Raw genomic sequence first — 72089 nt, forward strand, 5'->3', positions numbered from 1 at the left:
ATTTGTGACCTGTGAAGACATTTAAGTTTTTTTGATGAAATCCAATATGGCGGAAAATCCTTCATAGCGGAAATTGACGTCATAGGGTGCGTTGAACTCGGCTTCGTCCAAGGATTCCAACGATACATCATTTTTGACAATCGGCCATACGGGTCAAAAGTTACGTGCGTGAACGCACATCCAACTTTGGCCTGTTGGTGGCGCTAGAGCGCTTGAGGTGCCGGCATGAAACTTGGTGAAATGAATTATTGGACTGTCCCCAATTAGTGTGCAAAATTGTATAACTTTTTACCAGACGGTTCTATGGGCTGCCATTGACTTCCATTGCAAAATAATGCGCATCATCAACTACTGGCCAAAATGCATTTTTGTCAATTATGGTGCCCCCTAGAGGTCAAATGTCACCAAATTTCTTGAGCGTCCTCCCGATGGGGTCTGAGGTACATGTACTAAATTTGGTTTTGATACATGAAAGCGTTGCTGAGATATAAAATCACTTCCTGTTTGGCGGCTTCGCCGCAAATTTCGATTGGCTGGTACAGGTCAATGCTTCTGTCAATTGTTCCAGAAAGCATTGCACTCATCAGGCATGGTCTGAAGATGGTCTCTGCCAATTTTGGTGAAGAACAGATTAAATTTGTGACCTGCGAAAATTTGTACGTGTTTTTGATTAAATCCAATATGGCGGCAGAATCAATTATGATGACATCACAAGTTGGCTTCGGTCGGCCTAAGGACCTCCAACAGTATTACCAGACACCACTAGTGCGTTTTAATTCTAAGCACAACTGCAGCTACAGGCCAAAAAGCATGTTTCTTAATTACAGCGCCCCCTAGAGGTCAAAGGTCACCAAATTTCTTGAGCGTCCCTCTGATTGAGTTCCGAGTCCATGTACTTAGTTTGGTTATGATAGATGAATGGGTTGCTGAGATATGAGCTCACTTCCTGTTTGGCGGCTTCGCCGCAAACTTCGATTGGCTGTTACGCGCGAACGGTTTTAGTTCCGAAGACGAAAAGGAATAACTTTTGTGAGGCATACTCTGAAGATCATGTGTGTCAAGTTTGGTGATGATCGGACAAAATTTGTGACCTGTGAAGTTTTAGTTTCACTTTCACTAAAATCCAATATGGCGGAAAATCCATCATGGCGGAAAATGACGTCATAGGGTGCGTTGAACTCGGCCTGGTCCAAGGATTCCAATGGTACCTCATTTTACAAAATCAGGCCAACGGGTCAGAAGTTACATGCGTGAACGCATGCCCAACTTTGGCCTGTTGGTGGCGCTAGAGCGCTCGGGGTGCGGAATTGAAACTTGGTGAAATTAATCATGAGATTCAGCCTAATTAGTGTGCCAAATTTCACAACTTTTCACCAGACGGTTCTATGGGCTGCCATAGACTCCAATGGCGGAGGAAAGATGTTAAATAATAATAAGAAATCATAGAAACACAATGGGTGCCTTCGCAGCTTCGCTGCTTGGCCCCCAAATATAGCTGCAAGCAGCAATGTGGGGGCCAAGCAGTTGAGCAGGAGTTGCACTGGCAACCCAATGTTGCTACATTATACACACACCCAATTAACCCCCCATCCCACACACAGAAATATACACAGATAAACCTCCTCTCGCACACACTCCAATAGTCCCACACACATACGCATGCCTCAAACATCACAAAATGTATTATGCTTCCTCAGGTTGTAGTCACAAGTCCACATACCAAGTTTGGTGTCAATACGAGAAAGTGTTGAGAATTATAGTGACTAGTGGTCAAATGTCACTAAATATATTGAGCGTCTTCAGGATGTGTTCCCGAGTCCATGTACCAAGTTTGGTGTTGATACGAGAAAGTTTTGCTAATTATAGCGCCCCTAGTGGTCAAAGGTCATTAAATGTATTGTCCTTTTTCAGGATGTGGTCCCGATTCCAGGTACCAAGTTTGGTGTCGAAACGAGAAAGTGTTGCAAATTATAGCACCCCTAGTGGTCAAAGGTCGCTAAAATTATTGTATGTCCTCAGGATGTGGTCCCGAGTCAATGAGCCAAGTTTGGTTTCGATACGTGAAAGCATTGCAGAAATATGAGCCCACTTCCTGTGATTATAGCGCCACATAGTGGTCAAAATTTACCACATTTCTTGAGTGTCCTCCTGATTGAGTCCTGAACCTATATACCTAGTTTGGTTTTGATATGTGAAAGCATTGCTGAGATATCACTTCACTTCCTGTTTGGCGGCTTTGCCGCCAAACTTGATTGGTTGTCACGGGCAACCGGTTTTGAATATGTCTCCAAAAAGCAATGCGTTTATGAGTCATGGTCTGACGATCATCTGCGTCAAGTTTCGTGAAAATCGGAGAAACTTTGTGACCTTTGATGCCTTTTAAGTGTTTTTGATGACATCCAATATGGCAGTTGGATCATTTATGTTGACGTCACATGTTGGCATGTGGCGGCCTAAGGACCTCTCAAAGTATTAACAGATATCACTAATATGCTTTAATTCCAAACACATGACCCGTTACAGGCTAAAACGTAATTTTGGTAATTATAGCGCCACCTATAGGTCAAAAGTCACCAAATTTATTGAGCCTCCTCCTAATTGGGTCCTGAGACCCTATACTGAGTTTGGTGTTGATACGCGAAAGCCTTGCTGAGATCACTTCACTTCCTGTTTGGCGGCTTCGCCGCCAAACTTGATTGGTTGTGACGGGCGACGGGTTTTGAATATGGCTCCTAAAAGCAATGCATTTATGAGTCATGGTCTGAAGATCATCTGCGTCAAGTTTCGTGAAAATCGGACAAACTTTGCGAACTTTGATGCCTTTTAGGTGTTTTTGATTAAATCCAATATGGCAGCCTGATCAATTACGTTTACCCCATAAATTGACATCTGCGTTGAGTTCGGTCTCATCCAAGGATTCCAAATATACCTTAATGTTCAAAATGTGGTGTACCATTCAAACGTTATGTGCATAGATGTAATAAAAAATTTGAAATGTTGGTGGCGCTAGAGCACTCAAAGTGCAGACTTGAAACTTTGATAAATTAAAGATATGACTGAACCGAATCAATGTGCCGAATATCCCAACTTTTTACTGTATGGTTTAATGGCAAATTAGCGTTTCGTTATAATAATAATAATAATAAGAATACGTAGAATCACTATGGGTTGCCTCGCAGCTTCGCTGCTTGGCCCCCAATAATAAGAACAAATAGAAACACAATGGGTGCCTTCGCAGCTTCGCTGCTTGGCCCCCAATAAATATAGCTGCAAGCAGCAATGAGGGGGCCAAGCAGTATAGGCCGGAGTAGCCACGGTGACAAAATAGAACTCAGCAGACACCCGGGATCAACAGGGCTGAAACAGGGCTGAGAATTGCCACCGCCCCAGCCAGCCCCCCCCACCTAATCACCCCAGCCCGTCCCACCCGATCCTGCCCTGACCTGCCCTTGCACGCACACATTAGAATTAACTGGATGGAACATGTTGTCATCAGTTTCACATCAAAAAATAAAACATTGCTAAAACATCAGCAACTACAGATCAAAATGCTATATTGCTAATTGCAGCACCCCCTACAGGTCAAAGGTCACCGAATTTTTTGAGCGTCCTCCTAATGGGGTCACAAATATATGTAGTAAGTTTGGTTATGATACATGGCAGGGTTGCTGAGATATGAGCTCACTTCCTGTTTGGCGGCTTCGCCACCAATTTCGATTGGCTGTTACGGCGAATGCTTTTGTCAATTGTTCCAGAGAGCAATATATTGAAAGGTTATGGTCTGAAGATGGTCTCTGCCAATTTTGGTGAGGATCCGCTGAAATTTGTGACCTGCGAACACTTGTATGTATTTTTGATTAAATCCAATATGGCGGCCGAATCAATTACGATGACATCACAAGTTGGCTTGGGTCAGCCTAAGGACCTCCAACAGTATTACCAGACACCACTAGTGCGTTTTAATTCTAAGCACAACTTCAGCTACAGGCCAAAAGGCATGTTTCTTAATTACAGCGCCCCCTAGAGGTCAAAGGTCACCAGATTTCTTGAGTGTCTTCCTGATTGGGTCCTGAGGCCATGCACCAAGTTTGGCTTTGATACATGCAAGGGTTGCTGAGATATAAGCTCACTTCCTGTTTGGCGGCTTCGCCGCAAGATTCGATTGGCTGTTACAGCCGAATGCTTCTGTCAATTGTTCCAGAAAGCAAAGCACTGATAATGCATGGTCTGAAGATGATGTCTGCCAATTTTGGTGAGGATCCACTGAAATTTGTGACCTGCGAAAATTTTTACGTGTTTGTGATTAAATCCAATATGGCGGCCGAATCAATTACGATGACATCACAAATTGGCTTGGGTCGGCCTAAGGACCTCCAACAGTATTACCAGACACCACTAGTACATTTTAATTCTAAGCACAACTGCAGCTACAGGCCAAAAGGCATGTTTCTTAATTACAGCGCCCCCTAGAGGTCAAAGGTCACCAGATTTCTTGAGCGTCCCCCTGATTTGGTCCTGAGTCCATATACTAAGTTTGGTTATGATAGATTAATGGGTTGCTGAGATATGAGCTCACTTCCTGTTTGGCGGCTTCGCAGCACAATTTGATTGGCTGTTACGCGCGAATGGTTATAGTTCCGAAGACAAAAAGCAATGCATTAATGAGGGATGGTCTGTAGATGATATCTGTGAAGTTTGGTATCAATTGGACAAAATTTGTGACCTGTGAAGACATTTAAGGTTTTTTGATGAAATCCAATATGGCGGAAAATCCATCATAGAGGAAATTGACGTCATAGGGTGCGTTGAACTCGACTTGGTCCAAGGATTCCAACGATACATCATTTTTGACAATCGGCCATACGGGTCAAAAGTTAAGTGCGTGAACGCACATCCAACTTTGGCCTGTTGGTGGCGCTAGAGCACTTGAGTTGCCGGCATGAAACTTGGTGAAATGAATTATTGGACTGTCCCCAATTAGTGTGCAAAATTGTATAACTTTTTACCAGAAGGTTCTATGGGCTGCCATTGACTTCCATTGCAAAATAATGCGCATCATCAACTACTGGCCAAAATGCATTTTTGTCAATTACGGTGCCCCCTAGAGGTCAAATGTCACCAAATTTCTTGAGCGTCCTCCCGATGGGGTCTGAGGTATATGTACTAAATTTGGTTTTGATACATGAAAGCGTTGCTGAGATATAAAATCACTTCCTGTTTGGCGGCTTCGCCTCAAATTTCGATTGGCTGGTACAGGTCAATGCTTCTGTCAATTGTTCCAGAAAGCATTGCACTCATCAGGCATGGTCTGAAGATGGTCTCTGCCAATTTTGGTGAAGAACAGATGAAATTTGTGACCTGCGAAAATTTGTACGTGTTTTTGATTAAATCCAATATGGCGGCCGAATCAATTATGATGACATCACAAGTTGGCTTCGGTCGGCCTTAGGACCTCCAACAGTATTACCAGACACCACTAGTGCATTTTAATTCTAAGCACAACTGCAGCTACAGGCCAAAAAGCATGTTTCTTAATTACAGCGCCCCCTAGAGGTCAAAGGTCACCAAATTTCTTGAGCGTCCCTCTGATTGGGTTTCGAGTCCATGTACTTAGTTTGGTTATGATAGATGAATGGGTTGCTGAGATATGAGCTCACTTCCTGTTTGGCGGCTTCGCCGCAAACTTCGATTGGCTGTTATGCGCGAACGGTTTTAGTTCCGAAGACGAAAAGGAATAACTTTTGTGAGGCATGCTCTGAAGATCATGTGTGTCAAGTTTGGTGATGATCGGACAAAATTTGTGACCTGTGAAGTTTTAGTTTCACTTTCACTAAAATCCAATATGGCGGAAAATCCATCATGGCGGAAAATGACGTCATAGGGTGCGTTGAACTCGGCCTGGTCCAAGGATTCCAACGATACCTCATTTTTGACAATTTTGTGGAGCTGAACCAGGGCTGAGTGTCGCCACCCCCTCCCCCAGCCAGCCCACCGCCGCAACCGCCCCTGCCCATCCCACCCTGCCCCACTCTTGCACTCACACTTTAGAATTAACTGGATGGAACTCGCTGTCATCAGTTTGACATCAAAAATAAAAGATTGATTGATTGCTGTGATTTCAATGCCCCCATAGAGGTCAAAGGTCACCAAATTATTTGTGCATCATCAGGATGAACCAGACGGTTCTATGGGCTACCATTGACCTCCATTGCAGAATAATGCAGCAACTACAGGCCAAAATACATTTTTGCAAATTCCAGAGCCCCCTAGAGGTCAAAGGTCACCAAATTTCTTGAGCGTCCTCCTGGTGGGTCCTGGGGACCATGTACTAAGTTTGGTTTTGATACATGAAAGTATTGCTGAGATATGAGCTCACTTCCTGTTTGGCGGCTTCGCCGCAAAATTCGATTGGCTGTTACAGGCGAACGCTTCTGTCAATTGTTCCACAAAAAAATACAGTGATAAGGCATAGTCTGAAGATGGTCTCTGCCAATTTTTGTGAGGATCAGCTGAAATTTGTGACATGCGAATACTTATTCATGTTTGTGATTAAATCCGATATGGCGGCCGAATCAATTACGATGACATCACAAGTTGGCTTCAGTCGGCCTAAGGACTTCCAACAGTATTACCAGACACCACTAGTGTGTTTTAATTCTAAGCACAACAGCAGCTACAGGCCAAAAGGCATGTTTCTTAATTACAGCGCCCCCTACAGGTCAAAGGTCACCAGATTTCTTGAGCGTCCCTTTGATTGGGTCCTTAGTCCAGGTATTTAGTTTGGTTATGATAGATGAATGGGTTGCTGAGATATGAGCTCACTTCCTGTTTGGCGGCTTCGCCGCAAGTTTCGATTGGCTGTTACAGCCGCATGCTACTGTCAATTGTTCCAAAAAGCAATGCACTGATAAGGCATGGTCTGAAGATGGTCTCTGCCAATTTTGGTGAGGATCCGCTGAAATTTGTGACCTGCGAAAACTTGTACGTGTTCTTGATTAAATCCAATATGGCGGCCGAATCAATTACGATGACATCACAAGTCGACATCGGTCGGCCTAAGGACCTCCAACAGTATTACGAGACACCACTAGTGCGTTTTAATTCTAAGCACAACTGCAGCTACAGGCCAAAAGGCATGTTTCTTAATTACAGCGCCCCCTAGAGGTCAAAGGTCACCAGATTTCTTGAGCGTCCCCCTGATTGGGTCCTGAGACCATGTACTAAGTTTGGTTATGATAGGTGAATGGGTTGCTGAGATATGAGCTCACTTCCTGTTTGGCGGCTTCGCCGCAAACTTCGATTGGCTGTTACGCGCGAACGGTTTTAGTTCCTAAGACAAAAAGCAATGCATTAATGAGGCATGATCTGTAAATGATATCTGTGAAGTTTGGTGTCGATCGGACAAAATATGTGACCTGAGAGGACTTTTTAGTGTTTTTGATGAAATCCAATATGGCGGAAAATCCATCATGGCGGAAATTGACGTCATAGGGTGCGTTGAACTCGGCTTGGTCCAAGGATTCCAACGATACCTCATTTTTGACAATCGGCAATACGGGTCAAAAGTTACGTGCGTGAACGCACGTCCAACTTTGGCCTGTTGGTGGCGCTAGAGTGCTCTAGGTGCCATCATGAAACTTGGTGACATTAATCATGGGACTGTCCCTAATCAGTGTGCCAAATTTCACAACTTTTCACCAGACGGTTCTATGGGCTGCCATTGACTTCAATGGCGGAATAATAATAATAATAATAATAATAAGAACAAATAGAAACACAATGGGTGCCTTCGCAGCTTCGCTGCTTGGCCCCCAATAATAAATATAGCTGCAAGCAGCAATGAGGGGGCCAAGCAGAATAGGCTGGAGTAGCCATGGCGATAAGATAGAACTCAGCAGACATCCGCGATCAACACTTTCAACTAGTGTCACATCAAAACATAACTGATTTTGTAGGGCTGAAACAGGGCTGAGTATTGCCACCGCCTCCGCCAGTCAGCCCCCCACCTAATCACCCCTGCCCGTCCCACCCCGTCCTGCCCCTCCCCGCTCTTGCACGCACGCATTAGAATGAACTGGATGGAACATGTAGTCATCAGTTTCACATCAAAAAATAAAGGATCGATGAAACACATCAGCAACTACAGATCAAAATGCAATATTGCAAATTGCAGCAACCTCTACAGGTCAAAGGTCACCAAATGTTTTGTGCGTCCTCCTAATGGGGTCATGAATGTATGTAGTAAGTTTGGTTATGATACATGGCAGGGTTGGTGAGATATGAGCTCACTTCCTGTTTGGCGGCTTTGCCGCAAATTTCGATTGGCTGTTACAGCCGAATGCTTCTGTCAATTGTTCCAGAAAGCAACGCACTGATAAGGCATGGTCTGAAGATGGTCTCTGCCAATTTTGGTGAGGATCCGCTGAAATTTGTGACCTCCGAAAACTTGTACGTGTTTTTGATTAAATCTAATATGGCGGCCAAATCAATTATGATGACATCACAAGTTGGCTTGGGTCGGCCTAAGGACCTTCAACAGTAGTACCAGACACCACTAGTGCATTTTAATTCTAAGCACAACAGCAGCTACAGGCCAAAAGGCATGTTTCTTAATTACAGCGCGCCCTAGAGGTCAAAGGTCACCAGATTTCTTGAGCGTCCCCCTGATTGGGTCCTGAGTCCATGGACTAAGTTTGGTTATGATAGGTGAATGGGTTGCTGAGATATGAGCTCACTTCCTGTTTGGCGGCTTCGCCGCAAATTTCAATTGGCTATTACGCGCGAACGGTTTTAGTTCCGGAGACCAAAAGCAATGCATTAATGAGGCATGGTCTGTAGATGATATCTGTGAAGTTTGGTGTCGATTGGACAAAATATGTGACCCCTGATACATTTTAAGTGATTTTGATGAAATCCAAAATGGCGGAAAATCCATCATGGCGGAAAATGACGTCATAGGGTGCGTTGAACTCGGCTTGGTCCAAGGATTCCAACGATACCTCATTTGTGACAATCGGGCATACGGGTCAAAAGTTACGTGCGTGAACGCAAGTCCAACTTTGGCCTGTTGGTGGCGCTAGAGTGGTCAAGGTGCCAACATGAAACTTGGTGAAATTAATCATGGGACTGTCCCCAATGAGTGTGCCAAATTTCACAACTTTTTACCAGACGGTTCTATGGGCTGCCATAGACTCCAATGGCAGAGGAAAGATGTTGAATAATAATAATAAGAAATCCTAGAAACACAATGGGTGCCTTCGCAGCTTCGCTGCTTGGCCCCCAATAAGAAAACATAGAAACACAATGGGTGCCTTCGCAGCTTCGCTGCTTGGCCCCCAATAAGAAAACATAGAAACACAATGGGTGCCTTCGCAGCTTCGCTGCTTGGCCCCCAATAAGAAATCATAGAAAAACAATGGGGCTTCGCAGCTTCGCTGCTTGGCCCCCAATAATCCTTACAAAAACAATAGGGCCTTGCGCCCTTCGGGTGCTCGGGCCCTAAATATAGCCGCAAGCGGCAATGGCGGGCCCGAGCACCTGCGGGCCGCAAGCCGTGACATGTCGGAATCCAACAAAGCACCGACGTGGTTCATTTGTGAAATGTACATATTTGATGCATGTGCTATTTGTTTTTGTATTTTATTTTCTGCCACATGTACTTGCTTGGCCAGGTGGGGGCGCAATGCAAGGCAGGCCCATTGGGTGTCATCATAATCATAATATATATTAACCTGAGAAATTTCAGACCATTCATTTTAAGCAAAGAACATTTCTGATACACTTTTTGGTTGGCCAGATGGTGGCGCTATGTTAGACATGGAAATTAGACATGTGAATATCATCACAATAATGATATCCAAAATTTGTGTAAACTTTCAGATCAATCACTTAAGGCATTGTCCATTTCTGGCACATTTCCTGCTTGACCAGGTGGTGGCGCTATGCCAGGCAGGCCCATAGGGTCTCTGGATATCATCATAATTATAATATCTATTAACCTGAAAAGTTTCAGACCATTTATTCAAAGCATAGAGCATTTCTGGCACATTTCCTGCTTGGCCAGAAGGTGGCGCTATGCTAGGCCTGTGAATTACGCATGTGAATATCATCACAATAATGATATCCAATATTTTATAAAGTTTCAGATCAATCACTTAAGGCATTGTCCATTTCTGGCACATTTCCTGCTTGGCCAGGTGGTGGCGCTATGCCAGGCAGGCCCATTGGGTGTCTGGATATCATCATAATCATGATATCTATTAACCTGAGAAGTTTCAGACCATTCATTCAATGCACTGTGATTTATGACACATTTCCTGTTTATGTGGTGAGATATTAAAATCTTATCAAATATATTACAACATTCAAAAATCCATTCACAATTTAACATCAGCGACATCTTGGCATAATGTTTGCCAAATTTCAAATGAATCTGACAAACCGTCTAGGAGGAGTATGTTCAAATTGATCATGTGAAATCAGCATAATTGCCATTCTTTCTGTTGCCAGTTGGTGGCGCTATGCCAAACATGCATTATGGGCATGTGAATATTATCATTAACATGGTCTTTAATGACCTGTGAAATGTAAAACATTTCAAGCCATGCATGGTGAATTATGACACATTTATTGTTTGTGTGGAACGGTATTAAAATTAACAATTTCGCCATTTTGTCAAATTACAACATATCAAAAAAAGGCTTCACAATTTAGAATCAGTAACATCTCGGCGTCATGTATACCAACTTTGACATGAATCGGATCAACCGTCTAGGAGGAGTACGTTAAAATTGATCATATCCACAACGCACAAATTCTCAATTACCTCACTTCCTGTGGGCGTGGCTAATGGCATGTTAATACAAAAGTTGTTTGTTTTTGGGAGTTACATACACCCCCCAAATTTGGTGTGTGTATCTAAAACTATATGCCAACCACAAGTCACTGTGACATAAGGGGGCGCTATGGAGTTCCTGGACAACGCCCGGTGCCAAGCTTTTGTCCCTGTCTATGCACTGTACCACTTGATGTCTGTGCCAAATTTCATGCGTTTTCACCCATGGGAAGCATCTTTTTTGGGATCACAATTCAGCACATATTTCATGACATATTAGTCTGCACAAAATCCTAAATACCTCAATTCCTGTTGGGCATGGCTAATGCATTGTGCATAGGAAAGTTGTTCATCTTGCGGAGATACAGACACCTACCAAATTTGGTGTGTGTAGCTGAAAGTATATGCCCACCACGGGATCAGTTATCTAAGGGGGCATAAGGGGGCGCTAGCGAGTCTCTGGGCCATACCTGGGGCCAAGCTTTTTTACCTAGCTGCTTTGTGTGACACCTGATGTGTGTGCCAAATTTCAAGACTTTTCGATTATGTTAACCACCGCAAAATATTTGCCAACCACGGGATCAGTCACCTAAGGGGGCGCTAGCGAGTCCCTGGGCCACGCCCAGGGTCAAGCTCTTGTACCTAACTGCGATGCGTGACACCTGACGTGTGTGCCAAATTTCAAGAGTTTTCGACCATGTTAACCACCTCAAAAACAGGAAAGCAAAAAAGTGGAATAACAATAATAATAATAAATATAGCCGCAAGCGGCAATGGCGGGCCCGAGCACCTGCGGGCCGCAACCCATGACATTTCAGAATCCAACAAAGCACCGACGTGGTGCATTTGTAAAATGTACATATTTGATATGTGTGTTATTTGTTTTTGCATGTTATTTTCTGGCACATTTACTTGCTTGGCCAGGTGGGGCAATATGCAGGGCAGGCCCATTGTGTGTCATCATAATCATAATATATATTAACCTGAGAAATTTCAGATTATTCATTTTAAGCAAAGAACATTTTTGATACACTTTTTGGCCAGATGGTGGCGCTATATTAGGCATGTGAATTACACATGTGAATATCATCACAATAATGATATCCAATATTTTGTAAAGTTTCAGATCAACCAATAAAGGCATTACCAATTTCTGGCACATTTTCCTGCTTGGCCAGGTGGTGGCGCTATGCCAGGCAGGCCCATAGGGTGTCTGGATATCATCATAATTATAATATCTATTAACCTGAGAAGTTTCAGACCATTCATTCAAAGCATAGAGCATTTCTGGCATATTTCCTGTTTGGCCAGATGGTGGCGCTATGCTAGGCATGTGAATTATATGTGTGAATATCATCACAATAATGATATCCAATATTTTATAAAGTTTCAGATCAATCACTTAAGGCATTGTCCATTTCTGGCACATTTCCTACTTGGCCAGGGGGTGGCGCTATGTCAGGAAGGCCCATTGGGTGTCTGGATATCATCATAATCATAATATCTATTAACCTGAGAAGTTTCAGACCATTCATTCAATGCACTGTGATTATATGACACATTTCCAGTTTATATGGTGAGATATTAAAATCATGACATATTACAACATATCAAAAATCCCTTCGCAATTTAACATCAGCAACATCTTGGCATAATGTTAGCCAAATTTCACATGAATCCGGCAAACCGTCTAGGAGGAGTATGTTAAAATTGATCATGTAACATCAATGTAATTGCCATTCTTTCTGTTGCCAGGTGGTGGCGCTATGCCAAATATACCTAATGGGCATGTGAATATCATCACTACCATGGTATTCAAAGACCTGTGAAATTTAAAACATTTCAAGCCATGCATGGTGAATTAAGACACATTTATTGTTAACGTGGAAGGGTATTAAAATTCATAGTTTCGCCATTTCGTCAAATTACAACATATCAAAAAAAGCTTCACAATTTAGAATCAGAAGCATATTGGCATCATGTATACCAACTTTCACATGAATCGGATCAATCGTCTAGGAGGAGTACATTAAAATTGATCATGTCCACAATGCACAAAATCCCAATTACCTCACTTCCTGTGGGCGTGGCTAATGGCATGTTAATACAAAAGTTGATTGTTTTTGGGAGTTACACACACCCACCAAATTTGGTGTGTGTATCTAAAACTATATTCCAACCACAAGTCACAGTGACATAAGGGGGCGCTATGGAGTTCCTGGGCCAAGCCCAGTGCCAAGGCTTTTCCCCTGTGTATTCATGGTACCTCTTGACGTGTGTGCCAAATTTCATGCGTTTTCACCGATGGGAAGAACGTCTTCTGGCATCACAATTCATCACATTTTAGTCCGCACAAAATCCCAAATACCTCACTTCCTGTTGGGCGTGGCTAATGCATTGTACATACGAAAGTTGTTCATCTTGGGGAGATACACATACCTACCGAATTTGATGCGTCTAGCTGAAAGTATGTGCCAACCACTGCCTCAATCACCTAAGGGGGCGCTACTGAGTCCCTGGGCCACGCCCAGGGCCAAGCTCTTGTACCTAACTGCTTTGCGTGACACCTGATATGTGTGCCAAATTTCAAGCGTTTTCGACCATGTTAACCACCTCAAAAAAGGAAAACGCTCTGAGACAAAGTTAATATAATAATAAATATAGCCGCAAGCGGCAATGGCGGGCCCGAGCACCTCCGGTCAGCAACCCGTGACATTTCGGAATCCAACATAGCACCGACGCGGTGCGTGTGTGAAATGTACATATTTGATGCGTGTGCTATTTGTTTTTGTATTTAATTTTCTGGGACATGTACTTGCTTGGCCAGGTGGGGGCGCAACGCAAGGCAGGCCCATTGGGTGTCATCATAATCATAACATATATTAACCTGAGAAATTTCAGACTATTCACTTTAAGCAAAGAACATTTCTGATGCACTTTTTGGTTGGCCAGATGGTGGCGCTATGTTAGGCATGAAAATTACATTTGCTTAACTGTGATTATCATCACAATAAAGATATTCAAAATGTTTGTAAATATTCAGATCGATCACTTAAGGCATTGTCCATTTCTGGCACATTTCCTACTTGACCTGGTGGTGGCGCTATGCCAGGCAGGCCCATAGGGTCTCTGGATATCATCATAATTATAATATCTATTAACCTGAGAAGTTTCAGACCATTCATTCAAAGCATAAAGCATTTATGGCATATTTCCTGTTTGTCCAGATGGTGGCGCTATGCTAGGCATGTGAATTATATGTGTGAATATCATCACAATAATGATATCCAATATTTTATAAAGTTTCAGATCAATCACTTAAGGCATTGTCCATTTCTGGCACATTTCCTGCTTGGCCAGGTGGTGGCGCTATGCCAAGCAGGCCCATTGGGTGTCAGAATATCATGATAATCATAATATCTATTAACCTGAGAAGTTTCAGACCATTCATTCAATGCACTGTGACTTTATGACACATTTCCTGTTTATAGGGTGAGATATTAAAATCATTACATATTACAACATATCAAAAATCCGTTCGCAATTTAACATCAGCAACATCTTGGCATCATATTTGCCAAATTTCATATGAATCTGACAAATTGTCTAGGAGGAGTATGTTAAAATTGACCATGTGACATCAGTGTAATTGCCATTCTTTCTGTTGCCAGGTGGTGGCGCTATGCAAAATATGCATTATGGGCATGTGAATATCATCACTCCCATGGTATTCAAAGACCTGTGAAATGTAAAACATTTCAAGCCATGCATGGTGAAATATGACACATTTATTGTTTATGTGGAAGGGTATTAAAATTAATAATTTCGCCATTGCGTCAAATTACAACATATCAAAAAAAAGCTTCACAATTTATAATCAGGAACATCTCAGCGTCATGTATACCAACTTTGACATGAATCAGATCAACCGTCTAGGAGGAGTACGTTAAAATTGATCATGTCCACAACGCACAAAATCTCAATTACCTCACTTCCTGTGGGCGTGGCTAATGGCATGTTAATACAAAAGTTGATTGTTTTTGGGAGTTACATACACCCACCAAATTTGGTGTGTGTATCTAAAACTATATGCCAACCACAAGTCACAGTGACATAAGGGGGCGCTATGGAGTTCCTGGGCAACGCCCGGTGCCAAGGCTTTTCCCCTGTGTATTCACGGTACCTCTTGACGTGTGTGCCAAATTTCATGCGTTTTCAGCGATGGGAAGCACCTCTTTTGGCATCACAATTCATCACATTTTAGTCCGCACAAAATCCCAAATACCTCACTTCCTGTTGGGCGTGGCTAATGCATTGTACATACAAAAGTTGTTCATCTTGGGGAGATACACACACCTACAAAATTTGGTGTGTCTAGCTGAAAGTATGTGCCAACCACTGGATCAATCACCTAAGGGGGCGCTACTGAGTCCCTGGGCCACGCCCGGGGCCAAGCTTTTATGCCTGTGTAGCCATTGTGATACCAGATGTGTGTGCCAAATTCCAAGACTTTTCATCCATGCTAACCACCTCAAAAATAGCAAAAAGGTGAACAAATAATAATAATAATAATAATAATAATCCTTTCAAAAACAATAGGGCACCTCTCGGTGCGCAAGGCCGTCCCGGCCTCGCGCACCGTCGGTGCTCGGGCCCTAATAATAATAATCCTTACAAAAACAATAGGGCCTTGCGCCCTTCGGTGCTCGGGCCCTAAATATAGCCGCAAGCGGCAATGGCGGGCCCGAGCACCTGCGGGCCGCAACCCGTGACATTTCAGAATCCAACAAAGCACCGACGTGGTGCATTTGTAAAATGTACATATTTGATGTGTGTGTTATTTGTTTTTGCATGTTATTTTCTGGCACATTTACTTGCTTGGCCAGGTGGGACAATATGCAAGGCAGGCCCATTGTGTGTCATCATAATCATAATATATATTAACCTGAGAAATTTCAGATTATTCATTTTAAGCAAAGAACATTTTTGATACACTTTTTGGCCAGATGGTGGCGCTATATTAGGCATGTGAATTACACATGTGAATATCATCACAATAATGATATCCAATATTTTGTAAAGTTTCAGATCAACCAATAAAGGCATTACCAATTTCTGGCACATTTTCCTGCTTGGCCAGGTGGTGGCGCTATGCCAGGCAGGCCCATAGGGTGTCTGGATATCATCATAATTATAATATCTATTAACCTGAGAAGTTTCAGACCATTCATTCAAAGCATAGAGCATTTCTGGCATATTTCCCGTTTGGCCAGATGGTGGCGCTATGCTAGGCATGTGAATTATATGTGTGAATATCATCACAATAATGATATCCAATATTTTATAAAGTTTCAGATCAATCACGTAAGGCATTGTCCATTTCTGGCACATTTCCTACTTGGCCAGGTGGTGGCGCTATGTCCGGCAGGCCCATTGGGTGTCTGGATATCATCATAATCATAATATCTATTAACCTGAGAAGTTTCAGACCATTCATTCAATGCACTGTGATTATATGACACATTTCCAGTTTATATGGTGAGATATTAAAATCATGACATATTACAACATATCAAAAATCCCTTCGCAATTTAACATCAGCAACATCTTGGCATAATGTTAGCCAAATTTCACATGAATCCGACAAACCGTCTAGGAGGAGTATGTTAAAATTGATCATGTAACATCAATGTAATTGCCATTCTTTCTGTTGCCAGGTGGTGGCGCTATGCCAAATATACATTATGGGCATGTGAATATCATCACTACCATGGTATTCAAAGACCTGTGAAATTTAAAACATTTCAAGCCATGCATGGTGAATTAAGACACATTTATTGTTAACGTTGAAGGGTATTAAAATTCATAGTTTCGCCATTTCGTCAAATTACAACATATCAAAAAAAGCTTCACAATTCAGAATCAGAAGCATATTGGCATCATGTATACCAACTTTCACATGAATCGGATCAATCGTCTAGGAGGAGTACGTTAAAATTGATCATGTCCACAATGCACAAAATCCCAATTACCTCACTTCCTGTTGGGCGTGGCTAATGCATTGTACATACGAAAGTTGTTCATCTTGGGGAGATACACACACCTACCGAATTTGATGCGTCTAGCTAAAAGTATGTGCCAACCACTGCCTCAATCACCTAAGGGGGCGCTACTGAGTCCCTGGGCCACGCCCAGGGCCAAGCTCTTGTACCTAACTGCTTTGCGTGACACCTGATATGTGTGCCAAATTTCAAGCGTTTTCGACCATGTTAACCACCTCAAAAAAGGAAAACGCTCTGAGACAAAGTTAATATAATAATAATAATAATAATAATCCTTACAAAACCAATAGGGCCTTGCGCCCTTCGGTGCTCGGGCCCTAATAATAAATATTGCCGCAAGCGGCAATGGCGGGCCCGAGCACCTCCGGTCCGCAACCTGTGACATTTCGGAATCCAACAAAGCACTGACACGGTGCGTTTGTGTAATGTACATATTTGATGTGTGTGCTATTTGTAGTTGCATGTTATTTTCTGGCACATTTTCTTGCTTGGCCAGGTGGGGGCGCTATGCCAGGCAGGCCCATTGGGTGTCTGGATGTCATCATAATCATATTATTTATTAACCTGAGAAGTTTCAAACCATTCATTCAAAGCATAGAACATTTCTGACACACTTCCTGCTTGTCCAGATGGTGGCGCAATGCTAGGCATGGGAATTACACAAGTGAACATCATCAGAATATTGATATCCAATATTTTATCAAGTTTGACATCAAACAGTTAAGGCATTGTCCATTTCTGGCACATTTCCCCCTTGGCCAGGTGGTGGCGCTATGCCAGGCAGGCCCATTGGGTGTCTGGATATCATCATAATTATAATATTTATTAACATGAGAAGTTTCAGACCATTTATTCAAAGCATAGAGCATTTCTGGCACATTTCCTGCTTGGCCAGATGGTGGCGCTATGCTAGGCCTGTGAATTACGAATGTGAATATCATCACAATAATGATATCTGATATTTTATAAAGTTTCAGATCAATCACTTAAGGCATTGTCCATTTCTGGCACATTTCCTGCTTGGCCAGGTGGTGGCGCTATGCCAGGCAGGTCCATTGGGTGTCTGAATATCATCATAAACATGATATCTATTAACCTCAGAAGTTTCAGACCATTCATTCAATGAACTGAAATTTATGACACATTTCCTCTTTATGTGGTGAGATATTAAAATTATATAAAATATATTACAACATTCAAAAATCCCTTCACAATTTAACATCAGCGACATCTTGGCATAATGTTTGCCAAATTTCAAATGAATCTGACAAACCGTCTAGGAGGAGTATGTTCAAATTGATCATGTGAAATCAGTATAATTGTCATTCTTTCTGTTGCCAGGTGGTGGCGCTATGCCAAACATGCATTATGGGCATGTGAATATTATCATTAACATGGTCTTTTATGACCTGTGAAATGTAAAACATTTCAAGCCATGCATGGTGAATTATGACACATTTATTGTTCATGTGGAAGGGTATTAAAATTAATAATTTCGCCATTTCGTCAAATTACAACATATCAAAAAAAGGCTTCACAATTTATAATCAGGAACATCTCAGCGTCATGTATACCAACTTTGACATGAATCGGATCAACCGTCTAGGAGGAGTATGTTCAAATTGATCGATCATGTCCACAACGCACAAAATCTCAATTACCTCACTTCCTGTGGGCGTGGCTAATGACATGTTAATACAAAAGTTGTTTGGTTTTAGGAGTTACATACACCCACCAAATTTGGTGTGTGTATCTAAAACTATATGCCAACCACAAGTCACAGTGACATAAGGGGGCGCTATGGAGTTCCTGGGCAACGCCCGGTGCCAAGCTTTTATCCCTTTCTATTCACTGTATCACTTGATGTGTGTGCCAAATTTCATGCGTTTTCGCCCATGAGAAGCACCTCTTTTGGCATCATGATTCATCACATATTTCATCACATATTAGTCTGCACAAAATCCCAAATACCTCACTTCCTGTTGGGCGTGGCTAATGCATTGTACATACGAAAGTCGTTCATCTTGTGGGAGATACAGACACCTACCAAATTTGGTGTGTGTAGCTGAAAGTATATGCCCACCACGGGATCAGTCATCTAAGGGGGCGTAAGGGGGCGCTAGCGAGTCTCTGGGCCATACCCGGGGCCAAGTTTTTTTACCTAGCTGCTTTGTGTGACACCTGATGTGTGTGCCAAATTTCAAGACTTTTCGATTATGTTGACCACCTCAAAATATTTGCCAACCACAGGATCAGTCACCTTAGGGGGCGCTAGCGAGTCCCTGGGCCACGCCCGGGGTCAAGCTCTTGTACCTAACTGCGATGCGTGACACCTGACGTGTGTGCCAAATTTCAAGAGTTTTCGACCATGTTAACCACCTCAAAAACAGGAAAGCGAAAAAGTAGAATAACAATAATAATATAGAAAAATAATAATAAATATAGCCGCAAGCGGCAATGGCGGGCCCGAGCACCTGCGGGCCGCAACCCGTTACATGTCGGAATCCAACAAAGCACCGACGTGGTGCATTTGTGAAATGTACATATTTGATACGTGTGCTATTTGTTTTTGTACTTTATTTTCTGCCACATGTACTTGCTTGGCCAGGTGGGGGCGCAATGCAAGGCAGGCCCATTGGTTGTCATCATAATCATAATATATATTAACCTGAGAAATTTCAGACCATTCATTTTAAGCAAAGAACATTTCTGATACACTTTTTGGATGGCCAGATGGTGGCGCTATGTTAGGCATGGAAATTACACATGTGAATATCATCACAATAATGATATCCAAAATGTCTGTAAACTTTCAGATCAATCACTTAAGGCATTGTCCATTCCTGGCACATTTCCTGCTTGACCAGGTGGTGGCGCTATGCCAGGCAGGCCCATTGGGTGTCTGGATATCATCATAATCATAATATCTACTAACCTGAGAAGTTTCAGACCATTTATTCAAAGCATAGAGCATTTCTGGCACATTTCCTGCTTGGCCAGAAGGTGGCGCTATGCTAGGCCTGTGAATTACGCATGTGAATATCATTACAATAATAATATCCAATATTTTATAAAGTTTCAGATCAATCACTTAAGGCATTGTCCATTTTTGGCACATTTCCTGCTTGGCCAGGTGGTGGCGCTATGCCAGGCAGGCCCATTGGGTGTCTGGATATCATCATAATCATGATATCTATTAACCTGAGAAGTTTCAGACCATTCATTCAATGCACTGTGATTTATGACACATTTCCTGTTTATGTGGTGAGATATTAAAATCATATCAAATACATTACAACATTCAAAAATCCCTTCACAATTTAACATCAGCGACATCTTGGCGTAATGTTTGCCAAATTTCAAATGAATCTGACAAACCGTCTAGGAGGAGTATGTTCAAATTGATCATGTGAAATCAGTATAATTGTCATTCTTTCTGTTGCCAGGTGGTGGCGCTATGCCAAACATGCATTATGGGCATGTGAATATTATCATTAACATGGTCTTTAATGACCTGTGAAATTTAAAACATTTCAAGCCATGCATGGTGAATTATGACACATTTATTGTTCATGTGGAAGGGTATTAAAATTTATAATTTCGCCATTTCGTCAAATTACAACATATCAAAAAAAGGCTTCACAATTTATAATCAGGAACATCTCGGCGTCATGTATACCAACTTTGACATGAATCGGATCAACCGTCTAGGAGGAGTATGTTAATATTGATCATGTCCACAACGCACAAAATCTCAATTACCTCACTTCCTGTGGGCGTGGCTAATGACATGTTAATACAAAAGTTGTTTGGTTTTGGGAGTTACATACACCCACCAAATTTGGTGTGTGTATATAAAACTATATTGCAACCACAAGTCACAGTGACATAAGGGGGCGCTATGGAGTTCCTGGCCAACGCCCGGCGCCAAGCTTTTATCCCTGTCTATTCACTGTATCACTTGATGTGTGTGCCAAATTTCATGCGTTTTCACCCATGGGAAGCACCTCTTTTGGGATCACAATTCAGCACATATTTCATCACATTAGTCTGCACAAAATCCCAAATATCTCACTTCCTGTTGGGCGTGGCTAATGCATTGTACATAGGAAAGTTGTTCATCTTGGAGAGATACAGACACCTACCAAATTTGGTGTGTGTAGCTGAAATTATATGCCAACCACGGGATCAGTCACCTAAGGAGGCGTAAGGGGGCGCTAGCGAGTCCCTGGGCCATGCCCGGGGCCAAGCTTTTGTACCTAGCTGCTTTGTGTGACACCTGATGTGTGTGTCAAATTTCAAGACTTTTCGTTCATGTTAACCACCTCAAAATATATGCCAACCACGAGATCAGTCACCTAAGGGGGCGCTAGCGAGACCCTGGGCCACGCCCGGAGTCAAACTCTTGTACATAACTGCGATGCGTGACACTTGACATGTGTGCCACATTTCAAGAATTTTTGGCAATGTTAACCACTTCAAAAACAGGAAAGCAAAAAAGTAGAATAATGAATAATAATAATAATAATAATCCTTACAAAAACAATAGGGCCTTGCGCCCTTCGGTGCTCGGGCCCTAATAATCCTTACAAAAACAATAGGGCCTTGCGCCCTTCGGTGCTCGGGCCCTAATAATAATAATAATAATAATAATCCTTACAAAAACAATAGGGCCTTGCGCCCTTCGGTGCTCGGGCCCTAATAATCCTTTCAAAAACAATAGGGCTTCGCACCTCTCGGTGCGCAAGGCCGTCCCGGCCTCGCGCACCGTCGGTGCTCGGGCCCTAAATATAGCCGCAAGCGGCAATGGCGGGCCCGAGCACCTGCGGGCCGTAACCCATGACATGTCGGAATCCAACAAAGCACCGACGTGGTGCGTTTGTGAAATGTACATATTTAATGCGTGTGCTAGTTGTTTTTGTATATTATTTTTTGCCACATTTACTCGCTTGGCCAGGTGGGGGCGTATGTTAGGCATCAAAATGAAACATGTGAATATCATCACAATAATGATATCCAAAATGTTTGTAAACTTTCAGATCAATCACTTAAGGCATTGTCCATTTTCTGGCATATTTCCTGCTTGACCAGGTGGTGGCGCTATGCCAGGCAGGCCTATTGGGTGTCTGGATATCATCATAATTATAATATTTATTAACATGAGAAGTTTCAGACCATTTATTCAAAGCATAGAGCATTTCTGGCACATTTCCTGCTTGGCCAGATGGTGGCGCTATGCTAGGCCTGTGAATTACGAATGTGAATATCATCACAATAATGATATCTGATATTTTATAAAGTTTCAGATCAATCACTTAAGGCATTGTCCATTTCTGGCACATTTCCTGCTTGGCCAGGTGGTGGCGCTATGCCAGGCAGGTCCATTGGGTGTCTGAATATCATCATAAACATGATATCTATTAACCTCAGAAGTTTCAGACCATTCATTCAATGAACTGTGATTTATGACACATTTCCTCTTTATGTGGTGAGATATTAAAATCATATCAAATATATAACATATCAAAAATCCCTTCACAATTTAACATCAGTGACATCTTGGCATAATGTTTGCCAAATTTCAAATGAATCTGACAAACCGTCTAGGAGGAGTATGTTCAAATTGATCATGTGAAATCAGCATAATTGCCATTCTTTCTGTTGCCAGTTGGTGGCGCTATGCCAAACATGCATTATGGGCATGTGAATATTATCATTAACATGGTCTTTAATGACCTGTGAAATTTAAAACATTTCAAGCCATGCATGGTTAATTATGACACATTTATTGTTTGTGTGGAACGGTATTAAAATTAACAATTTCGCAATTTTGTCAAATTACAACATATCAAAAAAAGGCTTCACAATTTAGAATCAGGAACATCTCGGCGTCATGTATACCAACTTTGACATGAATCGGATCAACCGTCTAGGAGGAGTATGTTAAAATTGATCATGTCCACAACGCACAAATTCTCAATTACCTCACTTCCTGTGGGCGTGGCTAATGCATTGTACATACGAAAGTTGTTCATCTTGGGGAGATACACACACTTACCAAATTTGGTGTTTGTAACTGAAAGTATATGCCCACCACGGGATCTGTCATCTAAGGGGGCGTAAGGGGGCGCCAGCGAGTCTATGGGCCATACCCGGGGTCAAGCTTTTTTACCTAGCTGCTTTGTGTGACACCTGATGTGTGTGCCAAATTTCAAGACTTTTCGATTATGTTAACCACCTCTAAATATTTGCCAACCACGGGATCAGTCACCTAAGGGGGCGCTAGCGAGTCCCTGGGCCACGCCCGGGGTCAAGCTCTTGTACCTAACTGCGATGCGTGACACCTGACGTGTGTGCCAAATTTCAAGCGTTTCCGACCATGTTAACCACCTCAAAAACAGGAAAGCAAAAAAGTAGAATAACAATAATGAATAATAATAATCCTTACAAAAACAATAGGGCCTTGCGCCCTTCGGTGCTCGGGCCCTAAATATAGCCGCAAGCGGCAATGGCGGGCCCGAGCACCTGCGGGCCGCAACCCGTTACATGTCGAAACCCAACAAAGCACCGACGTGGTGCTTTTGTGAAATGTACATATTTGATGCGTGTGCTATTTGTTTTTGTATTTTATTTTCTGCCACATGTACTTGCTTGGCCAGGTGGGGGCGCAATGCAAGGCAGGCCCATTGGGTGTCATCATAATCATAATATATATTAACCTGAGAAATTTCAGACCATTCATTTGAAGCAAAGAACATTTCTGATACACTTTTTGGATGGCCAGATGGTGGTGCTATGTTAGACATGGAAATTAGACATGTGAATATCATCACAATAATGATATCCAAAATTTGTGTAAACTTTCAGATCAATCACTTAAGGCATTGTCCATTTCTGGCAAATTTCCTGCTTGACCAGCTGGTGGCACTATGCCAGGCAGGCCCATTGGGTGTCTGGATATCATCATAATCATAATATCTATTAACCTGAGAAGTTTCAGACCATTTATTCAAAGCATAGAGCATTTCTGGCACATTTCCTGCTTGGCCAGAAGGTGGCGCTATGCTAGGCCTGTGAATTACGCACGTGAATATCATCACAATAATGATATCCAATATTTTATAAAGTTTCAGATCAATCACTTAAGGCATTGTCCATTTCTGGCACATTTCCTGCTTGGCCAGGTGGTGGCGCTATGCCAGGCAGGCCCATTGGGTGTCTGGATATCATCATAATCATGATATCTATTAACCTGAGAAGTTTCAGACCATTCATTCAATGCACTGTGATTTATGACACATTTCCTGTTTATGTGGTGAGATATTAAAATCATATCAAATATATTACAACATATCAAAAATCCCTTCGCAATTTAACATCAGCAACATCTTGGCATAATGTTAGCCAAATTTCAAATGAATCTGACAAACTGTCTAGGAGGAGTATGTTAAAATTGATCATGTAACATCAATGTAATTGCCATTCTTTCTGTTGCCAGGTGGTGGCGCTATGCCAAATATACATTATGGGCATGTGAATATCATCACTACCATGGTATTCAAAGACCTGTGAAATTTAAAACATTTCAAGCCATGCATGGTGAATTAAGACACATTTATTGTTAACGTGGAAGGGTATTAAAATTCATAGTTTCGCCATTTCATCAAATTACAACATATCAAAAAAAGCTTCACAATTTAGAATCAGAAGCATATTGGCATCATGTATACCAACTTTCACATGAATCGGATCAATCGTCTAGGAGGAGTACATTAAAATTGATCATGTCCACAATGCACAAAATCCCAATTACCTCACTTCCTGTGGGCGTGGCTAATGGCATGATAATACAAAAGTTGATTGTTTTTGGGAGTTACACACACCCACCAAATTTGGTGTGTGTATCTAAAACTATATTCCAACCACAAGTCACAGTGACATAAGGGGGCGCTATGGAGTTCCTGGGCCAAGCCCAGTGCCAAGGCTTTTCCCCTGTGTATTCATGGTACCTCTTGACGTGTGTGCCAAATTTCATGCGTTTTCACCGATGGGAAGAACGTCTTCTGGCATCACAATTCATCACACTTTAGTCCGCACAAAATCCCAAATACCTCACTTCCTGTTGGGCGTGGCTAATGCATTGTACATACGAAAGTTGTTCATCTTGGGGAGATACACATACCTACCGAATTTGATGCGTCTAGCTGAAAGTATGTGCCAACCACTGCCTCAATCACCTAAGGGGGCGCTACTGAGTCCCTGGGCCACGCCCAGGGCCAAGCTCTTGTACCTAACTGCTTTGCGTGACACCTGATATGTGTGCCAAATTTCAAGCGTTTTCGACCATGTTAACCACCTCAAAAAAGGAAAACGCTCTGAGACAAAGTTAATATAATAATAATAATAATAATCCTTACAAAAACAATAGGGCCTTGCGCCCTTCGGTGCTCGGGCCCTAATAATAATCCTTACAAAAACAATAGGGCCTTGCGCCCTTCGGTGCTCGGGCCCTAATAATAATAATCCTTACAAAAACAATAGGGCCTTGCGCCCTTCGGTGCTCGGGCCCTAATAATAATAATAATAATAATCCTTACAAAAACAATAGGGCCTTGCGCCCTTCGGTGCTCGGGCCCTAATAATAATCCTTACAAAAACAATAGGGCCTTGCGCCCTTCGGGTGCTCGGGCCCTAATAATAATAATAATCCTTACAAAAACAATAGGGCCTTGCACCCTTCGGTGCTCGGGCCCTAATAATAATAATAATAAATAATAATAATCCTTACAAAAACAATAGGGCCTTGCGCCCTTCGGTGCTCGGGCCCTAATAATAATCCTTACAAACACAATAGGGCCTTGCGCCCTTCGGTGCTCGGGCCCTAATAATAATCCTTACAAACACAATAGGGCCTTGCGCCCTTCGGTGCTCGGGCCCTAATAATAATAATAATCCTTACAAAAACAATAGGGCCTTGCGCCCTTCGGTGCTCGGGCCCTAATAATAATAATAATAATCCTTACAAAAACAATAGGGCCTTGCACCCTTCGGTGCTCGGGCCCTAATAATAATAATAATAAATAATAATAATCCTTACAAAAACAATAGGGCCTTGCGCCCTTCGGTGCTCGGGCCCTAATAATAATCCTTACAAACACAATAGGGCCTTGCGCCCTTCGGTGCTCGGGCCCTAATAATAATCCTTACAAACACAATAGGGCCTTGCGCCCTTCGGTGCTCGGGCCCTAATAATAATAATAATCCTTACAAAAACAATAGGGCCTTGCGCCCTTCGGTGCTCGGGCCCTAATAATAATAATAATAATCCTTACAAAAACAATAGGGCCTTGCGCCCTTCGGTGCTCGGGCCCTAATAAGAAAACAAACAAACACAATGGGTGCCTTCGCAGCTTCGCTGCTTGGCCCCCAATAAAATGCCTTGGAATAACAGTACAGTGCATTTTCATGCACTGTAATAAAATGCCTTGGAATAACAGTACAGTGCATTTTCATGCACTGTAATAAGAAGAATCATAAGAATAAGAAGCCTAGGAAGAACAGTACAGTGCATTTTCATGCACTGTAATAAGAAGAAGCCTAGGAAGAACAGTACAGTGCATTTTCATGCACTGTAATAAGAAGACTTTTGGAATAACAGTATAGTGCATTTTCATGCACTATAATAATAATAAGAAGATGACTTGGAAGAACAAAACAGTGCATTTTCATGCACTGTAATAAGAAGACTTGGAAGAACAGTATAGTGCATTTTCATGCACTATAATAATAAGAAGAAGAAGCCTAGGAAGAACAGTAGAGTGCATTTTCATGCACTCTAAAAAGCCTTGGAAGAACAGTACAGTGCATTTTCATGCACTGTAATAAAAAGATTTGGAAGAACAGTATAGTGCATTTTCATGCACTATAATAAACAAATAGGCTAGACAAAAAAGCAGGTCAAATTATTTTAACAGCTACAAAAATAGATGGCCATAGATAGTATGAGGTATTGTGGGGGAAAATGTCTTGGATGAGTATATTTGTTTCATTTAATAGAATAGAATAAAATAGAATACATTTTAATATCTGATATGGTTTGTCATGTGTTGCGTGAAGAGTGTGTAGGCCTACGATATTCCACCGAGACGAATGGATGTGGAGATGGGCGCAGAGAATAATTATTAAATCTCTTGAAGTTATTTTTCTCGCGAACTGTTTATGACAGCAAATAGTGGCTATAGCACCGTTTAAAAGCTGAGAAAAGGCTCTTTCATGTGACACATGTGTGATGTAGCCTACTCGAGGAGTTCAACAGAGAAGAATGGGTGAATTTGGACGCACTTCATATGCCTTGTAGTGAAGTGAAGCTGAAGTGCTGCGCCATGCTGCGCAGGAGACTGCGGCTCACTGGTAGTTATTATTGGTAACTTCAAATCAGCGCGATTTACCCTTATAGGCTACTGCACATTACAAGATCTGTTCGAGATGATCCGCAGCACTGAAGTGAGAAATGATTCAACTCTTTGTGTAGCGCATGTGAGCGCTTTTCCCCCCATTTTAACCTGAATATTGGTGGGGACATTTCAGTCGTAATTTGACATGGGTGTGGACACGTCCTTCGGTCCCCACGCAAATCTACGCCCCTGTGCAGTTGCCTTCCACGGGCTGCACGAGCTGAAACACGCCCTCATGACGTCAGTTCAAAGACGTGATGGGGCCATAGGGAGGGAAAGTGAAAACCAGCGCCCCAAGTGGTTGCGTTCCTATCGAAGAGCAGCTCCAATGTTAAATCCCATAGACCTATTTTTAAAAAAATACTGTGAAGCCAAATCAGCGATGTTATCCACCAAAAATATTTTTCAGTGTCTATACAGTAATAATCTTCTAACTGTGAAAATGTCAGACCCTATTTTGCCTTATTTAAAAAAATCGAAATTGCTCCTTTTGTTTCATAAACGAACTACAAAAAAGCCACGTGACTTTACCCTTCGACGTTACTCATGTAGCATGGTTTGTTTATTAGCCTGGTTAGCATTGCCACTTAACACTTACTGCCAGCTCTTCATGTGAGTAGAAGCACAACACCAGTTATCCAGACATAAAGGTTATTACCACGCGGTTTACATCACCTTCCGTTATTACAAAAATATGTAAGCCAGTTAAGCAAATTGCCGTATTGATCAGTTAGAGATTAAGCGCCCAAACCTGTGACGTCACATGCAACTGTAGTTTGTTATCACCATGTTACGACAAAAACTCAAAACAATTCAACTGATCCTAAAAATAAGGTATGACCACTTGAAGCAATAGAGGTGACCCCAGTGCCTAACATATGGAAGGCATTAAATTAAGATCCCAATATGCACCGAGATATATTTTTTCTGAAAAAAAATCCCATCCCCTCCGCTAAACTCTAGGAACGCAACCACTAGATGGCGATGAGATTACTTTCCCTCCCTATTTGGGAGGAATCTCTTCATGACGATTTTGACGGGAGTCACATGCTGCTTCCTTATGTTGGAATATGCGAAAATAATCAGAAATCGAAGGGATACCTTCTTATACGTGATTTCTGCAACAATGGTAGGCTAGCCTACTGAAAACGTTTGGATATTCTGTTATTTTCTGCTGTTGGCTAAATAGATAGACACACATATAGGGAAAACACTTGATATTGAATTTATATGCTACAATGCAGGCCTGTTAACTGTATGACAACAGTGGTTGATTTAAACTACATCATAAGAATTTATTTCGGCAGTCATCATGCTCATTTTAATGAGTAAGAATGAAAGTTCTGCTGTATTTATTGCAAACAAAATTCCGCAATATCTCCCGAGATGTCTCCCGCGAGTCACGTCAGACAGACTGTAGCCTGTCTGTCCGGGATGAGCTGCCCTCTGTTTCAGCTCCTCCCGGCTAGCCTCTGAAGATCACGTTTACGTAGTAAGCCAGACCAAGTCAGACTCAGTCCATCTCAAACAAGCCTAATGTATGTGCATTATCGCCACCCTCTTACTGGAGGACGACTCTCTTTTTACAGAATATCCAATAAAAATCGACGTTGGTCCATGCGTCATTTCCAGCTTTGGAACTTGGCGCATGGTCAGAGCCGACTGGTGCCTGATCTCACCAAACGGCGTAGAATGACACGCCAATTTCTTATGTCATTTAGCGTGTTATTCATACGCCGTTTTGCGTTTTCGCGTGTCATTTCACGCCTTTTAGTCCCAATTGATTTGTGCCAGCAGAAAGGTAGCGTGTAATCTTACGCGCAATGGGGATTTTTTCCGGGCTTTTCCGGCAAAAACGAAGACCTACGAAGGTTGGTTGCTCTCAGAGCGCTGTTTTGATCAATGGAATTTGACAAAAGGGGGTCACACAGAAAACTGCTTTGCCACCTTTTAAAACAAATTGTAAAACAAATATAACTGAAATACTGCCAATTCTACTCCATTAACACCTGTAGAAAATGAATCAAACAGGTGAATAGCGTGTGATAGGCCTATAAACTTTCGTTTGCATTAAAGTTTAGTCCATCAGATTAATTTAGCTAGAATAGAATAAATGAGTAGCCTTACACTGACTGACTTTTCAAGTCGTTAGTGTGAGCCTATACAATCAATGATGTGATCGATTATACATGTCTTGTGTACAGTAGGCTACAATTCGCGCGGGAATGCCGTCATTGAGTGCAACAATTTTCATTGCGTTTGATCCGTCATCCCGGTAAGTCGCATTTATTTAGCCTACTCTTAGTCCAGTGTAAGCATGGGAAATATGACAAATTAGCATGACTAATGGCATATAATAAACTTCTAACCTTAATCGTAAATGTTATTAATGCTATGGACTGACAGTCTACATTTCTTTGTCTATGTCAGGCCGCTTTTTGTTATGAAACCGACTTCGATCTGTTTTATTATCCTCTTTGTAGACTAGGCTAATTATTTGACTTAGGCCTACTTATTTTCTTACAATAGCCTAGGCTACTAATATACTGTAATGACATTGCATTGTCAGTTTTAAGAGGAGAAGTGTTTGATCAGGTGTGCCCAATTTTGCCGCTGGAATTTTTGTCCTGGCGGCTTTTTAGTGGTTACAGTTCATCATCTGACCACAGTTTTAGGGCAATTGGGATTAGGCGCTGTGGAGGCTCATACAACGTTATATGAGATGGCATGGCATAAAATAGGAGGTATGTCTGGTAAACCAGTATGTACATATACTGGTTTTACAACTAATAATGGTAGAATTCATGGCAATGAACATAAAAAAGTATAATTATAGGATACATAACAAAGAAAGAACTCAGGATTTATGGGCAATTGTTTTTAGCAGGTTACGAAATATCCCTATTTGACTAAAACTCCCATTTTAAGAGAGAATAAGAATGTTTTTACAGTTTTGGAGGGCTATCATTTTATCTTTGTTATCCCCCTTTGTTCTCTTTTAGTTCTCTTACACGTGTTGGATATTTTGGTCTTTTTAAGAAAAAAAAAATGCTGGTGGGAGTTATAAGACTAAGTCTGTCTGAGGTGTTTATAGGGAATCAAAATCTGACAAGGATATTTTGCTTTCTGGACATGGCAATTGCATCAAATTTCATGGGCATCTTCCTTGCCATCCAAACATGTGCCACATGTGTTCAAGAGATATAGCTATTTGATGTGTGTGTTAGAGGTTAGATGAAATCCCTATTTGGCTACTTTTTAACGCCCTAGCAACCATCTTAATTACCCTAGCAACCATCTTAATTACCCTAGCAACCACTTGTATAATGTCAAGCTAGCAACCACCATAGCAACCAACATAGCAACCGTGTTATTTTGCATAGCAACCACCATATCTACCCTAGCAACACCATAGCAACCATTCAAATTACCCCATCAACAACCTAGCAACCACCACAATATGACCATAGTAACTACCATAGCAACCACGGTATTTAACATAGTAAACGCCATATGTACCCTAGCAACGCTATATATTTACTGACCTGACCAACATATGTGTGTTTTTTGGGTGTCTCAGAGATCCCACCTTTGTAACAGTTGTCAGGGGCCTCAAGTCGGTGCCGTGTGTCTTGGTCCCATCCCTCTAGCACCTAGCGTTACCACGCCAGAAGAGGGAAACCTTGTACGTTTCGAACCATTTATCTCCTTCCGGGAATAATCCACCGACTCCAAACTGAGCCTGGCTTGTTTGTGATGTCCCGTTGTTCAACATATTCTGATTTCATACTGATCGGACCAACATAAGTGAGTTTTTTGGCTAAAAATGTAAAAATGGCTAAACGTTAGCAATTCTACTGCTTTGTTGTTTTGCATAGCAACCACCATATGTACCCTAGCAACACCCAAGCAACCACCTTAATTACCCTAGCAACGCCCTAGCAACCATCTTAATTACCCTAGCAACCATCTTAATTACCCTAGCAACCACTTGTATAATGTCAAGCTAGCAACCACCATAGCAACCAACATGCTTACTCTGACAACCACCATAGCAACCGTGTTATTTTGCATAGCAACCACCATATCTACCCTAGCAACACCATAGCAACCATTCAAATTACCCTAGCAACAACCACAATATGACCATAGTAACCACGACAGCAACCACGGTATTTAGCATAGGAAACGCCATATGTACCCTAGCAATGCTATATACATTTACTGACCAGACCAACATATGTGTGTTTTTTGGCTAAAAATGTAAAAATGCCTAAATGTTAAATCGCCAAAAAAGTATTTTTTGCAGACACATTGCTTTGCATTACAGCTAGAGGGATGAAACTTTGCATGCTCCATGTGGGTCATGTGCAGAAGGTCTGACTTGAATTTCAGCCTTGTAGCTCCATGCTACCACCCACAACTCCACCTCTGAAGTGGGAGTGGTCAACTTTTTTTATGTTTTTCCTTCACAATTCTTTTTGTGGGTGTCTCAGAGATCCCACCTTTGGAAGACTTATCAGGGGCCTCAAGGCTGTGCCATGTGTCTTGGTCCCATCCCTCTAGCACCTAGCGTTACCACGCCAGAAGAGGGAAACCTTGTACGTTTCGAACCGTTTATCTCCTTCCGGGAATAATCCACCGACACCAAACTGAGCCTGGCTTGTTTGTGATGTCCCGTTGTTCAACATATTCTGATTTCATACTGATCGGACCAACATAAGTGAGTTTTTTGGCTATAAATGTAAAAATAGCTAAACGTTAGCAATTCCACTGCTTTGTTATTTTGCATAGCAACCACCATATGTACCCTAGCAACACCCAAGCAACCACCTTAATTACCCTAGCAACGCCCTAGCAACCATCTTAATTACCCTAGCAACCACTTGTATAATGTCTTGATTTGAGTTTTGATAAAAATTATATTGACATGGCACCACAAACCTAATTGATAATGGATTTTAAGGGGGGTGGGTTTCGGTTACGGTTCATTTAGGGCCAAAGTATCTTGAGGCCTTTTGGACCAATGACAGGAAGGCTGAGCTGCTGAACATGTACACTAATAGGGGTGTGTCAAGTGGTATGTATAAATGAAAGTGGTGTTAAGGTTTGTTTCTGTGTCAATCCTTTCTTGAAGTTCAGAAAAGGAACCTTAACATTTGTTTTTAATGACACTGAGCATACTGTCTTACAGATGCTTTGGGGGGAGATGCCATACGTTGACCCTGATATCAGTGGCACACATTGCCGGATGGCAATTGGCCGTCTGATAAAAGAACATGGTATGACTGGCATTCTATGTTTTCAATTTCCTTATTTAAAGATCAAAATTATGCAGACTACTGAATCTGATTACACTTTAACACCCTTCTATCTCAGCACTGAGTCAAGGTTTGTCTGGGCCTGAATATCTGCCACAACACAGGCCGCCTTGGTGGCCTGAGGAGTTGCCCTTTGCCTCAGTCAGTGACGGTACGTTAATATTGAATAACCAGCTGTTACTGTTTCAACTGCATGCACACAGCTGTTGCAACATGATTTGACTTTAACTTTGTTCCTCACTATGGTCATTTTGATACACTTTGATGCATTTTTTAAAGGAAAAGGTGAAGGGCGTAAAGCTTTCACTGCTGAAAAGCTGAGGCAGGTGGTACGCTCATACAATGCGTATTACAATCTCCAGGTATATATACAATTGTATGAACCTGTCTAAAACCTTTTGCATACCAGTGTGTTTTACAGACTAAAACAGATTTGTACATACATATCCCCCCTCAACCCCCACCCCACCCCATGAGGTAAAGACGCTGGGGCACAGCGCTTCTCACCCCCCCACCAGCCACCCCTCTCCCCCATGAGGCAAGGACGCCCGGGCACAGCCCCCCCCCCCCCACAACCCACCCCCATGAGGCAAGGACGCTGGGCACCAGCAGCAGCATCACTACCAGCAGCAGCATCACCACTACCAGCCTTTAATGCAGATTTCAATCTCCAGGTATATATGTACAATTGTATCAAGCTGTCTAGATTGCTGAAGTTTTGCTTCATTCCTTAAAAACACAGAAAATACTTAAAAAGAGAAGGATGAATGATTTCAAGTGCAACCATTGTGTTTAAAGACATTTGTACATACATATCTAACAACGATGCGCTTTTCCCTTAGTCAGAGAATGTGCAGCAGTTTGTTGAGGCACCACCAGCAACAGTAGCAGTACCAGCTGTGTCAGTGGCAGGAGCAGCACCAACAGCAGCACAAACACCATCAGCACCAGCAGCAGCGGCAGATTATAAAGAAGGATCACAATGAATATTATGTCATTTTCTTTAATGTGTCAACATCTTTTGGAAAAGTAAAGCTTATCATCCTAAAGCAATCTCACTTTTCTTTGTTTGTTGATAAGCTACGTGTTTTTCATCGTACTTGATTCAATATCCAAGTGTGACAGTTTTGGTGTATCGTAAACAGAACAGGACAATTGGAAATAGTTAGCCACCTACAGAGTCTAAAAACAAGCAGATTAGCACTAGCAGAGTTAGGCCTACTTCTTTCCCAATGCAATAACATAAAAGCATTCATTCATTTACTCATTAGTCATTTCAGTTTGTATTATTACATTCATTATTAGTGGGTTTGATTTAGCAAGCCCACTATTGTTCTTCTTAAGTTTTCTTTATTAGTGGGTTTGATCCAGCAAGCCCACTATTGTTCTTCTTAAGTTTACTTTATTAGTGGGTTTGATCCAGCAAGCCCACTATTGTTCTTCTTAAGTTTACTTTATTAGTGGGTTTGATTCAGCAAGCCCACTATTGTTCTTCTTAAGTTTACTTATTATTAGTGGGTTTGATCCAGCAAGACCACAGCATGGCTGAAAGCCATGCTGTGGGCTTGCGGAGCAAGCCCACTATTGTTCTTCTTAAGTTTTCTTATTAGTGGGTTTGATCCAGCAAGACCACTATTGTTCTTCTTAAGTTTACTTATTAGTGGGTTTGATCCAGCAAGCCCACTATTGTTCTTCTTAAGTTTTCTTATTAGTGGGTTTGATCCTGCAAGCCCACTATTGTTCTTCTTAAGTTTTCTTATTATTAGTGGGTTTGATCCTGCAAGCCCACAGCATGGCTGAAAGCCATGCTGTGGGCTTTAGTGGGTTTGATCCTGCAAGCCCACTATTGTTCTTCTTAAGTTTTCTTTATTTCTTTATTTCTTTATTTATTATTCCCGTTCACCCACTTTTTGGCCGAACTACTGCTCCTAGACCGTTTGAGCTATCGCCGCGGTTCGAACTCCAAAAATTCAGGCCCGAACCGGTGTAACTTGCTTGTTGATTTCGTGTCGCTGGCACTTGTCGTTTTCGCGGTATTCCCGTTTTTCGGCGTTTTTGGGCCCCATTGAAATCAATGGCGGAATGTTCAAGGATTCTAATTCGATTGTGACATCACAGCTCTAATTGCTTAAGCTTGCACCTGGAAGAGTTCTAAGCCACCTGGCAGAGCTCTAATGGGCTGGGCTGGGCTGTCTGTGTATATGAAGGTGTGTGCATGTAACTTTTGACCCGTATGTCCGATTTTCATGAATGAGGTACCGTTGGAATCCTTGAATGAAGCCCAGTTCAATGCCTTGCCAGCACTAAGTGTAAAGGTAATGTAAAAAAAGATGTCTCATCTTTTTTTTAAAGCCAAACCATGTTGATACAGGTCATTAAAAAAAATATATATATATTTTCCAAATCCATTCAGCCCAGTTCAATGCCTTGCCAGCACTAAGTGTAAAGCCAAACCATGTTCATATAGGTCATTAAAAAAATAAATAAATAAAGTATTTCACCAATCCATTCAGCCCAGTCCTATACCCAACTACACTGTAAAAAATAATATGCCCTTTTAACTTAAAAAGGTTTGTTACCCCGCTGCCTTACGTTTTTGAGTTAACTTGACATAACGTTTTTGAGTTAACTTGACATAAAATTAAATTTGATTTAACTTATCTTTCTTAGTTAAGTCAACTGAAAATTTTACATAGACTCTGTTGTGTCAAAAAAGCCATGTAAGTTAACTTGATTAATTTACATGTTGTTTCAAAATAGAATCATTAGTTGAAATAAATTTGTTCAGACATGTATTTTCCTTGTTAGTTTTATTAACTTTTAAAAACTTTTATACTTATTTTTTTCAAAGAGAGGATGCACATCATAATATCGAAGAAAAAAACAAAAACTAACTAAAAATACACAGGTGGATGTACAGCACATCAAATTTGGGGGGGAAACCCATTATGCTACATTAGAAAAAATAATCTGAAAACACACATAAAAACAAATCAAAACTGAAGTTCTACGGAAGGTTGTTGTACTACTCTTTACCAAGCAGCCTGTTTTGGAGAAAGCAGCTGCAATGTTCATGTGAAGAGGAGCTCCTTCCAATGTTCAAGAACAGCTTTTGTACTTCAAACGTGAATTTTAGATGCTTCGGGTAGTCCATATTGAGACCCATCAGTCCAAAGAGTTCAAAGGCCTTTGGAATATTGGAAATGTCCATGACGATAAACTGTTCCTCCAAAACAAGACATATGTGATTGATTTTGTAGAACTACGCATTTGCTGCAGTCCTCATACACGATCAGGATCCCCACACTGGTTTCTTTTAAGACATCTTCAACTGGACCAGTTGGCTGAAAAACAAATCACCAGAAAGGTGAATATTTAACTCATTACCAGGGACATGCTTTTATTCTATTACAGTTTAGAACAGTTAAAATAATCTGCTTAGTTCAAATACAATGTTACATGCTTTATAAAATGATGAGTTTCCATCTGTAGAGCATGTCCTTGTATTTCAACCAGTGCTTCCAAATCACATTTAAAGTCATTTGCTAAACCTACCTCACAGGTCTTTAGAATGCTGGAAGTATCTTGACGAAGAAAGTGGGGCATGCCAAGCAGGTTGTTTGCTTATTCTGGTTGGAATCCTGAAATGCAAAAGGAAACACACAAACGCAAACACAATGTTAAACAAAAACAAAATAGAAAAAACTCTGAGCTCATTAATATTCACATCATAGAATGCAGGAGTCATATGTTCAATACTTACATGAGCATCAAGCTATCTAAGAATGTCTTGGAGCTTGTGATGGCAGGGTCCCTTTTTCTGAAAAGGACAAGAAACATGGGCAGATATTCATCAAGTTCACTGAGGAAGGTTCTCAAGAGATCAGCAGACATCAGACAGTTGAATTCCGTGAGGATGCAGTGAATGCAGAATATGACAACAAAAAAGAAAAGATAAAAGACATTAAATCAATATTTTTGTGTTCATTCTACAGGCAATTCTGTTAATACCTGGTGACACTATAAAATAAAAAAAAGTCAATTGTGTGTAGAAATGTCCGTTGAGGTCAACTTGCCTTCTGAAGGTGATAAAACAAGCAGAGCAAGGGGCAAAAGTGGCTGTGCTGTCCGTGCTTCAGAGTATATCTTCTGATGACCCTCTGATTCCGCGTTGAAAATGGGCTCAGTTTACAGGTCCACTTCATTAACACTCTTCTGTAACAGAGATAAATTACAAGCATCTGAGATTTTAATGCACAAAAATGTGTTTGTAAAAGCATTAGGCCTATTGAGATATCTGTTAAACATTGATACATGGCCTACATTATAATACACAATATTATTCAGATTTGAATGAGGACTTTCTATGAACACTGTAAAAATGCTTAGGTAACTTTTATCACCTATACTAAACATAGTGAGAATGAAGTCATGCTTAATAAAGATATGCTTAATGGGTTCATAATAATATTCTACATTTATGTCCACTGTGCTAAATAGCATCGGAGATGGTTGATATAGGATGTAGGCTACTAAAGGATCTTTGATATTGACTCATTTCTTGCCACACACTCTCAGTGCTGTTTTTAAAGTAAACTTTTGGCTCAAACTGTGAAAACAAACATATCACCCTTACTAATCTGAATTAAGGTTAAATTGTCATTAGTCCTTGTGAAGGGAGAACATGCTCATGGACAAGAGAAGCTTCCGTTAGTTAGCAGGCTAGTTCGTACCCATCTAAGTGAATGTATGCAAATAGATAACCACCAACCAACTTGGCTTGCCTTAAACAAACAAACAAAAACATCTCCTTAGCTACAAGGGGAAATAACCATAAGGAATAGAGAAAAGACTTGTTTTCTTCAAGTGGCTTGGTACATTACAGCATTATGATAGCTAGCTTTTACTGGTACTAGCGAGATATGTGGTTAAGCGAAAACATCTACGAAATGCAAGTGTTTCATCCAATTATATGGAAATAGTTCTACTCATTCAATTCATTGAGTGGTTGTGTACTAAAGTTTACTCACCAAAAACACTGAATATTGACGGATTACGTCGGATGAAAGTTGAGACGATTCCTCCATGTGCTTTTCTTCCAACAGGGCAAAGTGATGTAAACAGGTCTGGCCAGAGGTGGCAGTAACGAGCATGTGTCGTGTTTTGTTAAGGCTACTTGTTCATTTAAGTGAAGACAACAAAGTGCTTGTTCATTGAACTTAGAACAAAGTTGAATCAGTGAAAACTTAGTATTTCTTTTTGACTCGACAATTTTCACAGAGTTTAGTTATATTAACTAAACAAATTAAGTTAAAGCAACAAAACCACAGTATTATTTTTTACAGTGTAGGTCCATTTGAACTTAGTCATGTGTACAGATGTATAGATTATTACATTGAGAAACACACTTTCATACAGACATCATACATATCCACGCAGCATTACTAATCAAGTTACTCATCGTTGCCCAGCAAGAAGTCCACAATCAATTCAATTGTCTTGCCACGATCTGTGGAGCTTACAGACAACGTTATATTACTATAGGTTCTGTATGCTATTTAAAGCCGACCTAACGCTGAGTCCCTTCTAGACGGTGTGTTGCAATGCATTCTGGGTGCTGTGCTGTGATTCGACGGCTCATCACCTGACCCACCAAACAACAACTCTCTGGGATGTGGCAAATATCGCGTAAAAACCTTGTTGCCGGAACAACAGGGAAAAGGCAACAGGATAGCAGCACGAAAGATACACAGGATACACACGGAATTTTGATGGACGTCCTTATCAGTCTAAGGTCTAACTTATAAACGTGTCGGGTCAACGTCAACGATAAGTAAGTTAGGCTAACGTAAACGTTAGCTATTTGCTGTTGTCATATGCTAGTGCTATATGCTTTAGGCTACGTGATGGCCATTTATCACACTAATTTTAGGTACTACTTTTACGAGGTCTGTAGTTCTGTCAAAATGTATCTTATCGTTGAACAGACTACAAGGTTATCTTCCTTAGACTTCGTAGATGTAGTTACTACAATTTGGAAGCGAATTTCGAAGTGTAAATATGGTTTTAGTGTGTAAACAGACCAACCGCGATTTTGCAATGAAGTTAATGGAGCCTTTTATGTAGGGCTTCTAGGCTACTTTCACGAAGTCTGTAGTTCTGTCAAAATGTATCTTATCTATGAACACACTACATGGTTATCTTCTTTAGACTTTGTAGATGTAGTTATTACAGTTTGGAAGCGAAATTCGAAGTGCAAATATGGTTTAAATGTGTAAACAAGACGCCTGATGTTTAATATATGTTAATGAATGGGCACAGTATTATTGTGTACAGTAATGGGCTATCAGTAGTATGTAAACAGTTCATGTGTTATGTGATTTACATAAACTAACAACAGAAATGTTAAAAGCTGGTGTTGTGTTTCCTGAATTCTTACATTCAGGCATTCAAATGAAATGTAATTAAATAGCATATCAATCATGCAACAATGCAAAAACAATGAAACTAGTGTAGGCCTAATTATATTTTACATTAGTAAAGCAGTACTCTGATGTGCATGCTTTCACAAACTTTTGTGAACAATCTTAGCACTTTAAACATTGACTGTTTTGAAGTGCATGTATAGCAATATAGTATAAAAATAATAATTGTGATATCATTACAATTTGATGGGGGTTGGGAGGAGGGGGTGGGTTCATGTAGGTGGGCCCTATGACCCCAAAGTATGCCTTGACTGGGCCTCAGGTCAAAGAAGTTTGAGAAATGCTGATGTAGACAACAAAGCAGCAAGGAGGCGTCGTGTGATCATTTAAACAAGTTTTATGACAAGGTCGATGAGGGTGGGAAAAATCGTACATTTCTGTGCAAACTTTGCCCGCACTTCAGTCACATTGTCTTTTAAGAAAATGCAGTCCTTTTTTCGGTTCCAGCAGCCAACAACCTTAGAACTGACCCTTCAGGCCTCTCAGGAGGCGCTGGCCTTTAACCGCAGCCAGAAGAGAGTCAGCAGAAATTTGATTGCCTTTAAAAAATCTGACTTCTTAAAAAATCTTAAACTGGCTGCATTACGTGATTATTTCTGAGATTCTGATACGTTTTTAACCATGACCTATACACAGTTCTGGTTTGAAAATGTATCTCTTAAAATAATCACTTTATGCAGTCAGTTTAAGATGGCTTACTAGCAACTAACTAATTACCCTAGCAACAACCTAGAAACCACCCCTGTAATGTCAACCTAGCGACCACCATAGCAACCAGCATAGCAACCATGTTATTTATGCGTTTTAGCTTATTGGATGTTGCGTTAATGCAGACAACTTTTGATCCGTGTGCCCGATTTTCATAAATGAGGTACCGTTGGAATCCTTGGATGAGGCCGAGTTCCGTGCCACTGATCAAACCCACTCTTGCAGTTCCTCGGAACCGCAATTCTAGTTTATTTATTATTCCCGTTCACCCACTTTTTGGCCGAACTACTGCTCCTAGACCGTTTGAGCTATCGACGCGGTTCGAACTCCAAAAATTCAGGCCCGAACCGGTGTAACTTGCTTGTTGATTTCGTGTCGCTGGCCCTTGTCGTTTTCGCGGTATCCCCGTTTTTCTGCGTTTTTTGGGCCCATTGAAATGAATGGCGGAATGTTCAGAATTCAAATTTCGATTGTGACATCACAGCTCTAATTGCTTAAGCTTGCACCTGGAAGAGTTCTAAGCCACCTGGCAGAGCTCTGATGGGCTGGGCTGGGCTGTCTGTGTATATGAAGGTGTGTGCATGTAACTTTTGACCAGTATGTCCGATTTTCATGAATGAGGTACCGTTGGAATCCTTGAATGAAGCCCAGTTCAATGCCTTGCCAGCACTAAGTGTAAAGGTAATGTAAAAAAAGATGAGACAGCGCGAAGCGCTGTCTCCTCTTTTTTTTAAAGCCAAACCATGTTCATATAGGTCATTAAAAAAATAAATAAATAAAGTATTTCACCAATCCATTCAGCCCAGTCCTATACCCAGCTAGCTCCATTTGAACTTAGTCATGTGTACAGTTGTATAGATTATTACATTGAGAAACACACATTCATACAGATATTATGCACATCCACGCATCACTATTCAAGTTAAGTTACTCATTATTGCCCGGCAAGAAGTCCACACTCAATTCAATTGTCTTGCCACGATCTGTGGAGCTTACAGACAACGTTATATTGCTATAGGTTCTGTATGCTATTTAAAGCCGACCTAACGATGAGTCCCTTTAAGACGGTGTGTTGCAATGCATTCTGGGTGCTGTGCTGTGATCCGACGGCTCGTCACCTGACCCACCAAACACAACGATGCTTGAACCAGAACACTTGAACTAAACGTAGTAAAAATAAATAGCTACCAATGCTCCAAATAGCAACACACTTACACCGTAGCATAATGAGGGTATCTACATGTAAAGCGAAGCATTCAGAACTACAGGCAGTTTATTAAAAAGAACGTCAACGTCAACGGGTCAACGTCAACGATAAGTAAGTCAGGCTAACGTAAACGTTAGCTATTTGCTGTTGTCATATGCTAGTGCTATATGCTTTTGGCTACGTGATGGCCATTTATCACACTGATTTTAGGTACTACTTTTACGAGGTCTGTAGTTCTGTCAAAATGTATCTTATCTTTGAACAGACTACAGTTTTATCTTCCTTAGACTTCGTAGATGTAGTTACTACAATTTGGAAGCGAATTTCAAAGTGTAAATATGGTTTTAGTGTGTAAACAGACCAACCGCGATTTTGCAATGAAGTTAATGGAGCCTTTTATGTAGGGCTACTAGGCTACTTTCACGAAGTCTGTAGTTCTGTCAAAATGTATCTTATCTATGAACAGACTACATGATTATCTTCCTTAGACTTCGTAGATGTAGTTACTACAATTTGGAAGCGAATTTCGAAGTGTAAATATGGTTTTAGTGTGTAAACAGACCAACCGCGATTTTGCAATGAAGTTAATGGAGCCTTTTATGTAGGGCTACTAGGCTACTTTCACGAAGTCTGTAGTTCTGTCAAAATGTATCTTAACCATGTAGTATGTTTATAGATATCTTCCTTAGACTTCGTAGATGTAGTTACTACAATTTGGAAGCGAATTTCGAAGTGCAAATATGGTTTAAATGTGTAAACAAGACGCCTGATGTTTAATGTTAATGAATGGGCACAGTATTATTGTGTACAGTAATGGGCTATCAGTAGTATGTAAACAGTTCATGTGTTATGTGATTTACATAAACTAGTAAACAACATAAATGTTAAAAGCTGGTATTGTGTTTCCTGAATTCTTACATTCAGGCATTCAAATGAAATGTAATTAAATAGCATATCAATCATGCAACAATGCAAAAACAATGAAACTAGTGTAGGCCTAATTATATTTTACATTAGTAAAGCAGTACTCTGATGTGCATGCTTTCACAAACTTTTGTGAACAATCTTAGCACTTTAAACATTGACTGTTTTGAAGTGCATGTATAGCAATATAGTATAAAAATAATAATAATTGTGATGATATTACAATTTGATGGGGGGTGGGAGGAGGGGGTGGGTTCATGTAGGTGGGCCCTATGACCCCAAAGTATGCCTTGACTGGGCCTCAGTTCAAAGAAGTTTGAGAAAGGCTGATGTAGACGACAAAGCAGCAAGGAGGCGTCGTGTGATCATTTAAACAAGTTTTATGACAAGGTCGATGAGGGTGGGAAAAATCGTACATTTCTGTGCAAACTTTGCCCAAACTTCAGTCACATTGTCTTTTAAGAAAATGCAGTCCATTTTTCGGTTTCAGCAGTCAACAACCTTGACTATTTGAAGATACTAATCTATTGTGTACAGTAATGGGCTATCAGTAGTATGTAAACAGTTCATGTGTTATGTGATTTACATAAACTAGTAAACAACATAAATGTTAAAAGCTGGTATTGTGTTTCCTGAATTCTTACATTCAGGCATTCAAATGAAATGTAATTAAATAGCATATCAATCATGCAACAATGCAAAAACAATGAAACTAGTGTAGGCCTAATTATATTTTACATTAGTAAAGCAGTACTCTGATGTGCATGCTTTCACAAACTTTTGTGAACAATCTTAGCACTTTAAACATTGACTGTTTTGAAGTGCATGTATAGCAATATAGTATAAAAAAAATAATAATTGTGATGATATTACAATTTGATGGGGGGTGGGAGGAGGGGGTAGGTTCATGTAGGTGGGCCCTATGACCCCAAAGTATGCCTTGACTGGGCCTCAGGTCAAAGAAGTTTGAGAAAGGCTGATGTAGACGACAAAGCAGCAAGGAGGTGTCGTGTGATCATTTAAACAAGTTTTATGACAAGGTCGATGAGGGTGGGAAAAATCGTACATTTCTGTGCAAACTTTGCCCGCACTTCAGTCACATTGTCTTTTAAGAAAATGCAGTCCATTTTTCGGTTTCAGCAGTCAACAACCTCAGAACTGACCCTTCAGGCCTCTCAGGAGGCACTGGCCTTCTAACCTAGCGACCACCTGAGCAACCAGCATGATTGCCCTAGCAATCAGCATAGCAACCACGTTATTTATGCGTTTTAGCTTATTGGATGTTGCGTTGATGCAGATAACTTTTGATCCGTGTGCCCGATTTTCATAAATGAGGTACCGTTGGAATCCTTGGATGAGGCCGAGTTCCATGCCCCTGATCAAACCCACTCTTGCAGTTCCTCGGAACCGCAATTCTAGTTATTATATCTTCCTATAAGCCCACTTTTTGGCCGAACTACTGCTCCTAGACCGTTTGAGCTATCGACGCGGTTCGAACTCCAAAAATTCAGGCCCGAATCGGTGTAACTTGCTTGTTGCTTTCGTGTCGCTGGCCCTTGTCGTTTTTGCGGTATTCCCGTTTTTCTGCGTTTTTGGGCCCCATTGAAATGAATGGCGGAATGCTGGGGCTTTATGACATCACCGCACCTCATTACTTGCACCTGTTAGAGCTCTGCTGCTAGAGTTGATTACTTGCACCTGGCAGAGTTCTAAGCCATCTGGCAATGTCTAATGGGCTGGGCTGGGCTGTCTGTGTATATGAAGGTGTGTGCATGTAACTTTTGACCAGTATGTCCGATTTTCATGAATGAGGTACCGTTGGAATCCTAAGTGTAAAGGAAGCACTAAGTGTAAAGGTAATGTAAAAAAAGATGAGACAGCGCTTTTTTTTAAAGCCAAACCATGTTCATATAGGTCATTAAAAAAATAAATAAATAAAGTATTTTCCCAATCCATTCAGCCCAGTCCTATGCCCAGCTAGCTCCATTTAACCTTAGATATGTGTACAGTTGTATAGATTATTACATTGAGACACACACTTTCATACAGATATTAAGCACATCCATGCATTATTACTATTCATGTTAAGTTAATCATCATTGCCCGGCAAGAAGTCCACAGTCAATTCAATTTCGAAGTGTAAATATGGTTTTAGTGTGTAAACAGACCAACCGCGATTTTGCAATGAAGTGAATATGGAGCCTTTTATGTAGGGCTACTAGGCTACTTTCACGAAGTCTGTAGTTCTGTCAAAATTTATCTTAACCATTTAGTCTGTTCATAGATATCTTCCTTAGACTTCGTAGATATAGTTACTACAATTTGGAAGCGAATTTCGAAGTGCATCTCTGATACAGTGTTTAGGTTATGAGATGTAACAGGCAGGTCAGCATAGTTGATCTGTTGACTGTTTGCAGGTTATGGCATGTCTCATAGGCAGAGAAAAACTGAAAAACTCAAACACTGTTCACTTAATCAACAGAGTCAGTGTACTGATGAAGGAATAGATTAGATAGATATGGAAGGTTTGCAAAGTGATATCATGCTCCTTTTAAAGAGTATTTTTGGTAGGCTACTTTCAAAATAGAAAAATACAGATGATTTTGATACATGGTGTGGCTATGTATTTTATAGCTTATTTTGATACATTTAAAATTAGGGTATATTTGATATTAAAAAGTCACAACTGAACTTGTACAAAGTGGAGACAAGTCTCTGACATCGTCAATGCATGCCCAGATTGAACAATGTTGCAGAGCAGAGTTTTAAGAAATTTGAGGCTGGTATGAGGGAGTGTATTGTGTGTGAGCAAGTCTGGGCAAATTAGTAATTACAGTAAATAAAATGTCTAACGTTTTGCTTTAGGCAGTGTTCAACGTTTGCACATGTTACTTATCTGCCTGAATCTCAATATTCTGATCACAACAACTCTGAGCACATTACAAGTCAGCACCTGTGCTGCATTCATTGTTTTGCACTTTTATAATCACATCACCAAAAGTAGGTTATTGGTTTTACCAAAAATATTTAGCAGTATTTTTAAACTACAAACCTATAAAGTATTTTGATACAAAATATGATGGCATTTTTTCCAACTAAATAAAATACAAATAACATTATACTATTTTGTATTTTAAATACATGGCTCTGTAGACCAGCAATCTACTTGTCGAGGAAGCTCATCATTTCAGGAACGCTGCAGATCATAGACAGAGAAAGCTCTAGGAACAGAAGGCAGGCATGATTTTGTTGTCACACGCTACTATGGAAAATTAACTTTATAAAGACCGGCTCGGCCAAAAAAAAAAGAAAAAAGTATGCCAGATAGCCAGCCCTTAAAGCAAAAGTGGAATGTGCGCAATGTTTCATTTATCCCTCCTGATCGGGACGAATAAAGCAGGTATGGGGGACGAACGAAACATACAGTTTAGCCTAAGCTATGTAAACTTCTCATAATTTCAATATTTTACAACAAATGCTTGACTGGTTAAATGGTCATACATGTCATCAGAATATCGCTACCTGTAGCCTAGATGCAACAAGTGTTTATGAGTAAGCTTGATGAACCATAAATGAAAAGTTTTCTTAACATTACATTAGGACATTGTCATTAAATGCTTTTACAAAAGTATAGGCCTATAGCCTACAGTTAACATTTAATGACCTAGCAAATGTCAGTCATGACAATCGTGTTTGCCACTTACATTTCTGACGTCTGACAACTGCAAGTGCATCAAGAAAGGTCCCGCCAAAGGTCCCGCCATGTTAATGGCCAATCGTAAACTAGGATTTGGGGGTGGCACCTTGGGTGGCCAATCGAATCTCAAGGGTGGCCTGTGCCACCAAGAGCCACCCCTCTGGCTCCGCCCCTGCGTCAATCAATGGCCAATTGCGCAAAGACGGGCGGAATTCTTACGCTCCAGTAGCCTAAACCCATGGAGGTATTATATATAACTGGAGAGAGTGACTAAGTCCCGCCCTATATACAAATGAATGTTGGAGGCTAGGCTAGTAAATCCGGCCAATTCATAGTCAACGCCATATTGAACACTGGGGTTCGGATCCAGCACCAGTCGGCTCTGACCATGCGCCAAGTTCCAAAGCTGGAAATGACGCATGGACCAACGTCGATTTTTATTGGATATTCTGTAAAAAGAGAGTCGTCCTCCAGTAAGAGGGTGGCGATAATGCACATACATTAGGCTTGTTTGAGATGGACTGAGTCTGACTTGGTCTGGCTTACTACGTAAACGTGATCTTCAGAGGCTAGCCGGGAGGAGCTGAAACAGAGGGCAGCTCATCCCGGACAGACAGGCTACAGTCTGTCTGACGTGACTCGCGGGAGACATCTCGGGAGATATCGCGGAATTTTGTTTGCAATAAATACAGCAGAACTTTCATTCTTACTCATTAAAATGAGCATGATGACTGCCGAAATAAATTCTTATGATGTAGTTTAAATAAACCACTGTTGTCATACAGTTAACAGGCCTGCATTGTAGCACATAAATTCAATATCAAGTGTTTTCCCTATATGTGTGTCTATCTATTTAGCCAACAGCAGAAAATAACAGAATATCCAAACGTTTTCAGTAGGCTAGCCTACCATTGTTGCAGAAATCACGTATAAGAAGGTATCCCTTCGATTTCTGATTATTTTCGCATATTCCAACATAAGGAAGCAGCATGTGACTCCCGTCAAAATCGTCATGAAGAGATTCCTCCCAAATAGGGAGGGAAAGTAATCTCATCGCCATCTAGTGGTTGCGTTCCTAGAGTTTAGCGGAGGGGATGGGATTTTTTTTCAGAAAAAATATATCTCGGTGCACATTGGGATCTTAATTTAATGCCTTCCATATGTTAGGCACTGGGGTCACCTCTATTGCTTCAAGTGGTCATACCTTATTTTTAGGATCAGTTGAATTGTTTTGAGTTTTTGTCGTAACATGGTGATAACAAACTACAGTTGCATGTGACGTCACAGGTTTGGGCGCTTAATCTCTAACTGATCAATACGGCAATTTGCTTAACTGGCTTACATATTTTTGTAATAACGGAAGGTGATGTAAACCGCGTGGTGATAACCTTTATGTCTGGATAACTGGTGTTGTGCTTCTACTCACATGAAGAGCTGGCAGTAAGTGTTAAGTGGCAATGCTAACCAGGCTAATAAACAAACCATGCTACATGAGTAACGTCGAAGGGTAAAGTCACGTGGCTTTTTTGTAGTTCGTTTATGAAACAAAAGGAGCAATTTCGATTTTCTTAAATAAGGCAAAATAGGGTCTGACATTTTCACAGTTAGAAGATTATTACTGTATAGACACTGAAAAATATTTTTGGTGGATAACATCGCTGATTTGGCTTCACAGTATTTTTTTTAAAAATAGGTCTATGGGACTTAACATTGGAGCTGCTCTTCGATAGGAACGCAACCACTTGGGGCGCTGGTTTTCACTTTCCCTCCCTATGGCCCCATCACGTCTTTGAACTGACGTCATGAGGGCGTGTTTCAGCTCGTGCTAGTGATGGGACAACCGACTCTTACACGCAAGTCGGTTCAACCGGACGGTCGTTGGTTGGCCTACCGAGTTAATAGATTCGGTCACCGGTTCCCGCGACGGGGGGGTATATCGCGCGTTACTTCCCCCGCCATATCGCTCCAAGACATGTAGCCTCAAGCTGCAAATGTCATGCTCTCCATGTCTCTGAAATTAGCTGACATACACACTCATATTGACCTACACTAGACTCAAGCACTGCCCATGGTTAGCCTACATTCGGTCTTGTTCAGTAGTCAGCTGTGCGCGCGGTCTCCTCGTGAGCCTACCAATAGCCTAGATAACATAGCCTATGTCATATAATATTTCCCCCCTTTGTAATTTAGGATATGAATTTCAATGAACAATTCCAAGATGCACGAAACATAAAGGCTTTCAACTTACCAAGAACCTAGACACCCGTTTGATTACTCATGCATTAGCACGGTTACGGTCTCTAACCTGTTGTACAGTCCTCGTGACAGCCTACCAACAAACATCTCATTTAACAACTACCAAGATAACATGACGTGTATTTGTATTTTATATCCATCGGTAATGTAGCCTATGAACCTCTATGTAGGCTACATAATCACCTAAGATGCACGAGAAATAAATAGGTTTCTGCGATCGGTTGATAATTCAAACTTGCGATAACACCCGTTTGATTAGACTCATACCCTCGGTTACGGTCTCCTTCAGTAGCCTGGCGCGCGGTCACTTCGTGGACCTACTATGAAGCCAGCAACATTCACCTCTCTAACATTTAACTTTCTAACTACAAAGATAACATGATATGTATTTGTAGGCTATGTGATGAACTTCCCCATCGATATATGAATGGCCATGAACACAAGCATCTACGATGCACTAAAACAAGACATGGTTAATAACTTGCCGCGAACCCAGACAACCGTTTTGATTACATAGACTCATAGCCTATACCTCGGTTACGGTCTCGTTTAGTAGGCGAAGTAGCCTGATGCGCGGTCTCTTCGTGACAAACGAAGCCAGCAACATTTAACTTTATAACTAGTACCCAGGTAGCCTATTTGAAGCGTATGTGATGTAGGCTACTTCCCCATCAATAATGTGTAAATTGAACACAATCATCTACGATACTAAGGCTTGGTTAATAACTAACTTGTCGAGAACCTAGACCGTTTGATAACATTAGACTCACCCTCGACTACGGTCTTGCTCAGCCTGGCACGGTCTTCGTGAGGCTAAGCAACATTCACTTCTCTAACATTTAACTTTATAACTTTAAGATAATATGACGTGTAGGCTAATATGAGATGTAGGCCTACTTCCCCATCGATAATGTGTGAATTGCCATGAATAAATAATCTAGGCTACGATGCACTAAGGCTGGTATGAATCAAACTTGCCGAGAACCAGACGAGGCTGAACTTGGCACCACATTCATTTCCGCGGGGGAAGACCACTTTCAGATCGCGGGGGAGTTAAGTTTCCGTTCCACCATAAATAATGCAATTTTCTACCTCGTCCACAAGGGGCCAGTGTTGACCGCAAATCCGCGATAACACAGGCATGCGCCTGTTGCAGATGAACAGGCATTGTTCACAGACGTTCAAAAGCCTGTATATCTTTTTTCTGTTAACTCTACTGCTGAATGTTTTGAGAAATGTTGCCTTTTGTGTTCTATTAAATAATTTGGTAATTTAGAGGGGGGGGGGGGGGGGTTATGTAGAGGGTGGCAGATTATGTAGTTTTTTCTTTATTTTCTGTGCTGGATCTTTTGATACATGTTGTGTTATGTTTTTTTCTATTAAACAATTTTGTTCATTTTACACTGGGGGGGGGGGGGGGGGGGGGGGGTGGTATATAGTTGGTAGCAGATTTTGAAGTTTTTCTACAGTAAATGTATTCCCTACGGCCTACATGTCATTTTGCATCGGACTTTTCAACACATTCTGAAACTACACTCTCTCCTCTTTCCAATGACACCCCACTTCTATGGTTGAAAATGCCCTTTTTTGCCCCTCTGAAAATATAATATGTATTTGTGAAATTGCAGAATCTCAGCACTTGAACAGGGACAGATAGCCCATGAAGGATTTTGCAAGGGATCTTTCACCATATTCTGAAACTACACCTCCTCCCCTTTCCAATGTCACCCCACTTGTGAAATTCTATGGTAGAAAATGCCCTTTTTTGCCCCTCTGAAAATATAATATGTATTTGTGAAATTGCAGAATTTCAACACTTGAACAGGGACAGATAGCCCATGAAGGATTTTGCAAGGGATTTTTCACCACATTCTATATCTACACTTCCTCCCCATTCCAATGACACCCCACTTGTGAAATTCTATGGTGGAAAATGCCCTTTTTTGCCCCTCTGAAAATACAGTATATATTTGGTGAAATTGCAGAATTTCAGCACTAGAACAATGACTGATGTCCCATGAAGGATTTTGCAAGGGATGTTTCACCACATTCTGAAACTACACCTCCTCCCCTTTCCAATGACACCCCACTTGTGAAATTCTATGGTTGAAAATGCCCTTTTTTGCCCCTCTGAAAATACAGTATATATTTGTGGAAATTGCAGATTTTCAGCACTAGAACAGCGACTGATGTCCCATGAAGGATTTTGCAAGGGATATTTCACCACATTCTATATTTACACTTCCTCCCCTTTACAATGACACCCCACTTGTGAAATTCTATGGTGGAAAATTGCATATTTAGCCCCTCTAAAAACAGTATATTTTTTGTGAAATTGCAGAATTTCAGCACTTGAACAGGGACAGGTATCCCATGAAGGATTTTGCAAGGGATATTTCACCACATTCTATAACTACACCTCCTCCCCTTTCCAATGACACCCCACTTGTGAAATTCTATAGTGAAAAATTGCATATTTAGCCCCTCTGAAAATACAGTATATATTTTGTGAAATTGCAGAATTTCAACACTTGAACAGGGACAGATAGCCCATGAAGGATTTTGCAAGGGATGTTTCACCACATTCTGAAACTACACTATCTCCCCTTTCCAATGACACCCCACTTGTGAAATTCTATGGTGGAAAATTGCATATTTAGCTCCTCTGAAAATATAATATGTATTTGTGAAATTGCAGAATTTCAGCACTTGAACAGGGACAGATAGCCCATGAAGGATTTTGCAAGGGATCTTTCACCACATTCTGAAACTACACTCTCTCCTCTTTCCAATGACACCGCACTTGTGAAATTCTATCCTGGAAATGTGACCTTTCCACCCCTTAGAACATATAATATGTATTTGTGAAATTGCAGAATTTCAGCACTTGAACAGCTACACACATCCCATAATGTCCTTTGCATCGGCTGTTTCAACACATTCCGAAACTACACTCGCTCTTCTTTCCAATGACAACCCCCCATGTGAAACCCCCATTGCATAAAATGGCTTTGTTTTCGATTAGAACTCCTATGGCCTATTTCTCTCATTGCAGTTTTTATACACTAAAATTTGTCCCTATTGGTCAAGACTGATTTGTTGCAAACAATTCCACCGTATATGAATAGTTGAGTGTGTCCTCTTCCAATGACTTCCTTCATGAGCAATTCCATCCAAGAAAATAGGCTTTTTTAATTTCAAAATCCTCAAGCTATTATTCTGATTGTGGCTTTCAACACTACATTTTCTCCCAATCACTCAAGTCATTTGGCACATTTCGGTCATTTTGGGGGCCAAGCAGTGAAGCTGCTAAGCATCATTACTGTTTCTACCTTTTCTTATTGGGGGCCAGTAGCAAAGCCCAATTGTATATTTACGCTTTCCTATTATTCGGGACCAAGCAGTGTAGGCACCCATTGTGTTTGTACATTTTCCTATTATTGGGGGCCAAGCATCGAAGCTGCAAGGCACCCACTGTGTTTATATGTTTTCCCATCCTAAGAACACACAATAAATGTGGACTCTTTTTACCACTGTGGGGGCGCTATAATCACAGGATGTAGGCTCATATATCAGCAATGCTTTCGCGTACCGAAACAAAACTTGGTATATGGACTTAGGACCCCATCCCGAGGACACACAATATATTTGGTGACCTTGGACCACTAGGAGGTACTAAAGTTACAGGAAATGAGCTCATATCTTGGCAATGCTTTCTCGTACCGAAACCAGACTTGGGTCATGGATTCGCCACACAATAATGTTGGTGATGTTTGGTCACTAGGGATAGATTAGATTAGATTGGACTCAACTTTACTGTCATTGTGCAGAGTACAAAGTCAACTAAATTCAGACACTGCTCTTGCTTGCTTGCCTGCCAGTTCACACTTCACCCCTCACTCTCAGTGCAACATGCACCTCCACCATCAAAGGCTGATGCACCCCTCCCCCCACAACGTGATCATGAACAATGCGACTACACTAACGCTGTTCACAAGCCACCAGTCTACAGCCACCAAATACCCCTCATCCCCCCTCCTCTGGACAAGGGGAAGAGTGCTGTGAGTATCATGTTCCTTGACTTCTCCAGTGCTTTTAACACCATCCAACCCCTCAGACTGGGTGAAAAACTCCTGCAGATGATTGTGGATGCTCATCTGGTATCCTGGATTGCAGACTACCTGATAGAGCAGCCACAATTCGTCAGACTGAAGAACTGCCTCTCCGACACCGTGATCGATCAACAGCACTGGAGCTCCACAGGGAGCAGTGCTCTCTTCAGTCCTTTTCAACCTGTACATGTCTGACTTCTGCTACAACACAGAGTAGTCATGCCACATGCAGAAATTTTCAGACGATACTGCAATTGTGGGGTGTATCAGGGATGGGCAGGAGGAGGAATATAGGAGCCTGGTGAAGGACTTTGTGCAATGTCCGGAGGTCTAAGCCCGCTCTGCTCCCAGTTACCATTGAGGGGGTCAATGTGGAGGTGGTAAGCACTTACAAGTATCTGGGGATACATCTGTACAATACACTGGACTGGTCAGTCAACACTGAAGCACTCACAAAAAATATGAACACAATTCCCCCATCCTAGCATCTTTACACTGGCTACCTGTTAAAAGTCTCATTGACTTAAAAATATTACTTCTAACATACAAAGCCATAAATGGCTGGGCACCTATATTAAAGATCTTTTAGTACCATATTACCCACCTAGACTGCTACGATCACAGAATACTAGACTTCTTGTAATCCCAACAGTAGAGGCAGAGCTTTCTGCTACAGCGCACCCCTCCTCTGGAAATAACTCTCTCCATCAATTTTATTAGCAGACACCCTCCCTATTTCCAAGTCTAGACTTAAAACATACATCTTTAGTGCCTCCCATAGTTAGGTATGGTGTAGTGTGGAACTTCCGGGTTTTTATTGGAATGGACCACCTCTGCTGTGTCCTCATGTGACTGGCGTCCTAGTCATGCGTGTCATGGTGGCAACTGACCCTTCACCATGCCTTAGGTATGCTGCTGTAGCATAGCGCTGTCATGGACTTTTCATGTGTCACGCCGTACAACTCTGCTTCTTTCTCTCTCTCAACTCCCCCTCTTACCTCTTGTCTTTGTCTTGCCATTCAACTCCCTCTTCTCTCCTAGGCAAGTTCAACTCCCTCTTCTCTCCCTCTCTTGCCTTTTGTCTCTATAATATAACACTATATAATACCATTGATATACTTATTAATACTAACCATCATGACTTATAGTAATACCTACTATTTATCTCTCTTTCTTCCCTCTTACCTCACTTGTGAGATAAACTATTACCAGTCATCAGCCATCCTTGTGTTTGGCCCTCATCGCACCTGAAGTCCCATCCCTATGATGACTGCCCTATGTGATGACCCTGTGCCCCTTCAGGCCTTCTCCTGTCAGTGCAAGGGCAGGGCTGGGCTTGGTTGGGCTAATACCCTCATTGATTACACCTATGGTTAGGGTGGGGCTATATTAGAGGTTCCCTATCTTTCTGATTAGGCATTTTTCTTACTTCTTGCAGGCACTCACTTTGATTCTCTCACACTTTGCTCTCTCCCCTCATTTTTAACTCTACATCTCTTTCTTTGTCTTTAGGCCTACTTCACTAGCTTCTTTGCATCCATACATCCATACACTCATAAACGCACGCCACCACTCCCATTCATTTCCCCCTAGACATTTTGCTATTGGTAACCTTGTGCTTTACTTTAATAAATTAATATATTTGGTTTGAACCTTGTTGACCGTGTCCCTCTTTATGTTTCGGTCTGGGAACGAGCTGGCCGTAACACTTACCATTGCCTATTGCCGTCCCCTTGTCTGGATTCCTGGCCCGTGCAGCCTAGCTACCCAGTACTTGACATATGACAATTCCTAATCCCTATGGACAATACATGCCCTACATTGGACTATTTGAATTTCCTGACACTAAATAGGATTCATGCTTACATCATACTGGTTATGTAACCATTTTAACTCTTTGTAACATACCTCAGGTTGTTGTGTTCTATTCTGTACACCTAACTAACCTATTCATTTATTATGTATACAGTACAGACCTTACTGCCCTGTAACTGATCCTAGGCAGATGGGTCAGGCCCTTGAGTCTTGTATCCACTCAAGGTTTCTTCCTATATGTATCTCCAATTGTGGAGATACATATAGGTGTGAAAAGTGGCCTGAAGTGAATAAGTGGCCTGAGTAGAATAAGTGTGCAAAGTTTGAGCATTTTACTATGTACATTTGTATGTGCTGCCATGGACTCCCATGGCACTAGAAAGAAGCATAATAACAAATCCTACTAGCCCTATAGGGTCCCTATGCAGCTTCAATGCTTGCCCCCCAATAAGACAAGGTAAAAACACTAATGGCCCCAAAAATGACAGAAATGTGGCAAATGACTTTTGGACCAAATGTAGTGCTGAAAATGTATAATCAGAAAAATAGGCCAAAATAAATTTCTAGACCAAATCTAGTGCTGAAAATAATACATTTCTCAAATACATTTTATTTTCAAGGGCCATTTTTAACGATAGAATTTCATATAGGGGGTGTCATTGGAAAGAGGAGAGGGTGTAGTTTCAGAATGTGGAGAAACATCTCTTGCAAAATCCTTTCTGAGATGAGTATGGCTGTTCAAGTGCTGAAATTCATCAATTTCACAAAATATATACTATATTTTCAGAGGGGCAAAAGAGGCCATTTTCCACCATAGAATTTCACAAGTTGGGTGTCATTGGAAAGAGGAGGAAGTGTAGTTTCAGAATGTGGTGAAAGATCCCTTGCAAAATCCTTCATGGGCTATCTGTCCCTGTTCAAGTGCTGAAATTCTGCAATTTCACAAATACATATTATATTTTCAGAGGGGCTAAATATGCAATTTTCCACCATAGAATTTCACAAGTGGGGTGTCATTGGAAAGGGGAGGAAGTGTAGCTTCAGAATGTGGGTAAACATCCCTTGCAAAATCCTTCATGGGATATCTGTCCCTGTTCAAGTGTTGAAATTCTGCAATTTCACAAAATATATACTGTTTTTAGAGGGGCTAAATATCAAATTTTCCACCATAGAATTTCACAAGTGGGATGTCATTGGAAAGGGGAGGAGGTGTAGTTTCAGAATGTAGTGAAACATCCCTTGCAAAATCCTTCATGGGCTATCTGTCGCGGTTCTAGTGCTGAAAATCTGCAATTTCACAAATATATACTGTATTTTCAGAGGGGCAAAAAAAGGCATTTTCAACCAAAGAATTTCACAAGTGGGGTGTCATTGGAAAAGGGAGGAAGTGTAGTTATAGAATGTTGTGAAATATCCCTTGCAAAATCCTTCATGGGCTATCTGTCCCTGTTCAAGTGTTGAAATTATGCAATTTCACAAAATATATACTGTATTTTCAGAGGGGCTAAATATGCAATTTTACACCATAGAATTTCACAAGTGGGGTGTCATTGGAAAGAGGAGGAGGTGTAGTTTCAGAATGTGGTGAAACATCCCTTGCAAAATCCTTCATGGGCTATCTGTCCCTGTTCAAGTGCTGAAATTCTGCAATTTCACAAATAGATATTATATTTTCAGAGGGGCTAAATATCCAATTTTCCACCATAGAATTTCACAAGTGGGGTGTCATTGGAAAGGGGAGGAAGTGTAGATATAGAATGTGGTGAAATATCCCTTGCAAAATCCTTCATGGGCTATCTGTCCCTGTTCAAGTGCTGAAATTCTGCAATTTCACAAAATATATACTGTATTTTCAGAGGGGCAAAAAAGGGCATTTTCAACCATAGAATTTCACAAGTGGGGTGTTATTGGAAAGGGGAGGAGGTGTAGTTTCAGAATGTGGTGAAATATCCCTTGCAAAATCCTTCATAGGCTATCTGTCCCTGTTCAAGTGCTGAAATTCTGCAATTTCACAAATACATATCATATTTTCAGAGGGGCTAAATATCCAATTTTCCACCATAGAATTTCACAAGTGGGGTGTCATTGGAAAGGGGAGGAAGTGTAGATATAGAATGTGGTGAAATATCCCTTGCAAAATCCTTCATGGGCTATCTGTCCCTGTTCAAGTGTTGAAATTCTGCAATTTCACAAATACATATGATATTTTCAGAGGGGCAAAAAAGGGCATTTTCTACCATAGAATTTCACAAGTGGGGTGTCATTGGATAGGGGAGGAGGTGTAGTTTCAGAATGTGGTGAAATATCCCTTGCAAAATCCTTCATAGGCTATCTGTCCCTGTTCAAGTGCTGAAATTCTGCAATTTCACAAAATATATACTGTATTTTCAGAGGGGCAAAAAAGGGCATTTTCAACCATAGAATTTCACAAGTGGGGTGTTATTGGAAAGGGGAGGAGGTGTAGTTTCAGAATGTGGTGAAATATCCCTTGCAAAATCCTTCATAGGCTATCTGTCCCTGTTCAAGTGCTGAAATTCTGCAATTTCACAAATACATATTATATTTTCAGAGGGGCTAAATATCCAATTTTCCACCATAGAATTTCACAAGTGGGGTGTCATTGGAAAGGGGAGGAGGTGTAGTTTTAGAATGTGGTGAAATATCCCTTGCAAAATCCTTCATGGGCTATCTGTCCCTGTTCAAGTGCTGAAATTCTGCAATTTCACAAACTATATACTGTTTTTAGAGGGGCTAAATATCCAATTTTCCACCATAGAATTTCACAAGTGGGGTGTCATTGGAAAGGGGAGGAGGTGTAGTTTCAGAATGTGGTGAAACATCCCTTGCAAAATCCTTCATGGGCTATCTGTCCCTGTTCTAGTGTTGAAATTCTGCAATTTCACCAATATATACTGTATTTTCAGAGGGGCAAAAAAGGGCATTTTTCACCATAGAATTTCACAAGTGGGGTGTCATTGGAAAGGGGAGGAGGTGTAGTTTCAGAATGTGGTGAAACATCCCTTGCAAAATCCTTCATGGGACATCAGTCGCTGTTCTAGTGTTGAAATTCTGCAATTTCACAAAATATATACTGTTTTTAGAGGGGCTAAATATCCAATTTTCCACCATAGAATTTCACAAGTGGGGTGTTATTGGAAAGGGGAGGAGGTGTAGTTTCAGAATGTGGTGAAATATCCCTTGCAAAATCCTTCATAGGCTATCTGTCCCTGTTCAAGTGCTGAAATTCTGCAATTTCACAAATACATATTATATTTTCAGAGGGGCTAAATATCCAATTTTCCACCATAGAATTCCACAAGTGGGGTGTCATTGGAAAGGGGAGGAAGTGTAGTTATAGAATGTGGTGAAATATCCCTTGCAAAATCCTTCATAGGCTATCTGTCCCTGTTCAAGTGCTGAAATTCTGCAATTTCACAAAATATATACTGTTTTTAGAGGGGCTAAATATCCAATTTTCCACCATAGAATTTCACAAGTGGGGTGTCATTGGAAAGGGGAGGAGGTGTAGTTTCAGAATGTGGTGAAACATCCCTTGCAAAATCCTTCATGGGCTATCTGTCCCTGTTCAAGTGCTGAAATTCTGCAAATTCACAAACTATATACTGTTTTTAGAGGGGCTAAATATCCAATTTTCCACCATAGAATTTCACAAGTGGGGTGTTATTGGAAAGGGGAGGAGGTGTAGTTTCAGAATGTGGTGAAATATCCCTTGCAAAATCCTTCATAGGCTATCTGTCCCTGTTCAAGTGCTGAAATTCTGCAATTTCACAAATACATATTATATTTTCAGAGGGGCTAAATATCCAATTTTCCACCATAGAATTTCACAAGTGGGGTGTCATTGGAAAGGGGAGGAAGTGTAGTTATAGAATGTGGTGAAATATCCCTTGCAAAATCCTTCATAGGCTATCTGTCCCTGTTCAAGTGCTGAAATTCTGCAATTTCACAAAATATATACTGTTTTTAGAGGGGCTAAATATCCAATTTTCCACCATAGAATTTCACAAGTGGGGTGTCATTGGAAAGGGGAGGAGGTGTAGTTTCAGAATGTGGTGAAACATCCCTTGCAAAATCCTTCATGGGCTATCTGTCCCTGTTCTAGTGTTGAAATTCTGCAATTTCAACAATATATACTGTATTTTCAGAGGGGCAAAAAAGGGCATTTTTCACCATAGAATTTCACAAGTGGGGTGTCATTGGAAAGGGGAGGAGGTGTAGTTTCAGAATGTGGTGAAACATCCCTTGCAAAATCCTTCATGGGACATCAGTCGCTGTTCTAGTGTTGAAATTCTGCAATTTCACAAAATATATACTGTTTTTAGAGGGGCTAAATATCCAATTTTCCACCATAGAATTTCACAAGTGGGGTGTCATTGGAAAGGGGAGGAAGTGTAGATATAAAATGTGTTGAAATATCCCTTGCAACATCCTTCATGGGCTATCTGTCCCTGTTCAAGTGTTGAAATTCTGCAATTTCACAAATACATATGATATTTTCAGAGGGGCAAAAAAGGGCATTTTCTACCATAGAATTTCACAAGTGGGGTGTCATTGGAAAGGGGAGGAGGTGTAGTTTCAGAATGTGGTGAAATATCCCTTGCAAAATCCTTCATAGGCTATCTGTCCCTGTTCAAGTGCTGAAATTCTGCAATTTCACAAATACATATTATATTTTCAGAGGGGCTAAATATCCAATTTTCCACCATAGAATTTCACAAGTGGGGTGTCATTGGAAAGGGGAGGAGGTTTAGTTTCAAAATGTGGTGAAACATCCCTTGCAAAATCCTTCATGGGCTATCTGTCCCTGTTCAAGTGCTGAAATTCTGCAATTTCACAAAATATATACTGTTTTTAGAGGGGCTAAATATCCAATTTTCCACCATAGAATTTCACAAGTGGGGTGTCATTGGAAAGGGGAGGAAGTGTAGCTTCAGAATGTGGGGAAACATCCCTTGCAAAATCCTTCATGGGATATCTGTCCCTGTTCAAGTGTTGAAATTCTGCAATTTCCACAAATATATACTGTATTTTCAGAGGGGCAAAAAAGGGCATTTTCAAACATAAAATTTCACAAGTGGGGTGTCATTGGAAAGGGGAGGAAGTGTAGTTATAGAATATGGTGAAATATCCCTTGCAAAATCCTTCATGGGCTATCTGTCCCTGTTCAAGTGTTGAAATTCTGCAATTTCAGAAAATATATACTGTTTTTAGAGGGGCTAAATATCAAATTTTCCACCATAGAATTTCACAAGTGGGATGTCATTGGAAAGGGGAGGAGGTGTAGTTTCAGAATGTAGTGAAACATCCCTTGCAAAATCCTTCTTGGGCTATCTGTCGCGGTTCTAGTGCTGAAAATCTGCAATTTCACAAATATATACTGTATTTTCAGAGGGGCAAAAAAAGGCATTTTCAACCAAAGAATTTCACAAGTGGGGTGTCATTGGAAAAGGGAGGAAGTGTAGTTATAGAATGTTGTGAAATATCCCTTGCAAAATCCTTCATGGGCTATCTGTCCCTGTTCAAGTGTTGAAATTATGCAATTTCACAAATACATATTATATTTTCAGAGGGGCTAAATATCCAATTTTCCACCATAGAATTTCACAAGTGGGGTGTCATTGGAAAGGGGAGGAGGTTTAGTTTCAAAATGTGGTGAAACATCCCTTGCAAAATCCTTCATGGGCTATCTGTCCCTGTTCAAGTGCTGAAATTCTGCAATTTCACAAAATATATACTGTTTTTAGAGGGGCTAAATATCCAATTTTCCACCATAGAATTTCACAAGTGGGGTGTCATTGGAAAGGGGAGGAAGTGTAGCTTCAGAATGTGGGGAAACATCCCTTGCAAAATCCTTCATGGGATATCTGTCCCTGTTCAAGTGTTGAAATTCTGCAATTTCCACAAATATATACTGTATTTTCAGAGGGGCAAAAAAGGGCATTTTCAAACATAGAATTTCACAAGTGGGGTGTCATTGGAAAGGGGAGGAAGTGTAGTTATAGAATATGGTGAAATATCCCTTGCAAAATCCTTCATGGGCTATCTGTCCCTGTTCAAGTGTTGAAATTCTGCAATTTCAGAAAATATATACTGTTTTTAGAGGGGCTAAATATCAAATTTTCCACCATAGAATTTCACAAGTGGGATGTCATTGGAAAGGGGAGGAGGTGTAGTTTCAGAATGTAGTGAAACATCCCTTGCAAAATCCTTCATGGGCTATCTGTCGCGGTTCTAGTACTGAAAATCTGCAATTTCACAAATATATACTGTATTTTCAGAGGGGCAAAAAAAGGCATTTTCAACCAAAGAATTTCACAAGTGGGGTGTCATTGGAAAAGGGAGGAAGTGTAGTTATAGAATGTTGTGAAATATCCCTTGCAAAATCCTTCATGGGCTATCTGTCCCTGTTCAAGTGTTGAAATTATGCAATTTCACAAAATATATACTGTATTTTCAGAGGGGCTAAATATGCAATTTTACACCATAGAATTTCACAAGTGGGGTGTCATTGGAAAGAGGAGGAGGTGTAGTTTCAGAATGTGGTGAAACATCCCTTGCAAAATCCTTCATGGGCTATCTGTCCCTGTTCAAGTGCTGAAATTCTGCAATTTCACAAATAGATATTATATTTTCAGAGGGGCTAAATATCCAATTTTCCACCATAGAATTTCACAAGTGGGGTGTCATTGGAAAGGGGAGGAAGTGTAGATATAGAATGTGGTGAAATATCCCTTGCAAAATCCTTCATGGGCTATCTGTCCCTGTTCAAGTGCTGAAATTCTGCAATTTCACAAAATATATACTGTATTTTCAGAGGGGCAAAAAAGGGCATTTTCAACCATAGAATTTCACAAGTGGGGTGTTATTGGAAAGGGGAGGAGGTGTAGTTTCAGAATGTGGTGAAATATCCCTTGCAAAATCCTTCATAGGCTATCTGTCCCTGTTCAAGTGCTGAAATTCTGCAATTTCACAAATACATATCATATTTTCAGAGGGGCTAAATATCCAATTTTCCACCATAGAATTTCACAAGTGGGGTGTCATTGGAAAGGGGAGGAAGTGTAGATATAGAATGTGGTGAAATATCCCTTGCAAAATCCTTCATGGGCTATCTGTCCCTGTTCAAGTGTTGAAATTCTGCAATTTCACAAATACATATGATATTTTCAGAGGGGCAAAAAAGGGCATTTTCTACCATAGAATTTCACAAGTGGGGTGTCATTGGATAGGGGAGGAGGTGTAGTTTCAGAATGTGGTGAAATATCCCTTGCAAAATCCTTCATAGGCTATCTGTCCCTGTTCAAGTGCTGAAATTCTGCAATTTCACAAAATATATACTGTATTTTCAGAGGGGCAAAAAAGGGCATTTTCAACCATAGAATTTCACAAGTGGGGTGTTATTGGAAAGGGGAGGAGGTGTAGTTTCAGAATGTGGTGAAATATCCCTTGCAAAATCCTTCATAGGCTATCTGTCCCTGTTCAAGTGCTGAAATTCTGCAATTTCACAAATACATATTATATTTTCAGAGGGGCTAAATATCCAATTTTCCACCATAGAATTTCACAAGTGGGGTGTCATTGGAAAGGGGAGGAGGTGTAGTTTTAGAATGTGGTGAAATATCCCTTGCAAAATCCTTCATGGGCTATCTGTCCCTGTTCAAGTGCTGAAATTCTGCAATTTCACAAACTATATACTGTTTTTAGAGGGGCTAAATATCCAATTTTCCACCATAGAATTTCACAAGTGGGGTGTCATTGGAAAGGGGAGGAGGTGTAGTTTCAGAATGTGGTGAAACATCCCTTGCAAAATCCTTCATGGGCTATCTGTCCCTGTTCTAGTGTTGAAATTCTGCAATTTCACCAATATATACTGTATTTTCAGAGGGGCAAAAAAGGGCATTTTTCACCATAGAATTTCACAAGTGGGGTGTCATTGGAAAGGGGAGGAGGTGTAGTTTCAGAATGTGGTGAAACATCCCTTGCAAAATCCTTCATGGGACATCAGTCGCTGTTCTAGTGTTGAAATTCTGCAATTTCACAAAATATATACTGTTTTTAGAGGGGCTAAATATCCAATTTTCCACCATAGAATTTCACAAGTGGGGTGTTATTGGAAAGGGGAGGAGGTGTAGTTTCAGAATGTGGTGAAATATCCCTTGCAAAATCCTTCATAGGCTATCTGTCCCTGTTCAAGTGCTGAAATTCTGCAATTTCACAAATACATATTATATTTTCAGAGGGGCTAAATATCCAATTTTCCACCATAGAATTTCACAAGTGGGGTGTCATTGGAAAGGGGAGGAAGTGTAGTTATAGAATGTGGTGAAATATCCCTTGCAAAATCCTTCATAGGCTATCTGTCCCTGTTCAAGTGCTGAAATTCTGCAATTTCACAAAATATATACTGTTTTTAGAGGGGCTAAATATCCAATTTTCCACCATAGAATTTCACAAGTGGGGTGTCATTGGAAAGGGGAGGAGGTGTAGTTTCAGAATGTGGTGAAACATCCCTTGCAAAATCCTTCATGGGCTATCTGTCCCTGTTCAAGTGCTGAAATTCTGCAAATTCACAAACTATATACTGTTTTTAGAGGGGCTAAATATCCAATTTTCCACCATAGAATTTCACAAGTGGGGTGTCATTGGAAAGGGGAGGAGGTGTAGTTTCAGAATGTGGTGAAACATCCCTTGCAAAATCCTTCATGGGCTATCTGTCCCTGTTCTAGTGTTGAAATTCTGCAATTTCAACAATATATACTGTATTTTCAGAGGGGCAAAAAAGGGCATTTTTCACCATAGAATTTCACAAGTGGGGTGTCATTGGAAAGGGGAGGAGGTGTAGTTTCAGAATGTGGTGAAACATCCCTTGCAAAATCCTTCATGGGACATCAGTCGCTGTTCTAGTGCTGAAATTCTGCAATTTCACAAATACATATTATATTTTCAGAGGGGCTAAATATCCAATTTTCCACCATAGAATTTCACAAGTGGGGTGTCATTGGAAAGGGGAGGAGGTGTAGTTTTAGAATGTGGTGAAATATCCCTTGCAAAATCCTTCATGGGCTATCTGTCCCTGTTCAAGTGCTGAAATTCTGCAATTTCACAAACTATATACTGTTTTAAGAGGGGCTAAATATCCAATTTTCCACCATAGAATTTCACAAGTGGGGTGTCATTGGAAAGGGGAGGAGGTGTAGTTTCAGAATGTGGTGAAACATCCCTTGCAAAATCCTTCATGGGCTATCTGTCCCTGTTCTAGTGTTGAAATTCTGCAATTTCACCAATATATACTGTATTTTCAGAGGGGCAAAAAAGGGCATTTTTCACCATAGAATTTCACAAGTGGGGTGTCATTGGAAAGGGGAGGAGGTGTAGTTTCAGAATGTGGTGAAACATCCCTTGCAAAATCCTTCATGGGACATCAGTCGCTGTTCTAGTGTTGAAATTCTGCAATTTCACAAAATATATACTGTTTTTAGAGGGGCTAAATATCCAATTTTCCACCATAGAATTTCACAAGTGGGGTGTTATTGGAAAGGGGAGGAGGTGTAGTTTCAGAATGTGGTGAAATATCCCTTGCAAAATCCTTCATAGGCTATCTGTCCCTGTTCAAGTGCTGAAATTCTGCAATTTCACAAATACATATTATATTTTCAGAGGGGCTAAATATCCAATTTTCCACCATAGAATTTCACAAGTGGGGTGTCATTGGAAAGGGGAGGAAGTGTAGTTATAGAATGTGGTGAAATATCCCTTGCAAAATCCTTCATAGGCTATCTGTCCCTGTTCAAGTGCTGAAATTCTGCAATTTCACAAAATATATACTGTTTTTAGAGGGGCTAAATATCCAATTTTCCACCATAGAATTTCACAAGTGGGGTGTCATTGGAAAGGGGAGGAGGTGTAGTTTCAGAATGTGGTGAAACATCCCTTGCAAAATCCTTCATGGGCTATCTGTCCCTGTTCAAGTGCTGAAATTCTGCAAATTCACAAACTATATACTGTTTTTAGAGGGGCTAAATATCCAATTTTCCACCATAGAATTTCACAAGTGGGGTGTCATTGGAAAGGGGAGGAGGTGTAGTTTCAGAATGTGGTGAAACATCCCTTGCAAAATCCTTCATGGGCTATCTGTCCCTGTTCTAGTGTTGAAATTCTGCAATTTCAACAATATATACTGTATTTTCAGAGGGGCAAAAAAGGGCATTTTTCACCATAGAATTTCACAAGTGGGGTGTCATTGGAAAGGGGAGGAGGTGTAGTTTCAGAATGTGGTGAAACATCCCTTGCAAAATCCTTCATGGGACATCAGTCGCTGTTCTAGTGTTGAAATTCTGCAATTTCACAAAATATATACTGTTTTTAGAGGGGCTAAATATCCAATTTTCCACCATAGAATTTCACAAGTGGGGTGTCATTGGAAAGGGGAGGAAGTGTAGATATAAAATGTGTTGAAATATCCCTTGCAAAATCCTTCATGGGCTATCTGTCCCTGTTCAAGTGCTGAAATTCTGCAATTTCACAAACTATATACTGTTTTTAGAGGGGCTAAATATCCAATTTTCCACCATAGAATTTCACAAGTGGGGTGTCATTGGAAAGGGGAGGAGGTGTAGTTTCAGAATGTGGTGAAACATCCCTTGCAAAATCCTTCATGGGCTATCTGTCCCTGTTCTAGTGTTGAAATTCTGCAATTTCAACAATATATACTGTATTTTCAGAGGGGCAAAAAAGGGCATTTTTCACCATAGAATTTCACAAGTGGGGTGTCATTGGAAAGGGGAGGAGGTGTAGTTTCAGAATGTGGTGAAACATCCCTTGCAAAATCCTTCATGGGACATCAGTCGCTGTTCTAGTGTTGAAATTCTGCAATTTCACAAAATATATACTGTTTTTAGAGGGGCTAAATATCCAATTTTCCACCATAGAATTTCACAAGTGGGGTGTCATTGGAAAGGGGAGGAAGTGTAGATATAGAATGTGGTGAAAGATCGATCCCTTGCAAAATCCTTCATAGGCTATCTGTCCCTGTTCAAGTGCTGAAATTCTGCAATTTCACAAAATATATACTGTATTTTCAGAGGGGCAAAAAAGGGCATTTTCAACCATAGAATTTCACAAGTGGGGTGTTATTGGAAAGGGGAGGAGGTGTAGTTTCAGAATGTGGTGAAATATCCCTTGCAAAATCCTTCATAGGCTATCTGTCCCTGTTCAAGTGCTGAAATTCTGCAATTTCACAAATACATATTATATTTTCAGAGGGGCTAAATATCCAATTTTCCACCATAGAATTTCACAAGTGGGGTGTCATTGGAAAGGGGAGGAAGTGTAGTTATAGAATGTGGTGAAATATCCCTTGCAAAATCCTTCATAGGCTATCTGTCCCTGTTCAAGTGTTGAAATTCTGCAATTTCACAAATACATATGATATTTTCAGAGGGGCTAAATATCCAATTTTCCACCATAGAATTTCACAAGTGGGGTGTCATTGGAAAGGGGAGGAGGTGTTGTTTCAGAATGTGGTGAAACATCCCTTGCAAAATCCTTCATGGGCTATCTGTCCCTGTTCAAGTGCTGAAATTCTGCAATTTCACAAACTATATACTGTTTTTAGAGGGGCTAAATATCCAATTTTCCACCATAGAATTTCACAAGTGGGGTGTCATTGGAAAGGGGAGGAGGTGTAGTTTCAGAATGTGGTGAAATATCCCTTGCAAAATCCTTCATAGGCTATCTGTCCCTGTTCAAGTGCTGAAATTCTGCAATTTCACAAAATATATACTGTATTTTCAGAGGGGCAAAAAAGGGCATTTTCAACCATAGAATTTCACAAGTGGGGTGTTATTGGAAAGGGGAGGAGGTGTAGTTTCAGAATGTGGTGAAATATCCCTTGCAAAATCCTTCATAGGCTATCTGTCCCTGTTCAAGTGCTGAAATTCTGCAATTTCACAAATACATATTATATTTTCAGAGGGGCTAAATATCCAATTTTCCACCATAGAATTTCACAAGTGGGGTGTCATTGGAAAGGGGAGGAAGTGTAGTTATAGAATGTGGTGAAATATCCCTTGCAAAATCCTTCATAGGCTATCTGTCCCTGTTCAAGTGTTGAAATTCTGCAATTTCACAAATACATATGATATTTTCAGAGGGGCAAAAAAGGGCATTTTCTACCATAGAATTTCACAAGTGGGGTGTCATTGGAAAGGGGAGGAGGTGTAGTTTCAGAATGTGGTGAAATATCCCTTGCAAAATCCTTCATAGGCTATCTGTCCCTGTTCAAGTGCTGAAATTCTGCAATTTCACAAAATATATACTGTATTTTCAGAGGGGCAAAAAAGGGCATTTTCAACCATAGAATTTCACAAGTGGGGTGTTATTGGAAAGGGGAGGAGGTGTAGTTTCAGAATGTGGTGAAATATCCCTTGCAAAATCCTTCATAGGCTATCTGTCCCTGTTCAAGTGCTGAAATTCTGCAATTTCACAAATACATATTATATTTTCAGAGGGGCTAAATATCCAATTTTCCACCATAGAATTTCACAAGTGGGGTGTCATTGGAAAGGGGAGGAAGTGTAGTTATAGAATGTGGTGAAATATCCCTTGCAAAATCTTTCATAGGCTATCTGTCCCTGTTCAAGTGCTGAAATTCTGCAATTTCACAAAATATATACTGTTTTTAGAGGGGCTAAATATCCAATTTTCCACCATAGAATTTCACAAGTGGGGTGTCATTGGAAAGGGGAGGAGGTGTAGTTTCAGAATGTGGTGAAACATCCCTTGCAAAATCCTTCATGGGCTATGTGTCCCTGTTCAAGTGTTGAAATTATGCAATTTCACAAAATATATACTGTATTTTCAGAGGGGTTAAATATGCAATTTTACACCATAGAATTTCACAAGTGGGGTGTCATTGGAAAGAGGAGGAGGTGTAGTTTCAGAATGTGGTGAAACATCCCTTGCAAAATCCTTCATGGGCTATCTGTCCCTGTTCAAGTGCTGAAATTCTGCAATTTCACAAATAGATATTATATTTTCAGAGGGGCTAAATATCCAATTTTCCACCATAGAATTTCACAAGTGGGGTGTCATTGGAAAGGGGAGGAAGTGTAGATATAGAATGTGGTGAAATATCCCTTGCAAAATCCTTCATGGGCTATCTGTCCCTGTTCAAGTGCTGAAATTCTGCAATTTCACAAAATATATACTGTATTTTCAGAGGGGCAAAAAAGGGCATTTTCAACCATAGAATTTCACAAGTGGGGTGTTATTGGAAAGGGGAGGAGGTGTAGTTTCAGAATGTGGTGAAATATCCCTTGCAAAATCCTTCATAGGCTATCTGTCCCTGTTCAAGTGCTGAAATTCTGCAATTTCACAAATACATATTATATTTTCAGAGGGGCTAAATATCCAATTTTCCACCATAGAATTTCACAAGTGGGGTGTCATTGGAAAGGGGAGGAAGTGTAGATATAGAATGTGGTGAAATATCCCTTGCAAAATCCTTCATGGGCTATCTGTCCCTGTTCAAGTGTTGAAATTCTGCAATTTCACAAATACATATGATATTTTCAGAGGGGCAAAAAAGGGCATTTTCTACCATAGAATTTCACAAGTGGGGTGTCATTGGAAAGGGGAGGAGGTGTAGTTTCAGAATGTGGTGAAATATCCCTTGCAAAATCCTTCATAGGCTATCTGTCCCTGTTCAAGTGCTGAAATTCTGCAATTTCACAAAATATATACTGTATTTTCAGAGGGGCAAAAAAGGGCATTTTCAACCATAGAATTTCACAAGTGGGGTGTTATTGGAAAGGGGAGGAGGTGTAGTTTCAGAATGTGGTGAAATATCCCTTGCAAAATCCTTCATAGGCTATCTGTCCCTGTTCAAGTGCTGAAATTCTGCTATTTCACAAATACATATTATATTTTCAGAGGGGCTAAATATCCAATTTTCCACCATAGAATTTCACAAGTGGGGTGTCATTGGAAAGGGGAGGAAGTGTAGTTATAGAATGTGGTGAAATATCCCTTGCAAAATCCTTCATAGGCTATCTGTCCCTGTTCAAGTGCTGAAATTCTGCAATTTCACAAAATATATACTGTTTTTAGAGGGGCTAAATATCCAATTTTCCACCATAGAATTTCACAAGTGGGGTGTCATTGGAAAGGGGAGGAGGTGTAGTTTTAGAATGTGTTGACATATCCCTTGCAAAATCCTTCATGGGCTATCTGTCCCTGTTCAAGTGCTGAAATTCTGCAATTTCACAAACTATATACTGTTTTTAGAGGGGCTAAATATCCAATTTTCCACCATAGAATTTCACAAGTGGGGTGTCATTGGAAAGGGGAGGAGGTGTAGTTTCAGAATGTGGTGAAACATCCCTTGCAAAATCCTTCATGGGCTATGTGTCCCTGTTCAAGTGTTGAAATTATGCAATTTCACAAAATATATACTGTATTTTCAGAGGGGCTAAATATGCAATTTTACACCATAGAATTTCACAAGTGGGGTGTCATTGGAAAGAGGAGGAGGTGTAGTTTCAGAATGTGGTGAAACATCCCTTGCAAAATCCTTCATGGGCTATCTGTCCCTGTTCAAGTGCTGAAATTCTGCAATTTCACAAATAGATATTATATTTTCAGAGGGGCTAAATATCCAATTTTCCACCATAGAATTTCACAAGTGGGGTGTCATTGGAAAGGGGAGGAAGTGTAGATATAGAATGTGGTGAAATATCCCTTGCAAAATCCTTCATGGGCTATCTGTCCCTGTTCAAGTGCTGAAATTCTGCAATTTCACAAAATATATACTGTATTTTCAGAGGGGCAAAAAAGGGCATTTTCAACCATAGAATTTCACAAGTGGGGTGTTATTGGAAAGGGGAGGAGGTGTAGTTTCAGAATGTGGTGAAATATCCCTTGCAAAATCCTTCATAGGCTATCTGTCCCTGTTCAAGTGCTGAAATTCTGCAATTTCACAAATACATATCATATTTTCAGAGGGGCTAAATATCCAATTTTCCACCATAGAATTTCACAAGTGGGGTGTCATTGGAAAGGGGAGGAAGTGTAGATATAGAATGTGGTGAAACATCCCTTGCAAAATCCTTCATGGGCTATCTGTCCCTGTTCTAGTGTTGAAATTCTGCAATTTCACAAATATATACTGTATTTTCAGAGGGGCAAAAAAGGGCATTTTCTACCATAGAATTTCACAAGTGGGGTGTCATTGGAAAGGGGATGAAGTGTAGATATAGAATGTGGTAAAATATCCCTTGCAAAATCCTTCATGGGCTATCTGTCCCTGTTCAAGTGCTGAGATTCTGCAATTTCACAAATACATATTATATTTTCAGAGGGGCAAAAAAGGGCATTTTCAACCATAGAATTTCACAAGTGGGGTGTCATTGGAAAGAGGAGAGAGGGTAGTTTCAGAATGTGTTGAAAAGTCCGATGCAAAATGACATGTAGGCCGTAGGGAATACATTTACTGTAGAAAAACTTCAAAATCTGCTACCAACTACATACCACCCCCCCCCCCCCCCCCCCCCCCAGTGTAAACAAAATTGTTTAATAGAAAAAAAACATAACACAACATGTATCAAAAGATCCAGCACAGAAAATAAAGAAAAAACTACATAATCTGCCACCCTCTACATAACCCCCCCCCCCCCTCTAAATTACCAAATTATTTAATAGAACACAAAAGGCAACATTTCTCAAAACATTCGGCAGTAGAGTTAACAGAAAAAAGATATACAGGCTTTTGAACGTCTGTGAACAATGCCTGTTCATCTGCAACAGGCACATGCCTGTGTTATCGCGGATTTGCGGTCAACACTGGCCCCTTGTGGACGAGGTAGAAAATTGCATTATTTATGGTGGAACGGAAACTTAACTCCCCCGCGATCTGAAAGTGGTCTTCCCCCGCGGAAATGAATGTGGTGCCAAGTTCAGCCTCGTAGGCCCGGAGAACCTAGCGAACTGTTTGACTCGTTTGACAGCCACAGTTATGAGGCCCAGAGCCATACAGGCTCATCATAGTTTGACTGATTATACTACCACTCCAGTAGAGGCGCTAATACGCGATACGATGAAAGAGTAGCGACGAGAACACTCGAGCACAGCCAATCAAGCCAGTGTTGCTCTATATGTGAAAATGGATGTTAGGAACACTTAGTCGGTTTTTGACGTTTGGCACTCGATTCTCCCGGCTCAGTGACACGAACCGGGTTATTTAACCGACACTTCGGTCAGTTCGTCAACACTAGCTCGTGCAGCCCGTGGAAGGCAACTGCACAGGGGCGTAGATTTGCGTGGGGACCGAAGGACGTGTCCACACCAATGTCAAATTACGACTGAAATGTCCCCACCAATATTCAGGTTGAAATGGGGGGGAAAGCGCTCACATGCGCTACACAAAGAGTTGAATCATTTCTCACTTCAGTGCTGCGGATCATCTCGAACAGATCTTGTAATGTGCAGTAGCCTATAAGGGTAAATCGCGCTGATTTGAAGTTACCAATAATAACTACCAGTGAGCCGCAGTCTCCTGCGCAGCATGGCGCAGCACTTCAGCTTCACTTCACTACAAGGCATATGAAGTGCGTCCAAATTCACCCATTCTTCTCTGTTGAACTCCTCGAGTAGGCTACTCATCACACGTGTCACATAAAAGAGCCTTTTCTCAGCTTTTAAACGGTGCTATAGCCACTATTTGCTGTGATAAACAGTTTGCGAGAAAAATAACTTCAAGAGATTTAATAATTATTCTCTGCGCCCATCTCCACATCCATTCGTCTCGGTGGAATATCGTAGGCCTACACACTCTTCACGCAACACATGACAAACCATATCAGAATAAACAGCAGACCTTACCGAACACAAAGGTGTAATGCATTCCCGTGTATAGTTAGCTGTTCCAGAGTAATCCGGTTTTGAAATAAATTGTAGCAAAATTCAACATGGTCTTTCGGCTTTAAGCATTTCTTAAAACTCAAATTGGTTGTTGGAGGTACAGTAAAAGGTGCAGGATGGCACTCCGATACCTCCCATCTGAGCCTATAGGTGACATGACCAATGTACCTGTGGCTATGTATCCGTCGGCTCCATGTACCCGTAGGCCAAGTTGAATGATAAAATGGATAACAAGGATATAACCTAGCAAATGTACAGGTGTATCTATTAGGAGAGGGAAACTAGTGGAAGAAAAGTTGTATATTGATGGCGAGGTGATTCCGTCTATTGTGAAAAACATGACGAATTTAGGGAGGTGGTACAATGTTGTTGGGCAGGTGCAGAAAAGAAGAAAAGAGTTTGGTCTTGGTACCAGTTGGAAAGTGTGGGGTACTGTAAGTCTACAGCACAGGAGGAGACAGATGGTAACCAGCTTATTTTGAGAACAAGAGGAGCAAACTAGACGTTTAACAGCAATGCCTCAAGCAAAACAAGGAAAATGGATGAACTGGCATGATGTGGAGAAGAAGATCAACTGAGAGAGCTAGGGCCATGGATGCTACTGCAATTGGAGATCATATATGGGTCAGGGATGTGACTGCTTTGAGACCAGACATGACATTTTTTTTTGGAGAGTAAGCACATTTTCTACTTTATTGCGCTAACTATTCTCTTTTGATGTGATGGAGAAAGCCTTTGAAAGTTAAAGTATGCAGAACTGGTATCAGAGGTAAGGGAAGGTGGCTGACAAGCAGACATAGTGAAGATAGGTGTGTGAGGCTTTGTAAGTCGACCACAACACTTCTGTTAGATTTTAGTATTCAAATATGGTCACTGAAAGGAGCTGAAAAAGGAAGTCAGTGGCCATGACTGAGGCCCTCATAGCAACCTGAATTGACTCTGAGATGTGTTAAATCTTGCTGCTGTGTTTCCAGAGTGGTAGTTGTTGGTGCCCACTCTAGGGCTTGAGGTTTGTCTGGTTATGTTGCTGAGGAAGGGCAGTGTGTCCCGAAACGTCACATGTGGTGAATAAAAAGAAAAAAATAATGGAGCTCTAGTGTGCAGACTTCTTTGTAATTTTTATTGGTTCATAAACAGCCACAGCAATGAACAGGAATGCCCAAAGAATTTGTTGGTATTTGTTGGTAGAGAACCAATCAGGAGTGTGGAGGAGGGTGGATCTGGGAAGCCAGACACCACTGTTGAGCATTCTGGAGGGGTTCTAATTCAACAAAAC

The 72089-nt window shown here is 40.9% G+C and overlaps 2 long non-coding RNA genes across 2 annotated transcripts; one reads left to right on the forward strand and one right to left on the reverse strand.

Moving 5' to 3' along the window:
• Positions 1-32556: 32556 nt before the first annotated feature.
• LOC143141871 (uncharacterized) lies at positions 32557-33156 on the forward strand. The gene is made up of 3 exons (XR_012990812.1): positions 32557-32632; positions 32730-32822; positions 32951-33156. It is a non-coding gene; the product is annotated as an uncharacterized LOC143141871 (long non-coding RNA).
• Positions 33157-35679: 2523 nt separating this feature from the next.
• On the reverse strand, positions 35680-38005 carry LOC143141872 (uncharacterized). The gene is made up of 5 exons (XR_012990813.1): positions 37702-38005; positions 36748-36886; positions 36435-36491; positions 36227-36312; positions 35680-36015 (listed from the first exon to the last, which is right to left on the reverse strand). It is a non-coding gene; the product is annotated as an uncharacterized LOC143141872 (long non-coding RNA).
• Positions 38006-72089: the final 34084 nt, after the last annotated feature.

Source organism: Alosa pseudoharengus, unplaced genomic scaffold, assembly GCF_046254945.1.
Source record: "Alosa pseudoharengus isolate Yale_2024_CS ecotype anadromous, Long Island Sound unplaced genomic scaffold, YU_APseudo_1.1 YU_APseudo_1.1_scf_24, whole genome shotgun sequence".
Classification (NCBI taxonomy): Eukaryota; Metazoa; Chordata; class Actinopteri; order Clupeiformes; family Clupeidae; genus Alosa; species Alosa pseudoharengus.